Genomic DNA, 72,089 nt, shown 5'->3' with positions numbered 1-72,089 from the left:
TTGAACTGAGTTGCAGAATTAAATAACTTCTAATGTAAACTTACACAGACAGGATGTTGTAGTTATAGGGTAAGTTGCATCAGTCAACTTTTAATTTTTTTTCTAAACGACAGCGGCGCGTGGGTTTAAGTTAACTTAAGTTAACGTCATTGTGCAATCCAGGGTGGATAACTTTAATCACTTTAACTACTATATTTGGTATACATATTTTTATTTTCAGTCATAAAACTATGTGTGTAAGTTTGTAATGCCCTCTCTTACTATTTTATTATTAACTTACTTTCAACAATGTGCACTTCTATACTTCACATTTTATTACAAACTTATAATAAAAATAAAACCCACGTATCTCTCCATTTCTCACTAATATTTGCATAATAACTATGGTAAGAAAAATAGTAGCATAAAATTTTAAAATTCCACATTTTCACATCCTACGTAGGTATCTCCGATCAACGTAAATGACCGCACGCGGTCAGTGATCGATCTCTCTAACAAGCCGGAGTTCTTATAAATTCCAGTAATTTTTAATAATTTTACAGATAAATCTTAATCCAACCCAATGAAATATCTCGATAATATTTTTGTTTATTATGAAAATCAAATCATTTATTCAGAAATTAGGCCTGCAAAGGCATTTTTCACGTCATATTCTAAGTTAAATGATATTTACCAAAGCTACAAACTACTAGCATTTCGGAACGACCACTGCTGAGAAAAGATGCCGAAAGAAACTTATTCAAACAGTGTTGGTCCTTATTATGCCAGAAGGGATTACCATTTTTGAAATATAAATTTATGTATAATTTTTTATCAGTAATATAACAATATAAGTACACAATAAAGTACATGGTCAAAAGGTATACTGAAACATATTATGATTGTGATCAAATGCTGATGATAGGAAAACAAATATATGTATATATATTATATGTATAATTAACCAAACAAAAAACTTTTAATAAAAGATCGAGCTGGCAGCACCCGTTCTTATTAATTAAACATGAAACACTCGTATTAATTAAAATTGATTGATACATTTGTCCAGGATGAATGTTTTACTGGCCACCGATAAAAAATAAACTCATTGTTGTATTCTTGATTCAAATATTTTTCACACTGACTGACAGCTAAGATTATTCCCGCCGAAAACATAGAATGTAAGCGTGTTATTTTTATAATTAATTTTAGAAAAGTTAATACAATATTTTCATTTACAAGGATACTATAGTTTTATTTATTCCTGACTAAAGAAATTGGTCACAAGTAAAAATATACTTATAAACAAATTATGAACTTAATAGTTATACCACTTTTCTAGATATTTTATATCAAAGCATAATTTATAGGATATAAATTTCGAGGATTACATTCCGCACTACAAAATATTTAAAATTATATCTACTATATAATTATAGGGCCGTTAGCCATAGAGCATCGGAGCCCAGCCCTTCTAAATCTATGGTCCTCTCTTCGACTTTACCTCCACCTATCGCACGCCCTTCGACATCATCAGTCGCCAGACCATTGGCAAGCATCATCCTTGACGACATCAAACCAGAACCCGGTATACTATACATGGAATTAATAAGTACTCCGTACGAAGTACTTATTAAATCCATGATACTATATTATTGCCATGACATAACTACAGGGGAGACATTTTAGCACAACTGTCACGATGTTTCATGAAAACATTTCCGCACGGATAAAACACCTTTTCCATTACTGAAATAAGGACAATTTTCGCGTGAACCCACAGTAGAAGTTTGCCAAAACTGTAATGGAGTTATTTGCGGTTTTGCAAGTGTTCTCGTCATGCCCATTTAGCACACAAATATACTTAAAAAGTTGAGTGAGATCCATGTTACCAAGTCGATTGATTTATTTTGTCCCTACTTAAGGGACCTTCTGTCTTTGGGTTATTACGCAAATTATTATCATATCAATTTTAAAAATCTTTTAGGTTTTAAATAAATAGAACAACAACATGTTGGATATGACCTGTTTAACCTAAAAACTAGAGCTACATACGAAATAGCTCATTAACTTCAGGCTGTGGGTGAAAAAAGTTACTTCATTCGCGTATTGCGCTCTGATCAGAGAAATTAGGAGATACGGCAATTACTATGCTTACTATCATCTCTTAACGCGATTCACTTTACGACCTAAACTGAACTGCATCGCAAATTCGCACTATCGACTTAATTTTTTGTATGTATACGATTCATTTTAGGTTCCAAAATTGAACTGAGTTGCAGAATTAAATAACTTCTAATGTAAACTTACACAGACAGGATGTTGTAGTTATAGGGTAAGTTGCATCAGTCAACTTTTAATTTTTTTTCTAAACGACAGCGGCGCGTGGGTTTAAGTTAACTTAAGTTAACGTCATTGTGCAATCCAGGGTGGATAACTTTAATCACTTTAACTACTATATTTGGTATACATATTTTTATTTTCAGTCATAAAACTATGTGTGTAAGTTTGTAATGCCCTCTCTTACTATTTTATTATTAACTTACTTTCAACAATGTGCACTTCTATACTTCACATTTTATTACAAACTTATAATAAAAATAAAACCCACGTATCTCTCCATTTCTCACTAATATTTGCATAATAACTATGGTAAGAAAAATAGTAGCATAAAATTTTAAAATTCCACATTTTCACATCCTACGTAGGTATCTCCGATCAACGTAAATGACCGCACGCGGTCAGTGATCGATCTCTCTAACAAGCCGGAGTTCTTATAAATTCCAGTAATTTTTAATAATTTTACAGATAAATCTTAATCCAACCCAATGAAATATCTCGATAATATTTTTGTTTATTATGAAAATCAAATCATTTATTCAGAAATTAGGCCTGCAAAGGCATTTTTCACGTCATATTCTAAGTTAAATGATATTTACCAAAGCTACAAACTACTAGCATTTCGGAACGACCACTGCTGAGAAAAGATGCCGAAAGAAACTTATTCAAACAGTGTTGGTCCTTATTATGCCAGAAGGGATTACCATTTTTGAAATATAAATTTATGTATAATTTTTTATCAGTAATATAACAATATAAGTACACAATAAAGTACATGGTCAAAAGGTATACTGAAACATATTATGATTGTGATCAAATGCTGATGATAGGAAAACAAATATATGTATATATATTATATGTATAATTAACCAAACAAAAAACTTTTAATAAAAGATCGAGCTGGCAGCACCCGTTCTTATTAATTAAACATGAAACACTCGTATTAATTAAAATTGATTGATACATTTGTCCAGGATGAATGTTTTACTGGCCACCGATAAAAAATAAACTCATTGTTGTATTCTTGATTCAAATATTTTTCACACTGACTGACAGCTAAGATTATTCCCGCCGAAAACATAGAATGTAAGCGTGTTATTTTTATAATTAATTTTAGAAAAGTTAATACAATATTTTCATTTACAAGGATACTATAGTTTTATTTATTCCTGACTAAAGAAATTGGTCACAAGTAAAAATATACTTATAAACAAATTATGAACTTAATAGTTATACCACTTTTCTAGATATTTTATATCAAAGCATAATTTATAGGATATAAATTTCGAGGATTACATTCCGCACTACAAAATATTTAAAATTATATCTACTATATAATTATAGGGCCGTTAGCCATAGAGCATCGGAGCCCAGCCCTTCTAAATCTATGGTCCTCTCTTCGACTTTACCTCCACCTATCGCACGCCCTTCGACATCATCAGTCGCCAGACCATTGGCAAGCATCATCCTTGACGACATCAAACCAGAACCCGGTATACTATACATGGAATTAATAAGTACTCCGTACGAAGTACTTATTAAATCCATGATACTATATTATTGCCATGACATAACTACAGGGGAGACATTTTAGCACAACTGTCACGATGTTTCATGAAAACATTTCCGCACGGATAAAACACCTTTTCCATTACTGAAATAAGGACAATTTTCGCGTGAACCCACAGTAGAAGTTTGCCAAAACTGTAATGGAGTTATTTGCGGTTTTGCAAGTGTTCTCGTCATGCCCATTTAGCACACAAATATAGGGGAAAATTGTGCCAAAGAGACGTTTTGTTTTAGGTCTTAGAAAATTATTCCGTGAAATGAAACGCCGCTCTTGAATTTAATTTGACTTTGTATTTTATGTACAAATCTTGACTTTTCATGATAAGGAGAATACATTAATTCAGACTTCTTGGAGGTTGGGCTCTTAGTTTTGAGACAAACGTTGAATGTTATTTGCTGGCATGAACTTAATACCTGCTTTAGAAGTCGGCGGTAGACTTACTTTAACTAAATTTTTGACGTCAATAAGTGATGTTTATCATGCTTCATCATCTTGAATAAAGAATTTTGTTTTTTTTTTTTTTTTATCACAATCATGCTATCACTGCTGATCGTATTGACAAAAAAAAAATAGTCTATTAAATAGTTGTGACTAATGTATACATACGGCTTAACTGATATAATTTTCGCTCAAAATTAGGCCAGGTCGTTAGTATCTAAAAATATATATTCTCTCAACATTAAAATATGTTGAAGTACCCATATAAATATTTAAATAAGCGGAGGCAGAGACGGCGAAAAATTGCTCGCATCTTGAATCCAATCCAAGTTAGCCAACTTTATAACTTATTATTTTGGGATTTTCATATTGAGTTTTAATCATATTGTATTAAAATTACTTTCCGACACATATTTATTTGATCAATCTAAACTTTTTTACTGCATTTTCTATTATTAAAAGTAAACTTACTGTTACAATAACATGCCTAGCTATTAAATGTGGGGGGGAACCCTCTCACGATCACTTCGTTGTCAGTCCAAATTCATTTACTGAAGAACGCGTAGAGATATCAAGTAATTAATCTATATAAATTATTTGGAACTAAATTCTCTTTCAACTGAAAAAAATCATACATTGTCCTCCATTGCGTTGTAAAATGAAAACCATAAATATATAAATACGACAGCAAATTTTCCGAAACCCTCTGATTTTAAAGTATCTATACGACATATCCAAAATCTTTCGACTCATTGCACCAGTAAAACGTTCTCACACAATAGAGTTTTATCCTAGTTTTTGTGCACTGTGATTGACGGAAAGACCAGGACTAGCGCGTTATTTGATAGGATAAGATTGGACGAAACCATTTATAATCTGAAACAGCGGACGGGTTTTGCGCGCTGTGATTGGACGAGATATTCTTTTTGGCTGAAGTAGCAGACGAATAATTGCACGCTGTGATTAGCTTTTGCTCGCTATGATTTTAATATCTCGGATATTGGCATAAATAGTGAACTGATATTGCGAGCTGTGATTGGCCAGAATATTTTTTGTCAAGTGAGTTTTTGCGAAATGATACATTTGTGAAAAGAAATCCCAACTAATATTATAAATGGGAAAATAAGTTTGTTTGTTACCTCTTCGCGCATTATCTACTAGATCGGTTGTTATGAAATTTAGTACACAGGTAGAAAATAACCTGGAATATCACAAATAACTTAATAACTTTTTATCCCGAAATGCCCTTGGGAGAGAAGCCCCGGGGGCCCAGATAGTGTTTAATAAATGTTCATGCGAATACATTTTAGTTGAAACTCAAGTATAGAGATAGATGCATACATTGTACGTAGGTACATACTTACGCGAACAAAATTTAATGTACGTTCTCGTGAATACAACAATATATTGCAGGATAGCCCGCCTCGTATGTGGGAAACTTAATCTGTTTTGTTGTTGTAGAATTACCTGGTTTTACAAGCTTGGACGGGAGGGTTATATAATATTTTACACTTGTCTAGTTTTGTAGATAAAAACTATATGATTTTTGATAATTTTTTTCAGACTTTGGCAAATTTTTGGCATATGGTTCCGCCCTAGAATAGGACGACTGACATATTCACCTGGAGATGTGTTCTTGTGAATTCAGGATTCCTTCTCATTGAGACCGAAGAAATATGAGACCAGGAATGTATTTTCAAGCATATTCTGTCTCTGTCTCTCTGTCTTGTCCCCGCGTGTTCTTGGTTACATTCGGAGCTGTGACGCCCCGAAATGCTGGGTTCATTGATATCAACCACTAGCTGCCCCCGTGGTATTACCGGCGGCTTATAATAATGCTAGATGTTGCCCGGGGCTTCGCTCCCGTGGAAATTTTTAGATAAAATATAGCCTATAACAATCTTGAATAATGTACCTTTCTAATGCTGAAAGAATTTTTGAAATCAGTTCGGTAGTTTTGGAGATTACCTACCTCAAACAAACCAACTCACAAACGCTTTCCTCTTTATAATAATGGTATAGATGTACCTATTATAAGTACGTTGTAATAATTAATTTGAATACTAACGATTTTACCAAATTCTACGGGAACAGCGTTCTTTCAAAATGAAAAGTTATAGGTACAGTCAACGGCACATCAGGTTACCCTGCATAAAACTCTATGGCGCGGTAATAGCAAATAGTTTGCACTGAACTTGGATAGATTGATGTGCTTTTGACTGTACCCCATAGACAAAAGACTGTACCCCATAGATAAAAGACTGTACCCCATAGATAAAAGACTGTACCCTATATGTTAATGCAATAGGTATCTCCCCAATACCAAAATAAATATTGACCCAGCCATTTTAACATATTAAACAGACACACAATCTTTTGCCTTTATAATATTAATAGGATGGAATTAAATTTTGAAGATGTAGCAACTATTGGCCAGCTTGAGTTCAACCCTCTTTAAGGAAACACAATTATGGAACAGAACAAGTATTTTCGAACCTTTACCGCAGATATTATGCAATAGAAGGGAAGAAAATTGAATAAATAAAAGGTAACAAATCTAGTTTCTTTGTACCGCGTTCGTTTCCACTCCGACGGCCTCACTATCTTCGTAAAGTCTCTTTTAGATAAAAACGCTTTGAATAATTTAAGTATACTTATTTACTCCTTTATAGTAGAAGTATACAAAGAATACTAAAGACGACGATATGAGATAAAAGATGTCCATACAACTTTCCGGCCCGTCTCATACAAAGCGACAGATTGGGCCTTGTAAAAATGGCCACATGAACAGCAAAAGATAGCAGTCTCTCTCTTTTCTTCTCATGTTTCTAACACGCATTTCACTTTCTTGTGTTAGCGAAACAAAAGATATGACGAAGTGTATAGTTTTCTCTGTCTACGCCTTGAGCTACCTCACCCATGGGCGAAGTATTACCGGATGAATTTCACGAGGGTTTTGAACACCGCCGCGGGCTATCATTAGTCTTTATTAAATTATACTATACACAGTAATCAATTGAATTATTCTATTTTATAAATAAGTAAAGTAGGTATGTAAGCTGGTACAATGTTTATTTACTTTGCACAGATGATTGCCATAACGGTTCAGAGGGGTAATGCTGCCAGTCTTCTTGGAACCCTTTCAAGCGGCGACGAGCTGGAATCTATCTAATTCTATCTTAATTCTATCTTTATTAAAAATATGTAACTTTTTAATGTTTTATAAATATAAGAATGTTAATTTTATAAATGTTTAATCTATAAAAAATGATTCTTTATTTAAAAAAATTAGGACACTAATAAACGGTATATGCCGCGTTCAAACGTTCGTGAAATTCACCCTACCACATTAAATCCTTGGACTAAAATGAGACAGAGGAACAGCGACATACATATACTTACATTGCAAGTTAAATTGCTTGTAAAATTAGGATATATTAAGGCTAATATGTTGTAATAAAATTATGAAAAAAAAAGCTTGTAAATATCGATATGACATAATCTGTACCGATTCTTTTACTTTTTAATGCGCCATTTAAAATACTTAGTATACATAAGAATTCATTCGAAATTCGGAGAATTCATTTGAAACAAATTACCTTCACTTATTAAGTAATTTTAAAACTATTAGAAATGTATTACAGAAGGTATTATATTAGGCAATTTATTCTGTCTAGACCAGGGCAGCGGTTCTCAACGTATATTCCACTTTGTGTCGTAGGTAATGAAAAAAGGTTTTAGAAGCATAACATGATAAACGTGTTGGAAAAGTAATCGTCACTTTCGACTATTCTACAATCAAGAAAATCATGAAAAAAATCGCCATGCTATTTTCTCTGGTCCCTTGTAACTTATATTTTATTGTAGGGCACTGTGAAATGCTTAGCTGTTCTAAAAGAGTTCAGTCTTTAAAAAGTTGAGAACCGCTGGTATAGAATATCTAGAACCGATTGCATAAAAAGCCACTGACCCATATCTGGTACAATTCAGAAATTTCCCTAGGTAATGCCACGTGACTGGTTTGAATTTCTTATAGAAGGGTTATTATTCACTGGAATCAAAAAGGTAAAACTTGAATTATGATATTTCAAAGAAAGTTAAAATATAGTGGAACAAAACAGAGACAGGTTGATAGTTATCATTTTAAAAAAAATCTTTTCAAACACGTTAGGTAGTATAAACAAGTTTATGTGTTAGACAAATCAAAAAACCCCCGACTTTCGATATTCATTTCGCTACAACTTTTGAACGGCGGAACCGATTTTGATCAAACATACCTATCTAAGAACCACCGCATAAAAAATAGCTATCAAATAAAAAAAACCGCATCCAATTCCCGTTGATGAGCTACGGTGCCACGTACATAGACAGACACACTTAGCGGCCAAACTTATAACACCCCTCTTTCTGCGTCGGGGGTTAAAAAATAAAAACACAGACATTGTGCTTATTGAATATTTCATGTGTGCAGCAATAAACACGGATTTGAGTGAAGTTGCTCATTCACCGACACGGCCCAAGCCGTTACGGTGAGGACATTGCATTAGACACTAAATACTAATTACAGTTTCCCTGAAAAGATGCACTCTTGCTTGAGGAATATGGGGAAATTTTCGAGGGCTTCAATAAAATATAACGTTGGTTTCGTCGACTCCGTGTACCTACATAATCCAAAATCATAGACAACATTTTTACTTTGACAAATAAAAAGGCGGCATTTTGTTGACATTGACAGCTCTGTCGTTAGACACCCGAAGAGGGTTGATATCCAGATTTTCAAGGCGGCCGGTCATAAAAGGCTGCTATTGACTCATTAAAAGCCACGAGAAAATAACTTCGTTATAATACAATTTCGATAAATGCAAAAAATTTAATAGGTGTAGCAAAAATATGGCTTGAAATTTTTAAACGTAACAGACGTTTAAAAATTGAAATAAGTTTTTTTAAATTTTAATAAAGATGAGATTGTACAACGTTGTACAACCCTGTAACCTGAGTGGGCCATGGTCGGGCCAAATCTGGACATTTTAGAATTTAAGAACCCCCACTTCAATAGCTGCCGGCATAATCTCATATGCTAGAAAAGAGCGGACGATTAGCAAACGGGTGAACGCATGTTTTACAAATATAGCTAAGAACATTCTCGATTAAATTCTCTTTTAAATAAAAAAGACTAAATCGAAATCGGTTCAGCTGTTTGGCTGATACATAGACTCTAATTTCTTATCTGAGCGTTCCCGATTCTTTCCTATTGGCCAGAGTCCGCTGAAGCTGAACAGAAACACAGACATGTTAAACTATTAGCTATAACTCCCCCCCCCTCGCCGGGGGTAAAAACACTTTCAGTCAATATGCAAAAACAAAGAGGTCTCGCTTTGTTTTTGCCTTGTTTATTTATTTCATATTTATTTTAATCCGACTAATTCTGGAGTCTTACGCTGTTTCCCATGCCAGTCAGACTGTAGGGAATGGCCGATATGAAACAGGAAATATAACTTATAAATTATTCATTTTCCGTTCGTGTTTAATTTTTAACGGTTTTAACAATTAGATGCATTAAGCAATTCTAAAATTAGACAACAGTATGGCGGTACCTTTTTACATTTTGTATCGTACCTTATTAGATTATGTAATATCAAATAAATTAACAGCGATGAAAGCACCGCATGCCGCGCTAGATTTACCAACAGAAACTGAAGAGTGGGCTTTTGAATTCACTGAAACGAATACTATCGACATGAACTAACATAGTATCGTATTCTGCGTTCACGTTATAACTTTTTTTTCACTAACGAAGTGACGGACTAAATATTGTCTGTATTTGTGGTATACGGTTGCATCAACTCTATTTGACCTTTGAGATATTGTTCTTGATATTTCATTTTACACACTAGTATTACTACACGTTTTTTTTTTTAATTTTATGGACCCAAGCTTGCAGTGTCATGGTCGATTTTCGTGGAAAGAAAAAAATAAATTTTATTACATAAAAAGTTTACTTCCACCACCCCTAGATGGCGCTGTAGCAAATTAGATCGCGCTATGGTTTCGCTCACGTTTCAACATAAGAGGATAGGTCTTGTTTGAGCTCGATACAGACAAACTAACTTTCGCATATTGTATTTTAATTATACTAGCTGTGCCCGCGGTTTCGTTTACCGCGATTTTTGAAACGGTTTGCCAACTGACTGGTTGGCGTAACCGTATATAGCAATATGAAGAATCTCATAGGTATATTTTGAATGGTTGATTAATCGTGTTTTATATAATATTTTTTTTACCAGCATCATCGGATGACTCACAAATACTGTGAGTATTTCATGTGAGTAGGTATATCATGCTTTTTTTTCTATACTTGTGATCATGTACGTACTTCGTTACCTATACTATTCGTCATTTCTTCTCAGCAGTGGTCGTTCGGAAATGTCGGTAGTTTTTAGGTTTTTGAGAAATTACCATATTATAGTTATAAAAATTTGAAGTGAAGAAGAACTTCTTCACTTCAAAGTTGTTCTTGTGATGGTCTAATTTATAAACACAAGAAATTATACGCCTTTAAGTGTTTAATTCTTGTATAATTTCTTCCTTCCGCAGGAACCACATTATCTATTGAAAAAAGCCGTATGAAAATCCGTTGCGTAGTTTTAAAAATCAAAGCATAGACAAAGACAGACAGCGGGAAGCTGATGATGGTACCTTTGATTGTAGATTACACAGATATACATTACGGTAAGGTAACGAATTCAAGTACCTAATTAACTAGTGTATACTAAACTTAAGGTGCGTTATACCAGTCAACTTTGACGCAAATTTTTACGCAGAACAACTCAAAGTACGCCATTTTATCTAATCGGTGGCGGTATGCAGGTTTAAGTTAAAAGCTGACTGGTGCAACCGAGCCTTAGTTGGCATATAAATAAAAATGAATACTTGAAACAATAAAAAAAATTCACGGCAAAACAAATGCCGCTTATCAAACCTCGGTCGAGCTATTTCGGTTCTGGATCGATGCTGACCCATCTATTAACGGCATCACCGATCAGGTCTGAACAAACGACCTTCTGCCTTCATATTGCCTACAACAAATTCTTCATATTGGTCACACATTGTTTTAGAAAACTAATTAAACTTTCTACTTCTTAAACTATCATCGATTTCGGAATTACCACTTCCGAGACGAAATGTCGATAGAAATTCATTCAACATTTTGATCTTGTTCTACTTTTCTGAATACCTACCTATTCCTAAGAAAAAACCTATAATTTTATGTCAACTGTGAACAATTCCCATACGAAGCGATCTACCCACCTGAACGAATGATTTCGTGTCTGTACGGGCAGAATTTCTCGTAAAGGCATACTGGTGCCGCTATATGAAAATTTCGCTTTGTGTAGGCAACGAAAAATGTTTATCATTTCTGTTTTCATAAGCTAGGCTTTAGGCGATTCTTACTTATACTGTATATTGAAAAATGTTGCTGAAATAACAACTTAAGTGGTAGGAAACATGGAAAAGACATTGATATCGCGTTTCTTATCAGGAACAAACATTTTTGACACAATGACTGTGTCGCTACTGTCGAACGAAAACAAGAAATCGACTTGTCTATTTATTTTATAACTTTTGTCACCGGATCAAGTTTATTTGTAAATTTTTCTCCACTTGAAGTGGTGTGGAATCATATGTCAGAAAATAATATAAGGATATTATTTTCTGACATATAATTGTAAATGTAAAATAAATATGAATCGTACCTAATCTCTACCAACCATTCTGAACTCACAATAACAAAAAAAGATAAACAATATTTTTGAAAAATTATATTAAATCCGTGTAGCAAATGAAAGAATCTTGTAAGTAGTGGAACTGGCGATAATGAAAGATAAATAATACTCTAATACAAGTATTCCATAAAAAGGAAGGAGGCAAGCCCTTCATAACCCACAACTGGGAGCGAGCGAGGGCCTAAATTCGATTCCGTTTTGGGTAGAAACACCCATAAATATTAAATGAACCCGGTACGCCGCGGACCTGTCACCCGCATCTTTTTAATGTATGTATGTATTTTCCGATTCTTACAAATTTACAAGCAAATGTCTACGGATAATAAGTGTTCTAAGTATTATTTCATTTTATTTACATTGTTGTCACGAATGAATGAAGGAATGAATGATTGAATGGATAGTTTTGGCTTTAATAATTATTCAGTTTCATCATTTACGAAGTGAATCACTTATTTTATACCCTGGAAATCTATGTTTTGTTGTTAACAATGCTAAAAACAATACGTGATTAATGTCCTTCTTTGAAATGTATACTTTTAAAGTGTTTTTTGCGAATAAATCGGTAAGTATATGTGTTTTATTATAAGTATTAATTTATTATATGATAATAATATATTATATGATGGACACTTTTCCACAATGATGTGGGTCGAAAAGTAATGCTTTTTGTATCTAAATCTCGGGTTTTACAAGGACCATCGTCATATGGTCGATTTTTATTTTAAAATGGCCAAGAGTGAGTTTTGTTCGAACTTAAAAACGGATTAAATGAAGCTAAAAAAATAAAACAATCATTTCTCAGAGTTTTTTTTAATATGTTTTTTACTCGTAGGAATACAGTTTGATAACATAAAATATTTCACTTATTTACAGCAAAACTTTACTAATTTTGTTTATTGGTTTATCCACAAAACTTACATCTCCTTCAAGAAAGATACAATTTCATTGTAAATAGTTTCTCCCACGTCTTCCTTTTAACAATAGCAAGAGACAGAGATGTTTTTCAGGCGCCATACCTTAATAAACTAAATTGATCTTGTATCTACGAACGTATCAGGGTAAATCACCAATTCCGGGACAGAATAACCTACATTAAACCTTTGTCCATCAAATTACACCTCGAAATTGAACCTTCAAGGGTATGAAGTTAAATTGGAAAAGAATAAACAGTCATACATTACTAATTGTTGCCTGCAGCTCTGCTCGGCTTCAGCTAGTTCGGCTATTAGTCCCATACAGACCCACCATAATTATTTTTCTTGAATATCTCCTATGTGCAGACTAACCAGTTTTATTATATGTACTTATAGATACAAAAACAAAAGAGTTTATAACAATCATCGCAGATCCCAATATAAATACAATAGACTCACTAAGATACACATCCGTTGAGCGGATATGAATAGGGGCTAACATTACACAGATATAATTTATTACGGTACAAAATCACATACTCGGGACAACTGATATAGTACCGGAGAAATATAGGGGTTACGTTTTGGTATTCAGAGAATATTCTCTGCTATCATATTTTTTTTACTGCAAAAGCAAATGTGCCATCTGATTCCGTTGCCGCGCATATTGTAAAAGTTAATCAAGGGAATGGGCTTTAAATTGGAGGTTCTCCTCGCATGTCACAATCGAATCTCAATTCCACCAATAGTCCGATAATATTATATATGGCTGGCGTAATGTTGGTCTACGTGTTTCTCAAGAAGCATTGACTTGACTGTCCGCGTTGACGAAAATCGAGGACAAAGCGACGCGACGCGACGCGAATATAAATCAAATGTATGGACGAATATAACAGAATTTCTATAAAATACAGACATAAATATTCGGTATTGGTGCTAATCTGTAACAATGTATTTGTTTAAATGCTCATCTATCATTGTCGCACCATTGCATTAAATATATTCTCTAGCGGCACGTCCCGGCTTTGCTCGGATAAAAACATAATAAATCATTCACTTAAACCTTCATCACAAATGACATTATCTATTGGTAAAAACCGCATGGTTATCCAAGCAGTTGTTTTTGAGTTTATCGCGAACAGACAGACAGACGCGGCAGAGGATATAAAGCTGTAAGGATAAGGATTTATGTGTATGATAGCCAAATTCTAAACACAGTAATGGAACCTTGCAGCACACATGTGTGTGATGTATTTAAATTTCAAAACTGAACTAATTTAATTAATAGCATTTCTGCGATATTGGGAAAAACTTGGGTCCAACTGACCATAGGAGGAAAACATCGAGATTACAGAAAGCAACTTCCAAGATTTTGTTCAAGTTTGTAGATTACACAGAATTCGTCCTCTAGTTTTTGCGTCCAAACATTCATGCAAAAACTAGAAAACAAATTTTGGAACACATTTTTCACAAAGGTAGAATGAAACTGCCAATAACGCATGGGATATTTTTTATTCCCAAAAACTTTCCCGAGCATAGTAAGTTTGTAGATTATTATTTACCCTGTTATTTATATTATTTACTGTTTTGTTGTTTTGTTTATTTACCCTATTAGCGGTGGTAGTGTAATGCTTAAGACGGGCGCCTGTGGATCGAAAGGTCCCAGGTTCGAATCCTACTCGTGCCACATGAGTTTGTATACAAATCTGACTCATATATAGTAGTTTTCATCGACCACCACTTGCTTCCGGTGAAGGAAAACATCGTGAGGAAACCTGCACACTGGTTGATTCTTATTAACTTGTGTGTGAAATGGAGAAGACAATGGCAAACCACTCCATTAATAATGCCAAAAATATTTTCCATTCATGGAATAAATACTACTTTCTTTTATTTATCACTAAAGTACGTAAGTAAATTCAGAAGCATTCGTGTTTATCATATTTGTGTCTTTTTCTTTACTTAAGTACCTATGTATAGCAATGCCTGTTTATTGCACACACAATATTTGCACACACAATATTTGCACACCGTTCTATAGTAAGGCATGTTGAGCCTTAGTGCTTTATACTTTTTAGGGGATTTATCTTCTAAATTTACGTTGATTTTCGTTTAAAGGGTGGTATTGAAGCGACGCGCGAGCTCTGTAATCCATTAATCTAAAACTTTTGCTATCGGGGCTTTGTTTTATAGTTGACTTAACCCGGTATTATAATACTTTCATTTTCTCAGATACAGGACAAAAACAAATTCCCAAAACATTGAGCCAATATCCAGGATGAGTTACTTCAGTTCACATGTATCGATCGATATGGGGCTCAATTCAAACGCAATCGAAGTTCATTTCGATTTTCTCCATTTTGTTAATGGTTTAACATATAATAGTTTTTGGACTCGTGTGTGAAATATATATATATATATATATATATGGAAGGAAGTCTGTATTTAAGAAAAAAATCAAAATCAAAATCAAATCATTTATTCAGAAAATAGGCCTTCACAGGCACTTTTTCACGTCATATTCAACGCATCAACGAATTATATATTACTGTACAAAATACTCTCCAACAGAATGAGTAAGTAAGTACCCATAATACCCACTCAACAAATTTTCTGCTACTAGCTATAGAATTAAAGTACGTATAGTACTTATGGCAAATTATGTAAGTACTATACGCGTCGGAACTAATCAGTTTGGAATATTAAACTTTTCAATATCGCTTTTAAAGCTCTTAAAAGCTGTTTGAAATTCCATTGGCTCCGGGCTGGTGTTGTTCAGAGTTGAATACTCCTGCCAGTTTAATTATTCAGTAATGTGAAACTTGTGAATTTAATTAGTATGAAGCGGATAGATGACTAGATTATAAATACTTCAACAGCCACATAAACATCCCCACTATTGAGGCACTGGTCTTCCTTTTGGATGGATAAGGAGTTTGGGCCATGACCCACCATGCGGCCCCTTGCGGATTGGCGGTTTTTAACGCTTTCCGATGAACGGAGGAGCTCAAGACAATACATTTTTGGTCACCCATTCAATTACCAATATATGGACCTTATAAAGGAGGGAGCAAGACTGAATGGCTGAGGATAGATAGATAGAAAAATGACCGACCATTGTGGTAGAATACACACTCGTGCAACCCACTCTTAGTGTGCCTCGAATGCAGTGGATCATAATTTTCAAAAACAATATGCCATTTTTTGGTAAAATGAATTATAATCTGGTCAATATTCGAACAAATAAGGATGTCGAAGACTATACGAAGTAGATGAGAATAAATTTTTGACACAAACTTTATTGTTATCAGAAAGATCTTATTGCATTCAATGCGTGACAGAAAAATCATGTCGATGCAATAAACCGATTAGGAGTTCCCTCGACAGTTCCCTCGTACTAATGCATCATCCAAACAAAAAATGAGCACAAAATTTCAGCTCAATCGGCTGAAGATATCTGATTCAAAATTGAGTTGCAAGATTCCACCCGAATAGACATAGGGACATACATTGCAAAATAAAAAGCTTGTAAATAGTAGGAATACGCGGGATAGGCTCAGAGGCTCTATGGCTGAGGAATGATACGGTAAAATTATGTGCGTGTGGTCTGAGGGCCCACTTCTTGAAATTCTATGAAATTATGCTTGGGATTTATTGAACATTCCAAAAGAATTGCGAAAGTTGGAATTAGATTTTGTGAAGGAAGCGAGTTACGATGTTTTACGAAAGGTCTTCAGTCCTCATAGTGTCGTCTGAGAGTCCATCTGTATCTCAAAAACTATATATACTACAGATAAAGTTTATACCCCAATGTTCTTAGATAAATGAGAGAATGAAATTATAAAATAAATAGATACTAGTCGGCCGCCGCATCCGTTTTATTCTAAGGTCCTTGGCCGCCACTTACCACTAATACGCTGCAAATCCATTTAGGCTTTCCGTGTGCAGGTAGTTTCCCACTAAACTGTAATTAAATTAACACTTTTATTCTGGTTTTAAACGAAATACAATTACATTAAGTGGCCATTAATAGTATAATCCTGGAAATATTATTACTTAGGGGACACTCTCTGCTATCTGCCCCTGTCACCGTCACATTTTATTAATGTCCTTTACTTAATTGAAAAAACTAAGCCTTCTAAAAATCAATTCGAAAATAAAAGTTATTGTAAAAATATTCATATCGAGCCGAGCAAGTTCCATTTAGATTTATTTTTAAGATTTTGTTTTTTAAAGAGTTTATTCGTCAGTAATGAAAAATAAATAGTTGTTGACTACAATAAAGTAAATAAAACATTTTATTTTTATTTATTGTATTTTAGTATATAAGGTACAATCACAGAAATCAGAACATTACATTTTACACAAATATAAGATTATACACAGCATTTTCTAGTAAGCACATGCAAACAAAATAAGAATGTAAATTAAAATATATAAAAATAAATAAATAAATACAACTACCTAATGATAACATATTATATAAATAAAATAAAATAAATACCTAGAAGTATACAGTTCGTTGTGCAACTGCTTTTTTAAATTTTTAGAAGCTAACCGCAAATAAATCCATTCAACAATTTGCCAGTTGAATTAGTTGGTTGGAGTGGAAATACTGAAATTGCTCTAAGTATGTATTTAGTATTTGGAGGAACTTCACATAGCGTCGAACGTTGTAACATTAACGCTATAAAACGGAGCCATGAAACTAAGCAGCAAGTTTTCATTAACGTCGCCGTTATTGGATACTGAGATCTCTTTGGCCATAACAATTTCAGGTTATACCCGGGGCTAAACTTTGTGCCAGTCATTCAGCAAATTTTATTTTTAACATCGTTGATTAAAATAGTTTAATGCCCTTACAATAGACAACAATACTACTCCATAAGTCTCCCTTCATAATGTCTTCGAGTATGACGTAGGAAGACGTAGTTTGACGACGTCGGTGGCGCAGTGATAAAGTACTTGCCTCTTATCCGAGAGGTCTCGGGTTCGATCCCCGGTCAGGTCATGATGGAAAATTATTTTTCTGATTGGCCCGGGTCTTGCATTTTTATCTATATACGGTATTTGTTATAAATTATGGTATCGTTGAGCTAGTATCCCATAACACAAGTCTCGAACTTACTTTGGGGCAAGCTCAGTCTGTGTGATATAATTATTTTTTAAAAAGTATGTTCCGAACCCAGGCTTAGCTTGTTATTATTCCCAAAGACCCTAACACTGGGAAATCTAGAACACTATACTGCAACTTAACAAAGCAAATATGAGAATATAGAAGATCGTAAACGATTTCCCAGTCGCTTCTTTAACCACAGAACCAAAAGATCCGCTTTCCTATTTTTCTTCCACATCGCACGTTCTTCGTCATCGCACAACCCAAAAACTGTCGTCAGAAACGACGACATCAAGCAAGCTGTTTTCGATAGAAATTAGATCTAAACATCATTATATAAATACGAAATTCACTTTTTATTACTTGATTAAACCTTACATTCTACATAGGTTAAAATATTAAAAAAAAAACATAAATACAATGTTCCGCTCAGAACAAATACTTTAAAACTTTCCCTTTTCTAAAAATTAGAACAAGGAAAAGTTGGCGCAAGAGTAGATAGCTAATCTTTCTGCAAAAACAGAGTTGCAAAAGTAATATTGTTCTTTTCCCAGTTTCCGAGTTCGTAGAATGCTGCGTCACCGTCTAAAGGAGTGTTTACAATATAGAAGTTGTTTCACGCAACTTATAATGACAGTCGTAGGTAGATAACCATAACTCCCCTTCTAACTAACGTACTACCACTGCTTTATCTGTCCCTCGACTGTACTCTGGTAGGTACCTAATGTGGTGCCTGTCCGGTGTCTACATAGGTAGCTAGTAGTTTTCATAGACGACACGAGGATTTCCTTCACCTGCTTACGGTGAAAGAAATCGCCATGAGAAAACTTGGCTGGTTGAATATTACGTTCACTTGTGTATAGTGACTACGTCTTGCAGTATATGGCAGTGGATAGTCAATAAAAACCCACGTTTTTAGGACTTGCGCTAATCTGACACCAGCCACGTTACTTCCCATGAGAACAGCCTGTTGTTAGGCCTCTTAATAAGGCCCTTTCAGCGTGAACTGTTTACTCTCACCATGGTAAGACTGGGCTGGAGCTTGGCAGCAGCCCAGCTTCTTCAGGAAGCGGAGCACCGCCAATACTGAAAGGTAGGCCTCGCTCATAATAAAAAAAAAATAAAACTATGATAAATGCTCCCTAATTAATCGATTAGACAACATCGCACCACGCTATCTTCAGAATAACGTTAAACTTTGTTTTAATTAAACCCTTTACGGTAAAAAAAACGGACGCCTTTAGCAGAATGATGTAATTATTTATGGATTAAAAAGCTACCAAGCCGGCTAGTAGTTTGTGGGATTGAGGAATATTTTTAATTTCAAAATTTTACGTAGAAACATTATACTGTTACCGCTAGATACTACTTATTATACTGTTGATAAAGTTTAATTTCTGAGTAAATTCTTAAGTCGACTTTACTTAACAGGGTTAAAAAAATCTTAAAATATTAGTAGTTCAAAAAAGGGAAAATAAAAAAGACATTAACCACAAAAAAATATATTTGTTAATAAAAAATAAATCACTGCAAAAATTTAGACGAACCGGAGTTTAGATACGGTTATTTCATTGGTTAAATCACTAAGAAAACAAAACAAAGAACACATCAGCACTTTCACCCTGAGATGTGTTACTAAACAAAAGAGACACTCGGAATCGTGTTAGACTTGTACTTAAAGGAGGTACTCAAACCTCGCCACTTACCACAGTGCTCAGGGCACTTGTGGCTAAACCTAATTCTCAGGATTGCTGACACGGAGACTCAATTTCTTTGGGATTTCCAGCAAACACAACAGCTCTGTTTGGCAAATAGCTGTGTAGTCGAAATATCGAGGTTGAGGTGATGTCATAATTGAGAAACAAATATTATAATAATTATACCGTATGTTTGTAGTTTCGTTTTATTTTAAACCTATTTTTTGGTAATAGTAGTTTAGACCATTTTCCCAAATATGAAGTTTGTGGAAATTTCCCATTCCATATTTTATTATCCAGTACCATATTCCACGAAAAACTATACAGTGATGTACCTACATCATGAAACATACCTAGTTTTAATAACATTTAACACCTTTTCTACTGCTCTGCATAGAAAGAAGTCAAATAGCGATTTTTTTTTCAACTCTGAAATATATTTCAAAATGAGATATAGACAAGCGCACAGCAAAATAATATTCCTTCACATTCAATTCTCAAGGGTACTGCTCTCGTCTTATATAAAGTAGACTGGGAGACTCGCAGCAAAAAGTTTTTGATATTTTAAACCCTTGGCTTTGGAGTATGAAGTATTTTATAATCACTCGAGAAAGTATAGCGGGACTTATTTCTTCGTAATTGGCTAAATTAAATGTGTGAAGGTATTATCAATAACGATATTTAAATATCACTTTAATTGTTCAGTTTTATTAATTGCGAGTCTCATTAAAGTATATTAGAAATGATTTTTGTCTCCGAAATTTGTGTCGTCACGAATTTTCAAGGTTTTTATATTTGAAATTAGAAAAAAAGTATATGATTTGCTAGTTGGAGAATAGCAAATTAACGCTATTTTATTGCGAAAGTAAAGTATAAAAATAAATGTGACATTCCACGAGAAAAGGTACCTTAACGACCGCAGTCGCTTGCGACGTTTTATGCGCATCTACAACTATGAGTATAATAAAAAATAGTATGTTAAACGTCAAAAGCGCTTCCCTCTATGATATACGTTTTCTCGTGGAACGTCTTATTTTCTAGAAGAGTTGTTTGAATATCACAATATATATGTAAATATATTGTATGTGTTTTCAAAAGAAAAGGTTTTTAAAGCCTTAAATGTCGGCTCTTATTTACCTAGCTGAATATTAACATTAACAATCACGAGTGTATTTCTTTTCAATTTAATTAAAATTATACATATACGTATATGTTTTCTCAAATGACAGAAAGATATTATTCTCGCCTCCTAGACTATAACTGTAGGTGTTGCCAAGAGATGTAGATAATTTATCTTGGGTGAGATACAAAAAGAGCGCGAATGTATTTCCTTTGCCTCATTAATAGAAGAGGTCCCAGTTGGCAATATTTGCAGGAATGTTTATGATAAATAACATTTCTGAAAAGAATATTTCTGTAAAGGTAAAGAGTAATAGGTAGGTGTTTTAAAAACAGCTTATAAATATTACAGGCTTTCGCTCTTATAAATAAAAAATCAAATCATACTTTATGCTTATGTATGTTTTGTAACGTTATGTCAATGTATTAATATTAGAAATAAAAGATTCTAACAAGGGAAGACTCGGAGACGTTAGTCGAGGGTCATAAACACACGAGTTGTGAATCGTAGGTACTTTCTTTTGAGCGATATACAGAGGTTATATAGGTACCTACGTCATCTGCCTACGACGATAATAAAAAAATACAATTTCTAATAGGTACATAATGACAACAACATCCATCAAATATTCACAAAAAAATTTCTAAAAACACATTTTCTAAAAATATAATAATTTTTTCTGCCAGTTTGCATTATAAATACTTATTTTAGAAAAATAATTGGATTCGCCCCGTGGCTTCGGTTTGAGGCATTCATGGGCCGAAGCCAACATTAAAGAGGCCTTTTTGTGACATATCTACGTTATTCAATAATATACAATAAAAAATATAAAACCGGTACAACCACGATTCTGCAATCCATTCGTGACATAGCACCCCAATTTTTGAAAATATCCGAGCTGACTAAGGCAGCAAAGGTGCAAAATTTATGGTGCCGAGAACATCTGCAACTTAACTCACGTTTAAACCAATTTAAAAAGCAATTTGTACGGATGAGCTTCAGGAAGTAACCTCCGAAAATGTTAGGTTGATGCCGTAGACGAATTTAACTTTGAAACCGTTTTTCTTCATACGGACTTTGGCAATGCAAAATTTATGAAGAAAGACTCAGCTGAATTATTGCAATAATTATATTGAATAACATTATTGCAATTATTATTACGTCATCATGTTCAGTTCGATAACATAAAATTATGTAGAACATAATTTTATCTTATCGACTTAATTTTAATTTGAATTTTCTTGTTTTTCCGAGGCAATCGCCAGCATGTAAAATTATTTTTTTATAAGCCTATGTTGGTGGTAAAATTTTTGACAATGTGGATTCGTTTACGTTCTCGCAAATATTCATACCAGAACCACAGATACAAAAAGGCAGTTTCTCCAGTTAAGTTTAAGTAAAATAGACTAATATATAATAATATATACATACAGCTTCGCTCGAGTAAAAACTTAATAAATTATACCCCTCAGGAATCATCTATCTATTGGTGAAAACTGTCATAAACATTAAAATCCTTGCAGTCGTTTTTAAGTTTATCGCGAACAGACAGATTTGTTCTTGACCCCTCAGATTATAATTCTCCTGTCTCTCTGTCTCTGGAGGATGAAGGAACAACCGAATAAAACCTGATTTATTTAAAATGAGGACAAACCACACATATTGAGCTAGCCCCAAAGTAAGTTCGAGACTTGTGTTATGGGATACTAACTCAACGATACTATATTTTATAACAAATACATATATAGATAAACATCTAAGACCCGGGCCAATCAGAAAAAGATCGTTTTCCATCATTACCCGACCGGGGATCGAACCCGGGACCTCTCGGTTTAGTGGCAAGAACTTTACCACTGCGCCACCGAGGTCGTCAAAGATTCTAATTAGCAGCAGTCTCATAGTCTAGGAGCTGACGACTTAGTGGTGAACTCAATTTGACTAAGACAAACTAGTGCGGTTTTAGATGAGGTTTACTTGTAGCATAGTATATCCTTATTAAAATATAGATTATTTGGATGATCGACATTATCGTGACGTCTTTATTGCAACCTAATGCATAAGTATGAAGTTACTTAGGCATTAGGTACCATAACCTATCACGATTCAGCAGATTTTCTATTTGTGCGACTGTAACACATAGCAGATGTCAAAAAAATTACTAGACCTACTTAATTGTAATATTTTGTTTTCATCATTAATTTCAAAATCAAACAAACAAATATTTTAATTCGGAGATACGGGATAGGAGGCTGTTTCCAGATTATATATCATGCAACACTACAAATACTCGTATAAGAAGCTTATTTTTATCTTTATAGTACACAAAAATCTACCTACATATTTACTATATACATACTATATACATATTACATATATCATTATAACACAAGAATGATACAACTAACACAATCGGCGATAGTTCACACTGAATATTTTAAAATGCTATCGGCAAAATCCTGCTCATATTATAAATGCGAAAGTTTGTGAGGATGTATGTATGTTTGTTACTCTTTCAAATAAAACCTACTGGACCGATTGTTATGAAATTTGATACATAGGTAGAATAATAACCTGGAATAACACATAGGGTACATCTTATCCCGAATTTCACAAGGGAGTGAAGCTTGGGGCGCATACGATAAAGATATAGTTCTGTAGACGTATCTACAGTTCAGGCAAAGTTTCCAGGCCAAGCTAATGACGTGCTCAAATTTATGCCCTCATTACTGTTGTATGTAGAAAGTTCTCGAATTTCCTGCGATACAGCACGTTAAAACTGGTTAGGGTTTATAAATAGTTCGTGAAATTTAATCCCGGATCTGCAGATCCCGGACTCGCTTCATAGATAACTTCTTAGAAATTATTGTCATGTAAAATGTGCGCAAGAGGTATTGTAGTGAAAATTAATAACTAACCTAGTACGATTTTTTTATATTTTCTTAATTGAACAATAGACGGTTATATTATTCAAAAAATATTATATACTCAGCAGCAAATCGAATTTCGTAGGAACATAATACGTGTTATTCAACACTTCGCTTTATCTTGCTTTACAACCACATAAGCCTGGCAAGTTTATTGACTCGAGATAATTCAATGGATAATTGGGATACTTCCTCTCTCGGGGCTATGACGCCTCGAAGCCGTAAAAAACAAACTTTAAAATAATGAAGATTGCTTGAAGATTTGGCTTTGATTTTACAAGTCTACCAGTCTGATGCGAGAGTGCTATTGTTTCCAATCAGCCACCAAAGTAATGTAAAGCTTAATCGTCTCGTACGACATCCATCACACCCACAACCCATCTCGTCACGTTATGGCCTCATAAATCTACCTCATACACAAAATTCCTTCACACATTCTCTTCATTTCTCAAAATAATGATGATGACTGAGCTAAATTGAAAATATGCTTGGCGAAACGCAAACCCGACAGGGCGGGTTAAATTAATTAGCGTGCAAGCAAAGCAAGGCTACATGACTAGCTAGATTTGAGACGTAGAGAAACTTGGCGAAGGCACACTCAGGGGTTTGGGATACGAGCATGACTTACAGACAACCTTGATCACATCACACTATATATATTCAGTAATAGGTTTTTTGAAGTCTTAACTTGCATCTTATTTTGAAACTACTTATAGACGGGTTTTTAATTTTTACAGCCAAAATTTAATTATATCCAATAAGAGAACTTTTACAGAGACTGTTTAGTTCCAAGAAGTTTTTAGGTTATGTAGTTTGAAGTATGAAGAAAGACAAATGCATGTGAGAAATACATGTGGGCGGAGCCGCGGGCGAAAGCTTGGCTATAAACCCTTAAAAATGTGTTGTCGCCATTACGTTAAGCTGTTTACACTGCAAACAGGAATGAGCCCGCGGCTTCCTGATTAAGCTACTTTGGGAAGTCTGTAGACCAAATATTGTAGTTGGGAATTTGCAGGTTTGTTTTATTTTCACAAGATTTTCATCAAAGTTGTAGCTTCTTGTCTGATTGGTCGAAACTTTATCATGAATTTAAATTTATAATTAAACCGTCAAGATGATGGGGTGGAATTTCTCTTTACGAAGTGGTATGGCTTTGGAACTCAGAGGCTGGTATAAGGTCGAATAGCTCCCGAGAACACTCTCAATTATAGATGCTGTAGAGGAAGCGAGAGGGACGACACATCTCTAAGTAAAGCTAGAGAGTCTAAATGGTCACAAACTCTGGATTTGTTGCTAAGCCGAGCAGTTTTACGCTTTTTGCAGTAAAGGATCACTCTGCGGCCGTTATCCTACTAATATATTATAGATTCGAACGTTTGTAGTATGTTTGTTACTAAGTATTTCACGGAAAATCTACTGGACCGATTGTTATGAAATTTGGTACCTACACGTGTAGAATATAATCTGAAATAACACATAGGGTACTTTTTATCCAGAAATTCCCACGGGAGTGAAGCCCCGGGCGCAGCTTCTATTCTAAAAATACGTATACAATTTCAAGAGACTGTCATAGTTTGGGCAAATGTAAACCGTAAATATGGAAGGAGTATATTAGGAATGACATGAATGAAGGTCTTAAACGAAAATGGTGGTATAACAGGAAACATACAGTTGTGTAAGGAAAATACATACGAGTATGCGCCAAACCCATTGAAATAGGATTTGGTAAGAAGCAAAAAGATACCATTTTATTTTAAAGTAAGTACTTATTTCTATATTTTCTAATCTCATTTACATTAGTCACAGCCGGGATCTACCTGGGGATACAGACTTTAAAACTCCGCAGCTAACATTATAAAAATCGTTTTCAATTTAGCAAACCTCTAGCGAAATGCCCGAGCTTAGATTCCAATTTCGACTGATTTGAATTGCTCAGCTCGCTTCGAGGTGAAGGCTTCGGGCTTCACAATACTTTGTGTATTTGAAATTAGAAGAGGATTTTGCCCAGCAATGGGACATAAATAAATAAAGAAAAGTAGTATTAGTAAAGGTATTAAATTACATAATGCGTAACGTAGGCAGTAAAATTGATGTTCAAATATTTTTTACGCACATAAGCACATCTCCTCATAAAATATAAGCTGTGTAATTGTATAAAATTAAAATTGATTTTGAGAAAAACAAAATATTGCGATATTTTAAAAACCCTTCAGATTATAACTAACCTGACAACAATGCCTGTAGCTATTAGCTGTCCATTGACAAATTGACAGCTAATAGCTATATGGCAAATTATTATTAGTGTCAGTCCATTTTCCAAAGAGCGTTAACGTCAGGCAGGTGACCGGTCTTAAAAACACAGCTGAAGCGGGCTGACCTCAGGCTTTGTGGCCTCACAGCCTCGAATATATCCGAAAACATGCGAGGCTGATTAGTATTGTCTCTGTAATTACTTTAAATCGATAAAAAAATTGTATCGAAGTTTCTAAAGTAACTTATATATCTTTGGGACACACGGTAAGAGTGCGCCGGAATAATCCTTCCTATCGAGGGGAAATAACAGTTAAATTTTCAATATCCTTTTTTCGAAAACTTACAATATAATAATCCCACGCTAATAATCCCACGCTAAGTGGTTTCTAGATCAATTATTCTGAAAATAATAAAACAAAGCGTGGGCAGATGGTGGCAAGGTAGGTAGCTTATTTTCTTATCTTACTTAGCGCCAGCTCATTATAATTCGCGCACAGAAAATTGTTTGCTATTATAATTTGTGCAGGCGTTATCGGAAATCCACCGAAAAAAATTAGGTGATTAACTCGTATATACGTCAGTAATAATTTAGATACTAAATACACATTTATCCTGAAAACACATAAGTACTTCCTTTGTCTTGGGCAGTCGCGTGCAAAAAATATGGCCAATTTCCCAACCTCTCACTTTAAATGCCCTAGAAAGTTGTAAACAGCGAATTTGCTACGGTCCCTATAAAATTTATGATGGTGTTTAGCAAAATGAATGGCATCGGATCCCACCTTCACCCGCGGGTTTGGCAAATGGCTGTCAATTATGTAGGATCGCTTGTATTAATTATTTGCTATCGTCGGGTAACTTTTGAAGTGTTTATATTTCGTAAGCCAACTGAATTAACTTTCAGTCGTACAAATTAGGGCATTAATTTTGGGACACACCATTTCGCCAGGGATTATTATAATAAATAAATAATCCTAAATTGTCACAACTGGATACATAATTACATATAAGGATTTTTTAGTTAATCCTCATTAAGGTAGGTAGCTAACCTATTATATTGTTATAAATAAATAAATAAACATATTAGGACAAACCACACAGATTGAGCTAGCCCCAAAGTAAGTTCGAAACTTGTGTTATGGGATACTAACTCAACGGTACTATATTTTATAACAAATACATATGTATTTGTCTTGGATGTTTATCTATATATAGATAAACATCCAAGACCCGGGTCAATCAGAAAAAGATTGTTTTCCATCATGACCCGACCGAGTATCGAACCCGGGACCTCTCGGTTCAATGGCAAGAACTTTACCACTGCGCCACCGAGGTCGTCAGTTAGTTTGTTGTTTCACTTGTGCCGGGTGGTTCCGCCCTAGAATAGGACCATTCCATATACTCGTAAATAAATGTCGTACCATATCGTTTTTTTTTTTTCAGCTGATGGGCTACAATAGCGTTCCCATAGGAACGCTATTGTATTGTATTGGGTTGACATAAGGTCCAAGTCTAAAGTCACGGTCGAATCTTCAAAATTTTTATTTTTATTTTTTATGCCGACCCTCGGCTTCGCTGCGTCACAGCCCCGAATACAACCGAGAACATGAAAAGATAAAAGAGAGAGAGAGGTCATATTGTACTTATACATATCAGTACATTTTTGTTTTTTTTTTTCGATGTATAATGATCATTCTGTGATATAGCTTCACACATTATTTCCCAGTTTAGAATAAGTCGCAGAATGTTAGCAGTCTCTTCAAAGAGGTACTCAAGGCGTTGATGCATTATTCAGTAGGTCAATTCTCTTCATAAAGGTGAGATTCTTTATAACTTTAGCGATGGTTTGCACGGAAATAGTGACGAATAGGAACTTGATAATTTTGTGAACAGTGCCGACTTATTTGTCTAAATGGTATGAATTAAAAATTATAAATATATATTTATTTATTTTTGTTTGTTTATGCTGTGTTACATCTGCAAGTAGTAGCTAAATACAAAGAGATTTTATAAGCTGTGGTGACCACTTACCATCTAGTGAGCCGTGTGTTTGCCTGCTTGGTTACGTATAAAAAAAGCTTTATACAATTTCGAAATCAAGAACACTTGAGAACACAAATGGAAAACCGAAATTACCTAAGTCATAATAAGTATTGTAAAAAATAGTTTTTTTTTAATTTTCTAAATATAATTTATTTCCTAGTTAACTTGAATGCAACATGTTTATAAATAGCTGTAAACTGTATAGATAGCAACTCTTGAAATAAACCATAATTACCTAATTGTAATTAAACCTGAACTCGCCTCTCGACATAAACCATAATTAACTGTAATTAAACCCGCGCACTCTGTTACAAACTAAGTACATTTTGTAATACAATTCTCAAGAATATTGAATATTTTGTTAGAACTCTTAATACATACGTAGGTAGTTGGGGAACGAAAGTGCATTGGAGCGGAAAATTCAATCCGACTGGAGGAATAACCGTGTTCTCTAGCAATCATAAAATATTACATGAGATTTACCTAATCAAATCCTAACTTACCCATCCTAATAGTAAACTTATCTAATAAGTATTATCAGTAACTATAGTATACTATCAATAATATTTATGATTCTGAACTTTATGTACAGTCAACTGTACCAGTTGTTGTGACCTCTATTACGCGGTAATTGCGTCCTATTACCGCGTCATAGAGGTCCATGCAGGATAACTTGATATGCTGTTTACTGTACTTCTCATCATACTGTGAAAATCGAAAGTAACATAATGCTCCCAAATAAAGAGGACTAGCTGCGCCCCGGGGCTTCGCTTCCGTGGGAATTTCGGTATAAAAAGTACCCTATGTGTTATTTTCTACCGCAGGTTATATTTTCCCCGTGTACAGTCAATAGCACATCAAGTTACCCTGCAAGAATCTCTATGTTGCGGTAATAGCGGCGAGTTTGCAATGAATTTGGGTAAGTAGGTTGATGATGTTGATTGACTGTACCAAATTTCATAACAATCGGTACAGTAAATTTTGCGCCAAAGAGTAACATACATACATCCTCACAAACTGTAGCATTTATAATAATAGTGGACTCTGACGACGGACTGCAGTACCTACCACTTCACCCATGCGGAACCTCAAAAAGAACGCCACAAAGGAAATTATGAATAATTGATAATGATGTAATAACCAGTGCTTTAAGAATAGAACCATGCACTCCATATCTGTCCTGTGGACGCCGTACGATGCGATTGAGGGTCACATAGCCGATAGGCAACCATAGCATTCCTAAAAAGAATTAACGTCAGGCAGACGGCCGGTGTAAAATCATAGCCAAGTCTTTCAAATTTTACTTTAATTTTTTCCGCGAACCCTGGGCGTTGGGCGTTACGGCTTCAAATGCAACGGTGAACACGCAAAAATCAGAGTGACGTAAGCAAAACATACGTGTCCATCACTCAATTTCAATTGCCTTTCTAATCAACTGCTGACAAATAGACACACTATTTTTATTTACTCATCGTGAGCATCGGTGGTTCAGTGGTAGAATGCTCGCCTGCCACGCGGGCGGCCCGGGTTCGATTCCCGGCCGATGCAAACTTTTTGCGTTATTTAGTTTGCTTGAGAAACTATTTACTATATTATGAAAAAAAAAATATTTACTATATTAAATTTTAATTTTTTAGTACAGTCAACAGCACATCAAGTTACCCTGCAATGAACCTCTAAGGCGCGGCAATAGCGGTGACCGTACAAGATAGATATATGTAAATCGAAGGGCTTATCGCATGTAGGCACTAGTTTTAATCTAGCGGCTCCTCCCGGCTTCGTTCGGGTAAAAACATAATAAACTATACGGTATTTAATTATACTAAAACATAATAAACTATACGGTATTTAATTAAACTATATAGTATTTAAAGTATAAAGTATGCGCGAATATTTCTCTGTAGTGTGGTTTTCACCAATATATACTCGTAGTGCCCTTCACACTATGTATTATGTATAATATTGGTCAAAACCGCAAGAATTAATCTGGAACAGGTAGACACGACAGAGGATTTTGTTTTATAATATGTAAGGATTTCTGTTTGAATTGCAATGGTAATTGTTTAGACTGTCGCCTCATTGTTTAACAGTTTTGGAATACGTTGACGGATCTCAACAGAGCAGTGGGGCACTGCTCTTAGGTACTGTTCTTCTTCATAGTCGCATTCGTCATGACTGAGGCTCGTGGTTATTACATGGAATGAAACGCACACAACAACTTTCTTGGCATTATTAATGGAGTGGTTTGCCATTCCCTTCTCCATTTCACACACAAGTTAATAAGAATCAATCGGTCGATGAAAGCTTCTATACATGAGTTAGACTGGTATACAAACTCATGTGGCACGAGTAGGATACGAACCTGGGACCTTTCGTCTTAAGCATTACACCACCACCGCTCTTACTGTTAGCTAGTCATAATCATCAGATGTAAATCTAAGTATTACCAGCTTTTAAAACACTCAAGAAAAATACTTAGTACTTAAGTAACGAATATTAGAGTGTTACAGTTACGAGAATACCCGACGGGATATAATCTCGACCTCGCTTTAGCAACATCTAGTACAGTCAACAGCACATCAACCTACACAAATTCATTGCAAACTCGCCGCTATCACCGCGCTATAGAGGTTCAAGCAGGGTAACTTGATGTGCTGTTGACTGTACCAAGAGAATATAAAAAAAAAATACAGGGAATAGGGAACGCCCGTGTTTTGTCCTTCACTCGGGCGAAATACAATTTTGCTAATGACAAGACCGAACTCATTATCATAATTCTCAAACGCAACTGATGTCTTCTGGCCGACAAAATGACGCGCAACTGTGATGTACGATTTTAATACAAGCAGAGAAGTGAGTAATAGAGTAATGCCTCATTGCTCAGTCGTACTCCGTCGGCCTCCGTCACTTCTACTGGAATGTAGGTACATTGATTGAAGTCATAGAATTAATAAATTGAATTAACACACAATTTAGGTTCTTGACAAAATCTTATGTCAGCTATACATTAGGTATACGGATTCGGTGTACATTGCTGGTTTTTCATTGCGGTAAATATTATAGCTCTCATGCAAATGACGCAATATTCATACATTCGCGGCCGCATTTGTGTGAGTTTGGCGATAGTGTGTTTAGACATTTACGTTTTACTCCATTTACGCTGTAAGTACATTATTTGGTAAGTACGAATATTGCTCGATTTGGAGAAACGTTGAGACCACAACAAGCGTTATACCATATTTAGATAGTACCTAATTAGTACCAAATTCATATCAAAAATATGAGAATTCGATGGAATGAGCACGTAATTCTACTTATAATTAATTGTGATGCTAAATATTAACATTCTCTTATCTACCCCTTGTTGTGGATGCAACGTGTTACATTTTCATACATTATCGCAAATAACAACGAAATACTCTCTATGAAGTAATATTTTCCAATAAAATTTGCGTGTCACAATGTAATTATTAATTATTACAATCACCTATTGACATACTGACAAGTTTTGCAATTTTAATATATAAAAAGTGGGCGAAGAACGATATTATGCAGTTCATCGCTAAAATGGCAAGAATAAGGGATTTCGTTTTATCAGCGTTCCTAATTACCTTCCAGGTATACATTCATTTATTTTAATTGATATCCATTAACCTCCGTGTATTACTTATCAACTCATTTTTTTTTTACCCGGTAAAAAGCCTATTGAAAAATTCTCAGTTAATGTTTATCTTGTCTATGATTTTGTAAACCAAAATTTCTTAGTTAATATTTATCTATATATCATTATCACATATTTCTTAATTGTTTGCATTTTTCTTATATGGTCTTTGTATGTACACTGTTTTTGAATTGTAGTGTAGATCGTAACCTTATAATTTTACTATTATGTATAGTTTTACTACAATTTGTTATGTGTATTTAAATAAAAATAAATAAAAAAAATAAATAAACTCAAACTTAACTAGTTAATATTTCGGGATAAAAAACTGATTCATAATAAAAAAGTATTTGTTCCTATCGCACTTTTCGATAAACAATTGAAATAATAGCTTTTAAAATAGAATCAGAGAAAACATAATATTTTAACTTAATGTAAATTTAAACTTTTTTTATGTATAATAAAGTAATAATATAGGAGAATAAGATTTATGCAAACCAATGTCCTGCCCGTGTGCCAAATTTTATCAAAAGCCAAAAGCATAGTACGTAAAAAAGTGGAGTCATCGTTGTGGTAGCTACTCGTATGTGTGCTTTTACATTTTTTTAAATTAGAGATCTAGAAGTCTACCTTCTAACCAATGACCTCCGTGGCGCAGTGGTAAGGTTCTAGCCACTGAACCGAGAGGTCCTGGGTTCGATCCCCGGGCGGGTCATGATGGAAAATGATCTTTTTCTGATTGGCCCGGGTCTTGGATGTTTATCTATATATGTATTTGTTATAAAATAAAGTATCGTTGAGTTAGTATCCCATAACACAAGTCTCGAACTTACTTTGGGGCTAGCTCAATCTGTGTGATTTGTCCTAATATATTTATTTTATTTATTTATTTAATTTTCTTGTTCCCAGGTCTACCATGGAAACGGCCAATTTATCCCCCAATCAACCACCGTAACATCATCCTCCATAGGGCCACCTACAGGCCAGTTCATCCTCCCAGCGGTCATTGAACCCTGCGTGAGGCCCTGCTCCACTCCAAACCCTTATCCACCATGCCCGAACTACAACGACTTCTACATCCCACCGCCTCAACCACAACAAATTATAATTTTAGATGACGGCAACAACAGAAACAAGAACGGAATTGATGATATCCTACTCCTCTTTATCTTAGCTTCTAAGAATAGAAGGGGTGGGGGTCTGTTCGGTGGTGGTTGCGGCGGGGGGTGTGGAAACTACGGATGTGGGGGGTGCTCCGGGGGCTGCGAGGGGGGGTGCTACAGCGGCAACCAGCCGGCGTCGCCGATCACGTTGGTAATTTCGTCCGCCGCGGGCGACGCCGACACTAGTTAGTTTTTGTTAAATAAATGTTGACTTATTCAGTAACTTTTTAACTTGTTTTCCTGTCCTACAACCACAGGCACAATATTCTGAGATATTTTCTTGAGATACTTTTACCATTTTTTTCGTAATTCCCAATCGAACAGCGAGATAAACTTGCGTCCAATAAAAAAATATGTCATAGGTATAGAATACAAAAAGACTTTGAGGTGAGAGTAAAACAAATCACATAGACATAACGAGATAATATAGGTACTAAGCACAGCCGGCAATGGAGTTGTGGTACTTGGGAGTAAGAGGGATCAGGGTCCAAAGGTCCCAGGTTTGAATTTTACTCATGTCACATAAATTTATTTTACCTATCTCGAACATACTTAGTTCTCATACTACTCCAGAGGTCCAAATTTCGATCGTGTCCGATTCAAGTAGTATCTCCTGGCAGATTTTGCGTGATTGAGTAACATACACACTTAAAAATATATTCTTCCTATTTCATCACTACATAGTAACAAAAGTCTGCCCCTAATGTATGCCAGTATTTTTAAAACTACGCAACGGAATTTGATGCGGTTTTTTAAATAGATAGAGCAATTCAAGAGGATGGTTTATATGTAGATATATAACATGCATAAGGTCACTAGTAAAAATAAAAATTAATTTTATAATTTATACGCAGAAAGTAGGTTTAAAGCTATATGGTAACTTTTATTGATATCAGCGACAAATTACATATAAAATTACAAATTACATTGTCTATAGTTTCCAGAAAAAGCCTAACAATAAACAAATGCTCAATTATCTGCTGACTCAAACGACTTGTGTATGAGTAAGGGTGAGTTGCACCATCAAATTTAACGTTTATTTTAACCGGCGCCCCGCAAACGTTTATAAAAAATGGCGTTTTTCTGCGCACGTTAAAGATAACGTCAAAGTTAACTGTACAAACCACCCTAAATGTATAACGTTTAGCACAGACAAACAGATATCTGCGATTAATGTAGGACATAACAACATGTATCTAATGGTTTTGTTTTTCTCAGTTTCATACAAGGTTATCTGTGAAATATGGACACTATAAGTCATTATTTACTGTGAAATACGTATTGAAGAACTATATTTGTGAGCTGCGAAGGAATGAGGGTTGACGCGAATTAATTAAAATGGCTAGAACTGTCACATTGTTATTAATTGTTCTTACAGTAGCATGTGAATAATTATCAAATTCGTAGGGATATTTAATTACGACGCAAATAAAGGTATACTATAATAAATATGATAAATTGAAATTACGATACAAGTAAGACCTCTTGTAACCTTATTCAAGGAATAACTGATTCTGAAGGACACTGTGGTGTAGAAAAAACGTCCATGTACAAAAAGTTAGTCAAAAAGGTAGCTTGTGGAAGATCTCTATTATGGCAAATTGTATCAAAATCGCTAAGCCAGCAGTATCGCGGAATTGTACTTATTTGTTCTTGTAATCTAATTGTTTTATTGTTGGTACTAAACTAGGTGGTAGTTAGTTTAACAAAACAATTAGGTTTTTAGAAAAAGGGATACTTAGTTACGAATGCCTTTATAAAACGTATTTATTTCGAAGTGGTGTTGTTAGCAGTCATAAAATAAATGGCAAATTTTTATTTAAAAAAATGATACAAGTACATTGTATCATTTTTTAAAATAAAAATTCTGCTATAAGGTAGGCAACGTACAACATACGCTGCAACTTTTTTTTAGGTTATTAAATTTACTTATAAGCAAATTCTTTTGTACCATGAATCACTGGATTACATTGTCGCGTAATCAATAGCAGATAGTATCCATACCCGATCTAGGTTAAGTATTTACTTTAATTTGTTACTACTAAGTATGAATAAAACTCAAAAATGTTAAGTACACACTTTAATACACATTCGCCAACATCAAATCATTTCACACTTGTTTCACTTAAATAATAAAACCGTTAATGTCTTGGTAAACACTCGCAGGTACAACTGAATCCCCAACGGGAGATTTTGTAGCAATATTCGTGACCCCTGGCCTCCGATTCGCAGGCTTCATCGCAGCTGACGGCAAATCCCGTTCTCACATCAACGCTCCTCGACACACTCGTCTGCAACCCCATCATAGTTAACAGAAGAAACAAAACTGTTTTTGAACCCATCATGGCGACTGATTCGGGACAAGACCACTGTGCTAATGTTGTGTGAACGCAGTTTGGAAGGTACATTTACACTAAACGAGCGAATGATCGCTCCGGCCGAGCGAGCGAAGCGAGCGAGGTCTAACATTCTACTTGAGGCAAAAATACATTTTTTTATGTATGTATATTTGTAACGCGATAACTTTCGAACCGTTGGCCTGTTTTTGATGAAATTCAAAAGGTATGTAGGATATGTGAATAGAATTTTTAAATTCGTGGGTCATCAAAATTTGTCAAGTTTATTGTGTTCGCGAGGTCTAAGTTCGTGGCGAACAACTAGTTATTTTTAAATTAGTGTCAACAGGATAGTCAGCAACGGTGTGAGCAGATGATATCCTCAAAGTCGCAGACGTAGCTACGTGGATTAGAATAGCACAGGATAGAGAAAAAGAAGAGAGTCACAAAATCTGACTTAAGCACCAAATCTAACTTGAGTACCCCGACTCCAAGTTAGGTTATAGATTAAATAATGAAAAAAAACTGCATAATAAAACCGGGAAAGCGAGGGGTACAAGGGGAAGTAAGTATACCTATACTGTAAGAATGCTGTCTGATGTATGTTCGTTTGGTTTACGCAAACGCACCTTTAGCAACTGGCTTGACCGGTTGTTGAACTGACTGGATGCGTCACTCAAAATCCCAAGTCAGTGTTTATGTGCAGTAGACAAGTACCGCTTTCCTTGTCACACGTCTCCTCTGACCCCTAATGTATGAAAAAGCAACAATATTGGTAATATACGCGCCAAATTTTGAATATTTTTATATATATTCAAGTTTAATTTATGAAAAATATATTTTATAAATGCGAAAGTGATGTGAGGATATTCGATATTTAATTAATCAAATTATACTTACTGGGATTTTTATGATATATATACTACATGGCTAGAAAAAATCTGCAATAGCACATAGGGTGCTTTTTAACCAGAAATTAACGAACAACCAGAGGTTTAACTATTACTTAAAAATGTCTATGCAGTAAGTTTAGCATCAAATTGGAAAAATATAACAATGCCATCTGCTTATTTATTGATATATCAACAAGAAACTTAAAAACTAAAAATATTATAAATAATCTTTAGATATTTTTAATTTATAGGATATTTATAAGTTATTTTTAAGTCATATAGTTTATGTTATATATTAATATAAATAATTTCCTGACGACAAATATAAATATATAAATATGAGTTTATGGGATATCTAAAAACACGGAAGTCAATTTAAATAAGTATTTGCTACCTAAGCTTGGCCGAAAAATATCGAGATAGGTAGAGAAAAAATACGATTTATTCAACGACACTAACTAGTAGGTACTAGTAGTTTGTAGCTTTGGCTTGTTAGCTAAAGGCTTAACCTCAGATTCTGATTTTAAGAACTCTCTCTCTCATATAAACATGTTTCAGGTTACTTTCTCAGGCGTGCCGACCACTAAAAGGAAATACCATCTTTTCGTTCAAAGACATTTTTCGGGTTACCTTAACAGGCGTGCCGCATCTTTTCGTTCAAAGAAAATTAAGCAATCCACCGGTTCAGATAATTCCTACCTATTATATTTATGGCCGGAATCACGTAACGTATCATTTCAAAAAATAACCCGTAGTTCACAAGACTAAGAACACCCTTGTCTAATGAGCCACTAGTCCCGGCCCTTGAGATTAATGATCTACCCTCATCCGATAGAGCAATTAAGTACCTTTGCTCAAGAGTTTGTAGTTTATGCCGTAATTTCAATTTATTGATATAGGGTAGTCTTTGTCTTTTCCATTATACGATATTACAAAGGAACTCAAATGCTTTTACTTTTTTTTTGTAAACTAACCAGCCAGTCTCTATTTGAAATTAGAACTTATAATTAAAAAGGTACAAATTTATGAAATAAAAAAATAAGACACAAATAATGAATAGTATAATTAAAAATAAAAACTAAACTAAAAATTTAAGAAACCCAGACCGACTCTGAAGTTATTGGAATAGGTACCTATATTCTCATCTGCACACATTTTCCAAACATAGCTAAGAACACTCTCGAATAAATCAAATTCGACAGACATACAGATACACAGACACGTTAAACTTATAACTCCCCTCACACTGTCGTCGGGAGAAGTAACTGAAAACAAACAGTCCATCTCGAATTGAATACACCAGACACCCAAAATGTAACAAGACTAGATTTAGCAAAAGTCTTTATTTCGGCATATTGCTTTGTTGTCGTAAAACTTTACCGGCCAACTTCAATTGATTTGGTAATCCCCATTCAAAGTAAAATGAACAGCTAGAGGCTAGATAGAGAGCTAGGTATTTGATTGAATTCCAATAAAAAAATACCAATCAAAATTGTTTTTGTTACATAAATATAGAGGAATGTTTCCGTTCCATTACATTTGCCTTAAAAGCTTTGGCAGACTAAATCCCTTGTCGTTTTCGTTTCGTATTACATTTTCAGCAATCGAAGATTAAAGCATTTATTTTATGGGTTTCGCATTTTAATTTTTACTGAACTTTCTTATGAATAATCTGAAGTCTAATCTGTGGGAAGAAAAAACCCACTAAAACTACAAACTACAGAATATGTAATGACACATGTTAGGCTTGTTAGAATTAAGAAAAACATTTGTCAGTCTTTCTTTCTCTCTACGGTTCTGGGTAATTTTGACACGGATCGGACCTAAAGCTGAATTAGTTCTTTGCCCAAGACATGTCCAGGAAAAGGTAAGCGTAGATCGTGATCTTATAGTTACGAGGGTTATCTACAAGTCTTGAATCCTTAACCCTATTCTCACTTTACTACGATTAGATATTTACCCTTTTCGATTAAACTTTCAGGACCACATGTCCTCTTACTCTAACATCCCCTTAGCTTCATAACCTTGAAGGCATTCCTTTAGGATCAAGTTAGTGGTTTGTCTGAATAATAAATACGCAAGGTTTTAGACATTGTTTGAATTGTTTGTCTGAAAATTTCAGATCACAATAAGATGAATCTAGCCTACTAGAACGGTATATAGAAACAGCGAATGTGTACGCCTGATTAATAGTTCAATCTGATTTATTGTTATTTTCTCGCCAGCCAGATACACTTCGGTTAATAGCGAACCATAGACAAACCAGATTATATAGAAAAAAAGTATCCTCACGAATAATCAGGATATTATCCTATTTACCTAGCTACATCGAAATGCGATTTACATTCTTTCTCGATGCCTACAACATACCTATAACGTTCTTGCCAGAAGATTCCAAGAAACTTTAATGTGCAAAGGGAGCAAAAATCGTTCACAATGCGTACAATAAACAACCCTGAAAGATTATCGCCAAAAACACGTTAGATAATAGATACACCCCGAGGGTCGTATTCGGTCGGCCCGCTTAATGGCTACCTGGCTTCCTCAAAGAAGTATTTATATGTTTCCGTTTCATTTGTGTGAAATAAATAGGTAGGTACCTGGTAGGCAACTGGATGAACTACACAGAGTATATCGGTATATCGAGTATAGGTACTTCTGTGGTAAAGTACCATCAAACCAATATAAAAAACCGTCTAACCTACTAATATTATAAATGCGAAAATTTGTACAACTGAGCAATGGCCCTTACTCGTGCCGTGGAATATCACCTAAGTACCTACTTTCCTAATAAACTATTCCTAGTCTATGCCTACTAATATTATAAAAAGGTAAGCGTTTGTGCGTTAGTATGTTTGAGGCGGGTAATCTCCGAAACTACCGAACTGATTTGAAAAATTCATTCACCATTATTATAAAGCTTGGTTTACAATATCCAAGATTGCTAGCGGAGCGAAGCGCGGGCAACGTCTAGTATGCAATAGATTGCTATCAACGATAGGCTGCAACTGCAAGTTTCTATCTGTCAATCATTTATAGAAGGCCCTAAGTTGGTAGTTGGGTTAACTATCTACGGATGGTTATGGAGAACACCAATACAGTATCGGAAATTTTTAGATCATCCCCAGTTCAATGTAGTACCTATATATAATATAATAATATTTACCTATATATAATAATAATAATAAAATGTCAACCGCATGGAACTTTATGCATGGGTCATCGGGGCGAATTTACTTTGATTTTCTCTTCCTATAATAAAACATAGGTATTCGCGCCCGAACGCACGTCTGAATTCGGCCATCATGGGTGTCGACAATCGTTAAAAAATAACTAACGCCATCTAGTGTCATTTGAAAACATCAACACACATTATCGGACAGATGCCGACAAAATTATGGTGCCAACTCCACACCGTCGCCGAACTTAGACATATGCCGCCATACTAACTAAGTATCTAATTCGCATCGGCATGTATGGTAGTTCGACGACAGTATGGAGCTGGCATGATGTCAAAGATCCGCCCAAGTTTGGCAAACTAGTTGCCGATAGTTCATAGCCGGCAATGTCAACTCTCTGAGTGAATGAGTAGTTTTCATTGTACACACTAGATGGCAATGAATACATAAATGAATGAAGTTTGAATCAACATATTTTTATGCCGGCTCCACACTTTTAACTTTTTATCTTCTTGCTTAGAAGCGCAGCTAGTAATAAAATGCGAATGTTTATGAGGATACATGTATCTTTGTCTGGAGTAACACTTAGGGTTAGTACTTTTTATGCCAAAATTCCTAGCGAATTCCTATTCTTCGGCAGCAAAGTGCCAGTACATTTCGTAAATAAAAATGAGGTTGGTATGAGTAGTAAATAAACACTCTTTCAATCAATGTGAATTTCTGCCGCTGCCATTGGATTTTAATTCTAAATATGTACAAGGATATTGTCAAGTGCGATAGCGGAAAGCCACCGAAAAATTAAATTGAAAATATTAGTAGATTGCATACCTACAGAGTTTCATAGTCGTCTACGGCACCCAATACTACACCATACATTTTACGTTCCGTCGTACGCAAAACAGAAAGATATGTAGCTTTGTTATCCAAGGACCAAAACTAGAAATTAGTAATGATCTATTTTTTGAATATAAACATTTGCTTTGTGAACCTACAACCCTTTATAATTCGTACAATCGCTTATTACTCAAACCGATTTTGGAACAACGTAATCTATTTTATTGTACAAAAATCATAATTTGTCTATGATTTGAACGCGAAGCTGTCTTTGTCATGTTTCTTAGAGATAAAAAGAGACAACTATATCACTTGTCAAACAAGCGCTACTTTGCTGCTGCTTCATTTTATGTTTTACGTACTTTCTAAATGTCAAAATAACTCTTTCGATGCAAATAAAATAATGTTGTTTTTGTTTGAGATTTAATTTATTGTATCAAACATAATGCGTTGAAATTGAGTTATACGCGCGTTAAATGTTACGACTTCGGGTCGCGAATAGTCGTAATATGTTAAACAAAAGTATAATTTGTGTGTCCAAATAACTTCTTGTGTCAAATAGTTTTCTTGTGTTTTTCCTATTATTTTGGGTTATTTCACGTTTTTAGTATATTTTTGAAGTGTTGTTCTTGTGTTATTTATTATATATGCTTTGAAGTACTATAGTTTTGTTGTAAAAGTGAAATAATCTCTATGTTGTGAAAGTGTTGAGGTTAGTTTTTGTTCGCGCTATTTTGGGGTAGCTACCCCTGATTAAGTCTCCGGTTTGGTGAGTAATAGCGAGTAAGTTCTTTACCGAAGGATTTCCAATGTCGTTAAGAAAAATTCCAGAATTATTTTAGTTGCAAATGCATTTGTTTGTATTGAAGATATACTTACTTAGTGACCCACAACAAGCAGACATCTTATACAATGCATGCAAAATTAGACAATTTCATGTATATGCAGTCTTTGCTTTTAAAGTAAGAAATGAATTCATTCATATATCCTTTAATTACCAGAGATTTATAAAAAAACTAATGTTGTCTATTCATAAAACCATGAATGACACAACAATCTTGTTTGTGTGCAAGCCTAATCTGTATTTTTGTACATTATTATCTCCAAAATCGAGATTTATATGGGTTATGTTAGACTTTGCATAACAGTACATACATTCTACAAGTTATGCAAATATATATATATATGGTGGTTTACAATAGTAAGTAAATTTTTCATCAATTCAATAAATAATGCATCAAATAAACAACAATGCCACACATGACATGTAGCATTTCTTTTTGAGTTATTTGAAAAGTGAATTGACAGTCATAATCTTGAAACAGAGAAATGCGACTTAAAAATGATAATTGTAGAGTGATGATTTAGTATTGCGTTCAATCCCCAACAAAAAGGATTTTATCTTGGCCCATTGAAATGAAGGAAGACTTAGTTTAAAAATTGGTTTCGAATCCCAATTACTTTAATAAGCGACTTGTCGTAGAACAAGGTCGCCATTGTACATAGGTTGCCGGAGACTATGAATCTGAAAGGCTGTGTGAAAAAAATCTTCTCTTTATGCTGATGAGTTTGTTCCTATGCCCATTTTTGCAGAAAGCTATGAACTTGGCACAGGAATAAGCAGATATTTAAATACAACTAGCAGACATCTAGTTGTCATTGGGTTCAAATCCCAATATAATAGAGTGTTATTGTATCAGTTACCCTACATTTTTTTTGGGTTCGATTCCCAATGTATTACACAAATTTTTAATTTGGTTTTGATTACTGGCTTATCAGCTGTGTTAAATTTGGGTTCGAATCCCAATATAATACAGTCAATGTTTTTTACCATATGTTACATTTGGGTTTGATTCCCAATATTTATTATTTTAAAAGATGGGTTCAATTTCCATTTAATTAATGTAATTAAAAAAATAAACATTTTTTTATAAAAATAAATTAATTGAATGGAAACCCATTCAATCCTATCTGGGTAAGAATGGAATGGAATGTCTGGAATATAAGTGTGTTTTGGTAAGAATGGTATATTGTGGTCCACATAATTATGTAAAGGAGTGTATAAGTATGTAATGCTCAATATTAATTTAGGAAAGCCAATGCCCCAACAGTGTGGACATAAAAATGTTTAATGACCAAGTTTAAGGAGATTGACATTTTCTGCCAATTAATGGTTTGTTGTGGATAAAAATATGCTAATTTTGGCAAACTATGACAGGTTCGACTCCTGTCAAAAGTTTGACCAAGTGTTTAAAAAATTTATTGCCAAGGTAAACATTTATTGTTTACCAGAGTGTGTGTGAACAGTTGATGAAGTCTTTCGATAAGTAGAAGTATGCCTATTTAAGGTAGGATTTATATTTGTCACGAACACAGTGATCTTGGTCATATTCATGTTCTGCATATGATCATGGAAAGCGAGCCCTGGGCTCTGATGCTATATGGTTGAGGAAGAAAGTGGGAAATCGCTCCAATGAGAAATGCAATTATAATGGGTTCAATTCCCATAACCTTGGTTAGATTCCCAGAATTGTGTTACAATGGGTTCGATTCCCTAACACAGGTGGTTATCTTAAATGACCGGGAACTCACTGAGATGAGATGTATGGTTAAACTGGGTTGATTCCCAGAATTATGTTACCATGGGTTCGATTCCCTAAAACAGGTGTTAATATAGTTAAAAGGTGAAAGTTTTGATCAAAATCTTGTAGATTTTGGATGATTGAACGTTTGTTCAATCTTCAAACATCTCCAAACTTTGAAATTTTTAATATTATGTAGGTACATAAGAAATAAAAATCCTACATCTATTCTAAATACCTATTTATATATTTTTTTATTTCTAGTCAATTTAATAGATGTAGGATTTTTATTTCTAGTGTGATGTGGTTTACAATAAGTAGGTAAATGGTCTATTTGAATAGTCACATTGTTAATAGTTTTTTAATTACTATAATACATGAAATGTCTAGTTTAATAAGATATCTGTGCTTTTGCATTTGGAGTCCTTCAGTTATTAAGTCTCTGCAATATTTAAACCATGGTGCCATAATTGAACTTCCAAAATATTTACATAGAAGATCGAGTTTTCGAAAAAAAATATATAATAGCTTTTTTCTATGTGTGAAATGTAATGTTTTTTATTAATAAAAATAAAATAAAAAAAAAGGAAAAAACAAAATCAAATAAAGATGTGAGGGATGGTTGGTGTGATTATTTACCTAGTACCCTTTCCTTATTCCTACCTAATTTAAAATTTAATTTATTTTATAACATGTTTTCTTACTATAAAATTTAAATTTAAAAAATAGTAAGGGAACATGAAGCATCGTTTTTTTAAATAAAGTATTTTAGGGTGGTGGTTCGCTTTTCATTTATTCCCCCATGGTAATATGGTATAATTTTTGGTTTTACTCACAGTTCCAGCTCAGTTCATACCGGGGCGGACTGGTGCGGGCTTACTCATACTGAACGGATTCACATTTTACATGAAGAACCACCAGGCTCGGGGGAAGAAACAGTGGTACTGCTCGTCCAGGGACGTCCATGGGTGCCGCGCTGATGTCATCACTTACAGGGGCTACGACGGCCGCGATTACATTTCCATTTTCAGAGGGCGCCACATTCACAATCCACCGAAACTAAGAAAGTGTCACGACGGAAGATATATACGCGAGAAAGATCTTTTTAACAAATTGTTATTACAGTAATCATATTTATATACACATAGGTTTTATTTTTATGTTCTTAAATCATGTGATGTACTTATTTTTTTTAATATACGATGTGTCTTCTCGCATGTTTCTACTGTAGGGACCTGCTAGTTAGTAGACGTATGAATTTTGTGAAGTATTTTAGAGTACAATATTCTAATAACATTTTCATGTTTTATTTGTTCCCCTGTACTTTTGTTTCTTGATGCTAATAGTATGATTTGTATTGGCTTAATAACTCTGAAGTTAATAACTTTATGCAACAGTCAGCAAAATGATTAAAATGGAGTTATAAATTTCAGATTGCGTCAAATAACAACCAAGGTTATAGGTTTTGAATAACATGATACTTTCAGGAATATACTATCTTCCTTCGCACCGAACTGGTAGTATGGTGCTCATATTCAAAGACAACAAGTACTGGATCAACAACAGGTACCAGAACACTATTAACTGGACCTGCAGGGACCGGAAGCGCTTGGGCTGCAACAGCTGCGTGCAGACCACCGTCGAAGGCAGATACATCAAGCACAAAGGCTTTCACAACCATGATGATAACTACACTAAGTACAATTTTAATAATTAATTTATTTTTTTAATCATTAAAATTGTCGTAGACCAATTGTTACTTTTTTTAGGGTTTCAAAAAGCAAAAATACCTATCTTCTTTATTTTTTTACCTGTTCGTAAATAAAATAGTTGAAAACATAAATAGTTTTCCATTTTGCTTGATTCACGAATGGACTCGCCTGATAAGAATCTTTACATTCCTTTTATAGAAAACCGGGTATCCATACGTGGAAGCAGCTAGAAATACTCCATCAGCTAAGTTTGACGAACGTAGCGATTTCAACGTGTATTGCTGGTTTTACCATGCGGTTTTAAAAAAATCACGAATAAACTACGCAATGTACCTACGCCAAATCGCATCGTTTTAATCCGTAGATATTGGATTTCTAGTAACCCAAGTAATAAAATTTGCTCTGACTAGAGTCAGAGCAAATTTTTTTACTTTGGTTAGTAGCGATTTGGAAAACTAAATCAATAAAAATAAAGACTATGAGATTTTTTAAATTAGATGTACCTATATAAATTTAAAACTGTGCTGTGAGTTAGAATGGACTTTTCGATTGTATTTGGGAAACAAAGCTTAAAATATAATCTGCGTAAACGCCACCTAGTGGCAGCATATTGTATCTCATGAGATTAGTTGCCAAGATTTGACAATAGATGGAAGTAGTAGTAACAAAGTGGAGATGTAAATTAATAAAATCCAAATTCTGACGTCTCCGTATTTTTTATGATAGTAAGTATTTTTTATATGGTAGTAGTAGCAACCTATTATGAATTTGGTTGTTTTTTTTTAACTTAGTGATTTTCTTAATTTTTATACCTACAAGATGTGTTGAATACTTATTATTTAAAGTAACTAAGCTTTTTTTATATTTTAATACAGTGACTGTTCGCTGGCCCTATGAACCAGGCATGATAATATGTTGTATACGTATGTTATACTTACAGTATTGTAAATTTATATTGTTTTTTCGTAAATATGACAAAATGCAAATTTAAACAGTGACAAATTTTGCCATATAAAACAAATAACGTATTTTTCTATAGATGAGTTGAACTGAACTAGTAATAAAATACTTCATATGAGATACAAAGAACCCATAAAATTAGGTTAATTTATAATTAGTTTCCCTTTTACTGTACTAGTCAATATGTGTCGAAGAATTTTGTCTTTATCACTTAAAAAGTACTTATTGAAAAGTGCCAAACAAAAAACGTAATTTATTCAGTAAAATGTACGTAGTTTAAAAAAAAGTTATATTTGTTAGTAAGTAGCTTTTTATAAAAATTGATATTAGGTCTTATGTTGAAATATATTCCTTCCAGAATATAATGAACTTTTGGGAATACTGTTTTTTTTTTACTTTTATGTATATGAAAAATATAAAAACCTACTTCAAACATTATTTATTATCTATATGATGATAATGATAACACGACTGTATAGTCGAACAAAAAACAATATTTGTGCTTGAAAGGAAATAATAAAATGTATTATTTATCCGTAAGTGCTATGTATATTAAACTAATTGAAATAAATCATTGATGTATACAATTATAATAAATGATATGACCGGAATATAGTCAACAGCATGACATTACGACGTACTGCAGTACATTCTTACGGCAACAGCGTCGAATTTGCATGGTTGGGCTGATGTGTTCTCGACTGTAGCAAGAGCGAGAATGGTTTTAGTTATAAATGCATTGTTGGTTTAAAAAAATCTTGTACTCACGTTTATTCAATATTACAGCGCAATTCGTGCAGACGCGAAACAACAAGTTTTTATTGATGCTCAATTCGTACACGTTCCGGTACCACCTCCGTCTGGTCACTGGGAAACGGTACAGATGCTGTCAGGAGAGACAATGCAGCTCGTACGTCGTCGTGGATGACCAAGGCGTCATTGTGAAGAAGAAGGAACAACACGACCATCCTCCGCTAGAGTATTACGTGAAGAATGGAATTTATCATCGGCTCTAGAATCTCTGGAGCGTTGATTTCTGGTTATGTTTTTAATTAAAAAATCATGGAGTTTATAGAAAGAAATCATGTAGACATATTAAACTGTTAAGAGTGTTGATCTAGGAAGTTGAAGCCAAGTTTTACCAACACTATACGGCCATCTTAACTTTGGACCTCGTTATGTGAAAACCTTTCCAGTTTCACCTTCTATCGTGCGTCCCGTTACTACAGTACCGCTAGCAGTTCCGTTGCTGATACTTGTGATATTTTCGTTGCCTGTTTTGCACACCGTGCCAGAGCGCAGATGTTACTTTATCGACTCCCAAGGTCCCAAGTTAATGGCCAAGTACATTGATCGAAAGGCAGTGTGAAATACATATTGTATGTTATGCTTTGTAAATAAATATTTTACTTTTATTTGATTTAGGTGTTCAATATATTTCATACTAATGCATTTTTATACCATTATTACTGATTTTTCAGCTGTAGGTGCCAACAATAGCTTAACGAAGTTTTTCTACGAACGACTTAGCTTTTTGGTATCTACTACGTTTAGTACCTTTTTCGTCATTCACGTTTTTTTCAATATTTCAGTGGAATTTATACAGACAATCAACAACAGGCTATTGTTAAAGCTAAATTCGTACACGTTCCGTTACCACCTGCGCCTGCTTACCGGGACGCGGTACAGGTGCTGCCAGGAGAAGAAATGCCGCTCTTACGTCATCGTGGACGATAATGGCGTCATTATAAAGAAGAAGGAAGAACACCGTCATGCACCGCTGGAGTATTCGGTGAAGAACGGTATTTATCATCGGATGTAGATAATGAAATTATCTGTGTAGATTTTATAAGATATATAATGACGGAAGTATGAATATTATAATTAGAACTAGCGATGTGTCGCTGGGAAATTCCCTTGAGAATTCCCGCAGATTTTCAAGAGAAATTCTCATCGGTAATGTCACGGCAATGATCTGAATAAAATTGTTGGTTATTAGAATGTTTCCTGACTGTGTACCGATGTGTCGTTGTTGAAATTTCCGAGAATGCGAAAATTTCGAGAACGGCACATCAGTACAATAACATTATTTGAAGAGTCCGACTGATATATATTAAGCAAGAAGCAGCTTGAGCTAAGTCTTGCTTTAAATCAAGAACGATCTGATAGTGCGATTTTCGACATCGTTTTGCAGCCAGGCAGCCAGCCAATCACGCGGGGACGTAAGTATCACTTTTATCCTGTGCTTTTATCCCACACATTAGTCCCAGTGAAAACTTGCATCACTTACAATAGATTGTTCTCTGAAATTTAACTTGTTTTTAACTTTGTATATAATATTTAGGTATTTAATGAAACACACAATCTTTTCTCATTTTACTTGAATGTTTTAAAGAGTTTCGGCCATCCCTATGTAATTTATCGCTTGTTCAGTAGACGTAGTGGCCTAGTGTAAAGTAGGCACGCGCATTTCGTTCTTTTGACGCCGTTTTTGAAGTACTCAATTGAAATTAATTTGCACAGCGCATTTCGTAATGACCGACACGGGCCGATTACTGGTAATCCACAACAGCTACGCCTACAGAAAACATTGCAAGCTCAAATCAGGGATGAGACTCCAATGTATCTACAGTTATAGGGGATGCAGGGGATATTTGATTATTGACCAAGACCAGCGCATTTTGATGAGTAATGAAAAGCACTTGCATGAACCAACAAAGTATGGGAAAACTAAAAGTGGATTGTACTTTCGACAAAGATGATGACGTTGACAATTCGCTCTGAAATACTCTGAATCATTATTACCAGATTTATTGAAAAGAGTTAGAGGAGCTTCTCCTAGATTCATATTGTCATGATTGGGATTCACATACTGTATTATAATAATAACATCTTTTATGTCTGTCTTGTCAGCGTTAATTTTAATAATATACGTAGATGGCTTATCCACGATTATTTTCATTACTACACCTAATATTACAAGGTTAAGGTTCGAATCCTACTCGTGCCACATGAGTTTGTATACAAATCTGACCCATATATAGTAGTTTTCATCGACCACCAGTTGCTTCCGGTGAAGGAAAACATCGTGAGGAAACCTGCACTGGTTGATTATTATTAACTTGTGTGTGAAATGGAGAAGGTAATGGCATACCACTCCATTGATAATGCCAAGAAAGTTGTTGTGTTTCATTCCACGTAATAATCACGTCCCTCAGCCATGAGGAATACGACTATGAAGAAGAATATTACCATGCTTCATACTAAAAGTGCTATTGAGTTAATATCGCCTTCTCCAAAGGTTACACGTTTATCTATATACTCATGCAGGCCTCTATAACCTGGGGTATAAAGCCCGGTTTTCACTGTACTAATGGTATTGGTCTGTTAAATCTCGAGCGCTATTCTTACCATGTGATCGAACTTGGGCCACGAACACTCGTATAGTGAAAACCCAGCTTTAAGCCCATCATTCAAAAGGAGACACATAATAATTTATTTTTTTACATTATTTCTGTATACAATACACACTTACCCCGTTATTCATAAAAAAATTAATGGATACTGCTAAATGTCATAAATTGGAAAGTGACAAAACACACTTACGCTTGTATGCTTTAACTTTTATGAATGTCAGATTTAGTATTTATTGTGGTTTTCTTTTTGAAATAGTGACTTACATAACGACCATCCAGAACCGGATTATCGCTATCTACAAAGACCATTCTTTTCAAAAACATCGGGAAGACAAACTAGGAGTTCGCTTTCGATGCATCAAGCATTCTGTAGGATGCAACGCGTTCTTCACTCTACGCCATGCTGTGCTGGACATCATCAGGTGCAACGAGACGCACATCCATGAGCCTGTACGATTCCGTCAGCTTAAAAATGGAAAATATATTAAATTGTCATATTAATGTTCATATTATACACACGGTGTGGGCATAAGCTTGTGTACTAAGCTATGTGGGAGATAAAAGTTAAAATTGATCCTACATTAAAATGATAAATATTTCATGCCTTGCCATATAGATTGTGGAGTGAAGTGTATATAGAATTAAGTTATTCATAATATCTATAATATATTTCATTTTCTATTGGACGTATTGAAATTGAATAGATTTTTTTTTGAATTATTTGGTTACTGTTCACATGTAAAATTCAAAATAGCTTATCTTTCTCTGTACATACCTAGTTCATTTCACATATTTATTTCTGAACAGTGACTTTCTTAACGACCGAAATGGGCCGGCAAATCGTCCTCCACAATTCATACTCATACAGAAAACATGTCCAAGTGAGATTTGGTCAACGCATCAAGGTTGTACAGCGTACATCGTAGTGAATTCCAATAACCAAATCACAAAGTACAAGACTGCGCATACACACGGGCCAGTGAGCTATCGACGTCTCAGCAACGGGAAAGACGTTATGTTGTATACCAAAACTGGTATAGTTTATACCACGGAACTAACTAACTAAATTTCGCATACTGTGACAGGACACCATGTTTCAATTGAATTAAATGTATATTTCGTGCACTTCTTTTTTTTTTCGCATATTAAATAGATCGTCATCTCTATCAATCATTACTTACTCAAATGAGTCTACTGACCTAATCCAAAAAATATCGTATGTATCGATAGCATCGAAGTAAAACTTCACATTAAAATCTGAACACTACTGAATCACACTAAAATCCGCTTCTTATATGGAAATGTGTTATTTTTTAACCATACTTGCACATATAATGTTAATAAATAGTATGATTTCCAACAGTGAACTTCATAGTAACCAGTGGGGGCCGATCCCTTGTCCTGTACAATGGCTTTTCGTACAGAAAACACTGCAACTTGAAGTCCGGTATTCGACTCCAGTGCACCAAAAGTGTGTCAACGAGATGCCACGCGTATCTCACTTTGGACGAACTAGCTCGCGTCGTCAAATGCAACGAAGTACACACGCATCCGCCAACGCAATACAGACGCACACAAGCCGGTATCTATGTTAGAATGTAAATTTAAATGCATTTATTATAAATTATTTGTACATGGTTGTAAACAAATCTGAAAGTTATCAATTTCGAACTTGTTCGTGTTTACGCTGCCAACTAATCACAATGCGGCGTTGTTGTCATTTTACCACATCACGTTACAACGCTACAATGTGATTGGCTAATGGAGTAGGAGCGGCTATTAGGTGGGCCGGTGTAGGCAGAAATCCTAATTCCTTGTCATCAGATGTTGACTCGCAATCAAATTATATATTACGGGTAAAAATGTGGCTTGCTAACAATAAAATGTATAATTAGCGATAAACTTACGTTTAAGTAAAGTTCTAGTTAAGAGGAAAGCCTAGAATGGGTTTATATTAAACCTAAAATGGGTTTATATCAAATAAAGGAGAAGACACGTGTTCGGTCGTAGGTATATGGAGATCAAAGGAAGGGCTGATGATAGACGGAGAGGAGACGGAAATCTCAAGTCAATATTCTTAAACGAATAAATAAAAAGTTCTATAATAATATTGTACATAGTTCCGATGATGGTATTTAAATTCAATTCAGTGATCTAATAATCAACGAGTTTAGTTTTGTTGAATCGAGAGCTGAGTTGACAGTTGAGAGCTTTTATTTACTGCAATGAAAAACCAGCAATTTATAAGGAATCTGCCAAAGTTTAGCAAACTGTTCGACGACAGTGTGGAGCCGGCTTTAGAGATATGATGTGGCGATAATCGTGTTATAATTCCGTATATAGTAAACGGCTTTCGTAAGATGGCTGTACTGTTTAGTGAAGTTGACCTGTCCAACCATGTAGTTAGACAGGTCAACTATTCTTACAAACGTTTTGTAAAGTGATATTATATTATCCCAATGTGAAGAACATTGGAAGATACAAAATTAAGTTTGTATTCAATTTGTAATAGATACTTTTTATATAATTTACTTTTAGGTTATTATAATACAGTTATTTATATTTACAATTAAGTGAGATTGCTTTTTAGATTTTTTTAAGGCATGTGAAAGGGTTTTGTTTATTGACTTTTACAATGGAATTTTATACTAATATTTACAACAGAATGTAAACCGGAAACTTTTTTTTTTTATTTAAAGGCACTAAGATATGTATTGGTTATTTATATTTCATTGTCATCAATTTAATGTTGTTTTCAAATAGTATTTTTTGACATATTTTCACTAAAGATGTAAAAAATTACATCCGCAATAATGATTCCACCGTCGAATATTATAATAATTAAATCGTTGATGGCAATGGTCTTTTTGGTTTTCTTTTTGCCAACCTGAACAAATACAGTTTCTGATAACTTTTACCTCTGTATGTGGATTATAATCATTGCTTATAAGTTCTTACACAACATGTTAACGGATTAAGTTAATATCTATTTGAATTAATCGACTGTCATATATCGTATTCCCTTCATCGGAAGTTTTAGGTTTGTACTTCTGTAATATTAATAGGTCGACGTAATTGGCGTGTTTTATATTACAGCTGGTCCCGCCTTCTTCATAGTCACAGAAAAAGGAAACCGTTTATTGATGCTTAATAATTTCACGTATTCCAAGAAATACAACACTAAACATGGCACAAGATATCAGTGCAGCGCTGTAGGTCCTTGTGCCGCTCAAGTCTACTTAATAGGCACTGAAATAATAACAGCTGAGGAAATGCATTCACATCCCCCAAAAAAATATTATACAGATAACAATGGCCCTTATTACGTTTATATTCAGCGCGGTAAACCCGTGAGAAGAAATTTCACCGTAGAACATGAGCCTCAAATTTTATATAAAGGTGTGAAAGAAAATTATGTGACTGCGAAAAGAGGTCGACCTCCTAAAAAACGGAGAGTTGCGATTGATATGATTGTGCCAAAGATACTAGATGTCCGCAGCACTGATGAGCATTTTCTCCAGGAATCTCCCCTTAGGATAAACGACATTGGATCGTGCGTTCGCCCACCAAAGAAGCTAAACAAAAGCACCAAATGTGCTATGATAACCGAGTCACAAAATACAACTCAAGTCAATTCTTCAAAACCGATGCTTCAAATATATGCTGATAATTCAAAAAAGGTTTCGAAGCGCAACCGACCATTTAGAATTCAAAATGGTAGCTCTTCACTTGATTCCAAAAAATCTGAGATTCGTCGCATAGTCAAGCGTTTTCGGCAAGAGTCTGGACTCAAAATAAATAATATTAAACGTGGTCGGCCAGCCAAAGGCGCCGTGACAGCTGATGCACATATCCATAAAATTTATAGCACTTCTGGGCCTTTCGTGAAATTAACACCGCTGATGGCTCGAAAGCGAGGTCGTCCGCCAAAGAAGCGAAATAATGTTGTCAAAGAGAATAAATTTCAAGCTCGTGATTTTACAGACGTTGATACAAGCGTTGACATGAAAGAAGAAACGAATAGTGAGTTTCTTGGCTTTAAGGGATTCCCACCAATCAAAGATGATTGTTCTAGGAATGTTACTTCTTTGGATGAACATCATTAAAATTAAGTCTAATGTCAAGATAATGAAACATTTTAATTATGCAGTATAATATTGAGAATGAAAAATGTAACTGTAGGGTGTTTTAAGAAGGGAGTATGGGGTGACATGACAAGTCGTGCAACTTACTGCATGTAAATCTAGAAAATTCAATATACGTATATGTATACTTTTCAAAAATCCTAAAAGGAAACCATTGTGATGTCATTTTAAATTTTATGGTTGTTATTTTTTATTGTTATTATTTTATTAGCCTTTACAGAGCCACTTGTTAAATATTTGGTTTTAATATATACAGGTATAAAAAAATGCATGGCCAGTATAATTAAAGTTAGATGAAGCTGCATTAATTGCAATAAAAGGAATTATTGTCACAAGTGACAGCTTGCCTCCAAAAATTCTTTGATTTCTATGTCTATATTGTGTTTCCCTTACAAGATATAACCGCAAAACAGAAAAATTACCACGCTTTTAGGACATTCCCCCACCTCTTATGCAAATCTAAATAAGGGGAAACATTTAGGATTCGGCAACAAATGAAGCTGTCAAATTATAATACTTATTTATTGATTATTCAACAGACCTAGGTATTATTTTTTTTTATTCAAAAGTACATGAAAAGTTTTACCTATATTTTTGTTACGTGTGTAACCAGATAATTTATTATATTTTAATCATTAAGCAGCATTTGTACTTTATTGAGATTATAAATTTTCAAGCATTTAAATCCTATTTTATTTCACACATTGAGCATTCTGTGAGATGACAGTCGCTCGAGTCACAATACAACTCGCATGTAATAACCGTACCATATCGATTTATAGCTGTGAAATTGTTAGGACTTTTGAGTGCGAATGCAATATGTATCTTTTAATTTTGCAAGTCAGGGGTGTCGAGACCAAAGCTGGGCTCTCTGAAACTGAGTTCACTCTAGGACCACCTACTATATACTTTGAAAATCGTTCAAGTTTGATCATTCAAGGAGATCTTCTAGGTCTCCTAACATATGACGACAACGATAAAGTAATTTGTTTACTTTTAACCATTCATATATTATTTATACTTTAAGATCTACTATATTACAAATGGTCTTTTTATGTCTGTATTTTTCAGTAACATATATTATGACACATGATAATAAAACGCACCTGTTGCTGAATAATTATACGTTCGTCCGTCATCATAAGTTAAGGGAATCACAAAGATGGCAGTGTTCGAAGCGGGGTTGCAATTCTTACATTGTTATCAAAGACTCAGGAGCCATAACCAAGTGCGTGGAGATACATAATCACGAACCCAGAAAGTATTTTATAGATGAAAACGGGTTATATATCAAATTGTGATATGTTATTGTACTCTATTAAAAAAAAGTGAGATAAATGGATTAATTGATATGATGTGGACAATGAAGGGTGGTTTTATTTACGAATCACAGAATTTCGGTGTAAAATGTCGAATTTCATGTATGTACAATATATGTTCTGTTTGTGACGTAGGTTTATACTTTTATGAAAATTATCCATTGATATTTTTACAGCTACTTTCGTGAAAACTCCTGATGGCAAACGTCTCGTTATGTACAACGGATACACATATAGTAGGTACTACGCAAACAAAAATGGAATTAGGTACAAATGTTCTAAGGCTAGTTCTAGAAATTGCAAAGCAGCCATGGTTCTGGACGGCGCAGGTAAAATTTTAAGAGGCAACGTATATCATAACCATTCTCCACCGGAATGTAAACTCACAACAGGAAATTGTGAAAATGTATCTATTTATGTACCTAATATAGGACTCGTGGTTAAAAAGAACTGTTATTGAACTAAATAATAGTATGATATGTGTAAATTAGATTATACCCGAAGTATTACTTGCACCAATTAATTTAGAGAAACGACGTATTATATAATCTTCTTAACTATATTTGTATTAATATCACCATCTCTATCTTATACATATTACCTATATTAACTCTTTACTTTTTTTTCAGTTGTTTTCTTAGATCTTATTTATCTATCATTTTAAGTTAACGAAGATTTATTAGAAGTTATATTCGTTTTTGTTTTCAGTACATTTCATCAGTTTGCAAAAGGGTAAGCAGTTGATGATGTGCAACAACTTTTTTTATAACAAACACTACACAAACAAAAGTGGAACAAGATACCGCTGTTCAAAGTACCTCTCGAAAAGATGTAAGACCACGATGTTTCAGCACAACGATGGTAGTTTTTCCATCAGTTCAAATGAACACAACCACGCACCGGACCTACATTGTCGATATGATGAGGTGTATATAGACGATACGAAAGTCGTGAAACCACATTAAATGTTCTGTCAATTGGCTTTTTTGTTCTATATTTGTTTATGGTATGTTTTATTCTAATTATTTTTATTACTGGTATGTTTTTCTACTTTGATTTTTTTAAATTAACTATTATAAATGCATTTGTAATATTCTAATTTTCGTTTACATGAATATTTATTGTTATTCTATAGATAGTTTGTAGGACATGATCAGTAGAGTTGTTAGTTGGCTCTTATCGAGTGTTTAATTTATTTTAACTCTGAATTTTCAAATTGCCTAAAGACAACTAATGACTTGGCATCTGGCCACCCTTACCTATATGGGGCACTATTTACATTCAAACGAGTGAACTAAACAGATAATGTGCTGGCACTCTTGAAAGCCATATTATATTTTTATATATTGAAAATAAGTAGCATATGTAATTAAAAATAGTATAGGAATTATTAGTGGTTTGAAAAATGTTGTTTGGAAATATTGTAATTGTATGACATAATAGTGTTGATTGATTATTTATAAGTAGTTTATAAGATATTCCCGAAAAAAAAAAGTTTTTTTTTGTTATTAATTTCTATGTGGCGATACACCTTTTTTTTATTTGGATCACTGTCAGTGTTATTCTCACAAAATATAGGTTTTTTTTAATCTGTAATTTATGCAAAGACAAATAAACTAAAGACCGCGGGCTAGCGTATCCAAATGAGATAGAAGATGTCGATACAACGTCTCGGCCCATCTCATACAAATCTTGTAAAACTATGGGCACACGGTGAGTGACAAAAGATATTAGCGCTCTGTCCCGTTTCTTCTCGCGTATTTCTAATACGCATTTCTCACGTATGAGTGAAACGAAAGATAAAATTATTACCAGATGCACTTCAATAGAGACACTTTCGAAAAAAAATAGGCTTTTATTCCCCAGAGATACATTCGACTTGTACAGTTAAATACATGGCGAAGTCTTTAGTTTTAGTCTACGAATATATATGACTACAAAAGTAGCTTATGACACTCCAACACACCAAAAATCACCTCAATCCGTTGCTCCGTTTTTACGCGAAAGACGGACAAACAAACACTCTTATTAGTATGGATATAGTGCTGTGGGCATAGATATGTTTGTTTAAGACTTATGTGTCAATTAAATCATTTCAGCTCAATTCATTGTAACGACAAACGGCAAGACTCTAGCTATGTACAAAGGATTCTCTTTCTGCAAACATTACGCCATGAAGACGACAAAGATGCGGTATCAGTGTAGTGTACACTATTCTAAGAGTTGTCGCGCTTTCTTAATTATTGACGATCTCGGACGAATCTACAAAAAGAATGATATACACACCCACCCTCCAGTAAAATATTATAAATCATCGGACGGCCGATATTTGAGGTTGTAATTTATCTGTGCAACGATATAGCACCAGCTACAGTTGATTTATATTTTATACATAAAACGAACTTAAAGAATAGTAAGCATTTTCACAACGTTCACGCCCTTATGTTGAAAATGGCACGAAAGTATCGGTCACCAACGCACGTAAAGACCATATCGCCAAACTCAGATGACAACGCGAATACACGAAGTAGTTTGTATGAGAGCTTTTATTTACCGCAATGAAAAACCAGCAATGTACGCCGAATCCGCCGAAGTTACAGATGGCAATATTCGTAAAGTCATGTCAAATGCCTTTAGGCAATAAAATCCGATATCATCGTTTGCAATAAGCACACTCGGTAAACAAGCAGACAACAGTAATTAAATAAGCACTAATGTTATTGCCTAAAATAAAATACTTTATTTTTTTAGTATTGGAATAAATAATTAATTAATTTGGAATAGTTTTTATTTTTCTCTAATTTGGAATAGTCTTTTGAGTGAGTGTATAGATTTCGAATGTTCGAGTGTATAGAATCGATTATAGATGGACTGTGTAAATAATATTTTTATTGTATTTTGTCTTTAAATGAAAGCACATTAAAACAGCCCCCTGAATAGTTCGATTTAAATATTTCATTTCATTTTACTAAAATTAAATATGTCGCTTTGTATATATCTGTCATTTTTATTGTAGGTAATTTCATAATGACACTAAGGGCAAAAGCAAAACAAACTAGGGAAGAAATTTTACAAAGAAAAAGGGAAGCTGAACGAAAAAGATATGAACGAAATAAAAAAGATCCTCAGAAGAGGGAAGAACTTAAAGAAAAAGAACATCGTAAATACCTAAAGAGAAAGGAAATGGGAACTAGAAAGCTTGTGAAAGACATGAATCCACAAGAGCACCAGGAAGCGAAAAATAGATGGAAAAAAGCCAATTATCGTCGTAAAAAAATCAATGACTATTACAAATTATAAAAAAGGTGCCCCGAATGCAGTGTAAGATGCATGTACAAGAGAGATGTATTATATATCTCTTGTACATAGAATATGTATTCTAAGAGAATTTCGGTTGCCGTCGTTGCTTTTGGAGCTATATTTAAAACATTTTGTAGAAGCGATTGAGCAACGATTTCCCGCCATTTGTTAACGCGTCGTTCGAGACGGCGGCGCGCCGCGAGGAATAGATGAGAACCAGATTTGATCAAATTGATTAGACATTACAATGACAATTGAAAAACCTAAAAATACTCTAGGATTCTACAAATTTAACAATTTAATAACATTAATCCGTCAGTCAATGTGTTTGAAAAGCGTGATGTTGTTTTTGATGTTACTTCGTTTTAATTTTCGTTTTGTTTTTGTGATACATATATTGTTACTTACACGAATTATAAATAAGACTGTTTATAATGAGTCAAATCAAATTTCTAAAATTGATTTTACATTAGGATTCCGATTGTATACAAAACATGGTGGTGTTATGCCAACAGTTCAATCGTAAAGATAAAAATTATGTTTTTAAAATTTCAAAATGCATTCCACTGCACATGCAACAGTTTCATGGGCAAATTTATCCGAAAGCGGTAAATATATGGTAAATCTCTATATTTTATTTGTTACCTCCATCGCCTTGGTAAGATTATTTCGTATGTAGGAAAAAATACACGAGACAGTTTTCGAAGAATTGCTTTTATACATTTTTGTGAAATCATCAAGTCATTAATTTGTGATCGCACTCAAACAACAGAACAGCCTAACATCCTCTACCTTTATATAGTTCTTTTTCCATTAAACACGTACGTCCCTTTCTGTTCCACTTGCGGCAGAGAAGTACGAGTGTCTAAAAGGCTTAAGACAACATCATTGGCAATTCGCAGTGGACGCCCTAATAATGAATATATTAATTATTTTAGCCCGTTTCATTCAGACAGCGAAAGGAACTGTTCTGGTGATGTTCCAGAACTTCACTTACTTTAAGTACAAGTGTAAATTGAGCTCGGGCACAAGATGGAAATGCTGCAGACATTCTTCCAGGAAATGCAATGCGTACCTTATCATCGACTATGAAGGAGTCATCGTCAAGACATCCGGGGAACACAGGCACGACCCTATAGAGTACAGACAACTGGCTGACGGGACCTACATGACTATCTAACTTTTTATGCATTGATTTCTCATTAGTTGAAATGTGAATGTATATCCTGCACGAGTAGAACTCTTAAGCAAGCAGTTAAGGTGATATTATCAAGCGAAACTTATTTAAGATTTAGGTTAATTGCTAACCGTTAATAGCAAGGTCAGCTGCGTTATTTTCATGTTGATCAAAGGAGGAAGGATTGAGGTGACGACTGTATTTGTAATATGACCCTATTTTCTATGACTTAAATAGTCGTAATAAACTTTGTTTGGCACAATTTATGAAATTTATATAGAATTTTGGAATTTTCTTATAGTTTCATATTCCCCGAACTAATAGTATAATTATTTTAAGTAATCTTATACATATTCTCAAGGGTGCAAGAAAAAACATGCAGGTCCATGAGGTAAATAATGTAACGCGAGCTACAGAATGCAATAAATAAATCAAAAATCAGATAAACTTGTTTGTGTCACTAACAACAATAAAATTTCCAGTAATCCAAGTGAAAGGTCGCAACGGGAAAGATCTATTGATCCTCAACGGGTACACCTACTACAAGCACAAGCTCCTGAGGGACGGATATCGGTGGAGCTGCACCCAAATGGGCTCCAGGTCCTGCCGTGGCTTCCTGCACGTGACAAAGAATAAGATTGTGGCGAAGGCTTTCACTGAACACACCCACGCGCCTTCGAAATACTTTTTAGAGTCTATTAGGAGAACTTTCGCGGTGAGTTCGTTGCACACCTGTTTTTCTTCTTATTTTTACCCTATTACATAGTGCACGGGTAGTCTCATAAGTACTACGATTTCCTGATTCGAATTTCAACCTTTTCGTTATTTTTTTAAAATCAATTAAACATTAAATATCTTTACCGCCAGTAATTAAAATTTATTGATTTTAAATATTAATATGTATTATACTAATTCAAGAAAAAAAAAAAGAAAACATGATTTGCAAAAAACACGAGTAAATACATTGCATCAAGCTCGCGTTGTGTATTATACTTCTATTTTTTTGTTGCAGGTAACATCAAATGCTTTTGGGCATAATCAAGCATTTAACCCGTTTTCAATGAAAATATCAGACGTTCACGGAGGTGTCCAATTCTCATAAAAAAGCCATACATACTTAATAAATTATTTTGCCTTTTAGATCATGTAGATTATTCTAGAAACGACCAGAAGATGAGTCATAGTTTGCATAGCTACGTTTAACTTAAAATATTGCTCATATTATGTCTATATCCTATGTACCTCTCACTATTGTTAAATAAATTATTTTTTCTCTATCTGTAAATAATATTAAAACATTAAGTGTTAGACATTTAAGCGAAATTGTTGCAATAAATATATTACCTGAAATCATTAGTTGTTAAGACGTATTGTCCTATGTACATAATTATTAAACATAGAAATTACACTCTTATGTCGTAATAAGATTTAGTATATAGCACGCGAAAGACCTTATAAAATATAACAATGAGTCTTTAACACATTAGTTGGTATTTCGGTACTTAAACCACGTCACCACTATCATACAGTAACCACAAATAAATACTATAATAAATAAATATATATATTAGGACAAATCACACAGATTGAGCTAGCCCCAAATAAGTTCGAGACTTGTGTTATGGGATACTAACTCAACGATACTATATATTATAACAAATACGAGTACATATATAGATAAACATCCAAGACCCGGATCAATCAGAAAAAGATCATTTTCCATCATGACCCGACCGGGGATCGAACCCAGGACCTCTCGGTTCAGTGGCAAGCACTTTACCACTGCGCCACCGAGGTCGTCCAAAATTGGATGCTTACTGCTATTGCTATGTCATGTGATAAAATATTGTAAGTCATTGTCATATAACTTTATGAAGACGTTGGTGTATTTGTAACTGAATTACTTAAAATATCATATACCTATTGTTTTTACAAGAAAAAATATTTTCGATGGCAAACATCGGTTCACCTAAAAGTGTTTCTTCCTGTACTTCCTTCCCTTGAAGGTTTATTAACTCTTCATCATTTATTTGTATTGTATCTTCTTTAAGTATGTTGTAATACTTATGAATATTAAAGCGCTTATTAAAGGTAACTAACTACCGCAATGTCACACCACATAATTTACTAATTCCTTTACCTGTGTTAATTTTTTATGTTATTGTCATATTGCTATATTTGTTTTTTTTTTTCAAATGTAGTGATTGCTTGGTTTTTATTTTTCCATATTTACTTTTAATTTTATTTTTGTGTCTACTACGTTTTAGTTTTAAACGATCTCAGAATTTACTTGTACCTATCTAACATATATTTATTTTTCACAGTGGAATTTTACCTGCGTCCCAGTGGCCGCATCAACCTGCGTCTGAACAACTTTACGTTTTACAAGCATCTCAAGGCGCGAACCAACGCTTTCAGATGGAGCTGCACCGCTTATGGATCCAAATGGAAGTGCAAAGCTCACCTCATCATTACCGACAATCTAGAAGTACTCAAAGCCAACGTCAATCATAGTCATCCCCCTGCTAAAAAGAAATTCGATTATAAAATGCAGAAATTTGACAAACCAATCATAAACGTTAAAAAATCAGAAGACGTCACCAACAAAGAAAATGGAATAGGAATAATCGCTGATACGTATCATTCTCCTCTTCACGACTATTTGGTAGCTCACAGCGTGTTCACCAATTACTAGTCACAACGAAATAATAACAAGTAATAAGTATACTCAGTAGTGTTAATTATAATATTATTGCTTTTTAACCAAAACCTTCGAAACTGTCTTGTTTTAAACGTGTAACATTTTGCTTACTAGTTAGGCGTGCTGAAGTATTTTTATAGTTTTATGTTTTAAATGCAGCTATAACTAAAGCTCTGTAGAATTATCTTGCCATGTTAGTGGTATAATAATTAGTTTAAGGCAAACAAGCCCGTGAGCATTTAATACATTTAGTATTTTAATATTCATATTATTGTGTGATATTTTTGTACTACGGCATTACAAAAACGTAAGAAATTTCTTGCTTATTAGAATAAGTCTTCACTTTGCAGCACTCATAAATCAAAATGTAATATTATCAATGGATCGATATTTTTAATACAATAATACAAGTAGTTTTTCAAGTGTCTTGTAGGGTGTCGAAAATTTAGGGTCTCTATTTTCGAAATGATTTTACATCAATTATTGTAAGTGCCTTGCTAATTGTGTCTTTGTTAGGTTAAGATTTATGAGATAAACTTATGATTACGACTGTTTTAGAAGATTCATCTGTAGAAATTGGGATACTTAAAATTGCAGAACGGCAAGGACATCTGGCCAGTCTTAGCCATACATTTACTTAATGACTATATTCAAATTATCGAATTCTTTGTCCAATAATATTTCTATCTCTTTCATCATAAAGACTTTCATTTTGGACAAAGAATTTGGTAGGTGGAATACATCCCATATTAATTCGGTCTTCACCGGGTCTTATGTGTTTGACGTTCTCATTTCTGTCTATTATTATATTTTAATTCCCGACAATTTTCGTCATTGATGTGACACTAGTGTCAGGAAATAGTTGTAGATAAGCTTAATTAATATTTCAACGGATATTTCTTCATACTTTGTGTTGTTGAGCAGCATATATAGCAGCAATAATCTCTCAAGAATGATATATAAAATAAATAAATATATTAGGACAAATCACACAGGTTGAGCTAGCCCCAAAGTAAGTTCAATACTTGTGTTATGGGATACTAACTCAACGATACTATATTTTATAACAAATACATATATAGATAAACATCCAAGACCCGGGCCAATCAGAAAAAGATCATTTTCCATCATGACCCGACCGGGCATCGAACCGGGACCTCTCGGTTCAGAGGCAAGCACTTTACCACTTCTTCACCGAGGTCGTCAAAAAATACATGATGATGATATAAAACTATATTCTTAGATATCGATTAGTCTATAGATATCGTTACTATTAATTTGTTAAATGTATTATTCTCTATTGGGTACTCTTTAAAGCTCAAGCCACAAAGTATAGGAAATATCAGTCGTAGTTTTACCATTTGTGTGATATTTTAAGGCATTTAACATATCCAGTATTATGTATTGTGATTAGTGTATTGGCATTAGAATAAGTTATATTAAGACTGCATGCTTTTGTGATAATTTTGTAATCTCATGTATTGGATCTCATTTTTTGACTTCAAATGTGCAAATTCATGTTTGGTCTGACAATGTATTCACTTACAACAATATTCCTGCATGACAACTATATCGTGTTTTACTTTTACATTTTTTTTAATATTAAACGTGATAAAAATAACATTCTTTTTTTTCAAATTATGACAACTTTTTGAGCCTTCTTTATTTAATTATATTAATTAGGAATCAAATTTGAACCACCATGACGCTAACCAATTTCTTTAGAAAGGAAATACAATTAAGAAAGAGTTTAATAGACTTAAATACAATAGAATTATATGTATTTTGAAATTTTTATTTTGATGTTTCGTGTTACTTAGAATAAATTATCGAACAGAAAACCTTAAGATATATATATAGAACCTTAAGATATATAAGATTTTTTCTAATTTCTTTATATACAAAGTATTTTTTTTAGATAATTTACTAATTATTACACATATTTCACAATGTTTTTCATCAGGTTTGATAGAAATGTTGAACGGGAGACGGCTATTTCTGTATCGTGGCTACACCTACTACAAACGAGGACCCGTCAAGAAAGGGCAAGCGTTTCGATGGGCCTGCAGCAAGTCTACCTTTTGTCCGGCATACTTACACCTAGATGGCGACCTCAAAGTCGTAGGGTTTTCCAGAACTGATCATAAACACCCTCCATCTAAATATTATAAGACAAGTCAAGGCCAGTACACTAGGATCTAAAATATACATGTCTGTGTCCAATTATACGTCGTGTTTTAAACATGGATTAATCCATTTTAAATTTTTAATAGGTGTTTTATCTGTTTCTGAATTACTATTTGAAGTAATTTAAGTATGCGTATTTAAAATATCGTAATTCAATGTTCTTTATTATAATCGTCTTTATCATCAGATTTCGTCCTCATATTACATATAATATAATAATATAATTAGTAAGAAACTTATGAATAATAAATAAATAAAATAATGTGAAGTATTTTTACATCAATATATGTATATTTTTACGCTTTCTGTCTATCTTCTTATCTTCATCAATCTTCTTCCTCCTGTACTAACTTTATACTGTCCTATTACGATACGATCTTGATCATATGTTCTATAGCTTTTTAACATTGTTCATGACTGTTTTGTTATTCCTATTGAAATAACTGACCTGAAAAGGTGTGTTGCGTTAACTAGTTCGCCACACTTCAACCGCAGTGTTAAGAAACTGCCTCTCAATCGACATCAGAGAGGTTTGCGCCCTATCTGGGCTTTGCTTGAGGTGGGCACTGAGTAGAAACGTTTTTGCCCGACCATAATCCATCTCTGAACCTCATTGTGAGCTTAATTTTAAGCCGGGCTTAGCGACTAAAATCTCGCCTTGGCCTCCAACACGTACATCGTCACGTTGTCGTACATTGCTTAGATTTGATGTAATCTGTATTGTGAACACAACAAAACTAAGCATTTGCGCGATTCATATAACATGTGGCAAGAATGCTACATTAATAAAATATCGGAAAAATATTCTCCTCTATTAACCCTATTAAATTGGACCTATCACACGCTTCAATTTGCACAGTTACTTACATAATATGTAGATTAGCAGTTGCAATATTGGTAACAACGCCATATGACATGTGGTGAAGGTATATACTAACACATCAAAATTTCAGTTAACATATTCATGACAACGAGAGGAAAGGAGCGACTGATCTACCACAACTTCACGTACTACAAGCAAAGTAGGACACGTAGCGGCTTCCGTTGGGGCTGCACGAAGAACCGTTGGCACAAGTGCAAGGCGTACTTGCATTTAGCTGACGATATGACCATAGTAAGGAGCAACATGGATCACACGCATAGTCCATTTGGTACCCCTGCCCATAAGCGGGAAGATGAGGATACGTAAATTGTTCATTCTGGAATATTGATTTTTTTTTTATGAAGTTTAAAATTTCGCCCGCCTATAGATTTGTGCGACTTTTGCCAGTAACTATCGCTGAACTCAGATGCCAACGTGAATTAAAGTACATAAGTTTATATTAGAACGTTTGTTTACCGCAAGGAAAAAAACAGCAATAAAACAGCAATATAAGTCGGAACTGGCAAATTTAAAACTGTTTGCCGATAGTGTATATAGTCTTTAATTTCTTTTCCACTGGCGTCCTGGATGACCGTGGAGGATCACGATGCAAGGTGACACTGTTGGTGTAGAAGTTTACGCCGACAACACAGGCCACAAGTAAACACATCATATATATATATATATATATATATATATATCGATATCGACGCATCGCACCCGTCGCGTAGTCTGCCTAAAATGCTTACTCAAATATTGTGAACCTATAATTCTGATAGAAATTTCAATGTCAAGATCTTGCATTTTTAATTTGAAAAAAAAAAATCCACAGGCTTGTTCATTAAGTATAGGGAATCTCATACAATGTATGATAGGGGTAGGATCGAGTGTGATATACATTTGTATTGAATTAGAGAATGTGGCTTATATAAAGTAATGTAAATATTTTAATCAAATGTCTATTTTCACTAAATGTGGAGAATTTAAATATCATTCCAAATATTTCAATAATATTTATAACATAATAGAAAACTAGAACACCCAAAATGTAATTAGTTGTTTGTTTTTGAATTGCAATAGTGTCACTATACGTACCGTACATTAAGTACAGTCGACCGCATGTGAAGTTACGCTGCGTGGATCTTTATTCCACGGTAATAGAGGCGAGTTTGCAATGAATTTGGGTAGGTTGATGTGCTGTTGACTGTACATATAAAACTCTTACAAATAATGTATTATTATATTGTAATCTAGAGCCCGCTGCACGAAAGTTCAGCAGGCGGTACAGTGACTACAACGTGGCCGAACTGTTATTGATAATTAGCACGTATTGCCGCAGGTCTTCCGTGGAGTGGACTCTTAATTTGACTGGATGTTTCAATGATTAACTTAACAGTAGAAAAAAATATCTAGTCACATTTCATAGGTAGGTTAAGTAGCAAATTTTGTTATTAATGCACGTTATCGTTTTATTGCGTTATACAATCTTGTTGTTGATATGAACTCTACTCAAATTTGGAAGGACAACGCGCAGTCGTCTGGCTTTTATACATTTTTAACCTATTTCCAAAAAATTACTGAGGTTATACGTTGGAGTGTATATTTATATTTTTTTGGTCCGAAAGTCAAAATGAATTCTTTTTGAGGCTTGCTTTTCTGGTAATTTTTAACTGTCGCTGTGTCTCTAGGAGGATCCAAGTCTTTATTTTATTTTCACATGTTAGACACTATTTTCTATATAAGGTAATAGTGTTTCCCTTTTGGACCAAAATAGAGGAGTTTCTAACCATAAAGGAATATTTCACGCAGTAGATTGTTTAGACCAAAGTATAGCCACATTGTATTTAGTTTAACATTTATATTATTATTGTTTTAGCATTATTCACAAAGTATTTTCTAGTCTAGTTTTTTTAGTCATTCCAATAAACTCCTGATCTCATTTTTGTTAAGTTTGCAAGCAATAATTGAATTTATTTTTTTTTTGTAAAAAAGTGTTGTGTAGTGTGAAAAATATAATTACATGTATATTATAACTTTTGTTAATCAAATATGTAGTAAATATGGATTTTGTTTTTAATCTACTCGTAGATAATTGTCCAATCCAAAGAAATAGAATGTTGTAATAGCAAATAGTAATATATCAATAATATAACACGCAAAGCTTATTTATATTTCTATTCATTTTCAGACTCATCTTGAAACTTCAACTCAAACTCAACTTGAATAAATGCTATCTAATTAAAAATAAACCTTTTAATAGGTTCCATAACCTTATTTTTATGACAATGATTGTTATGCCTAACCTAAGACCTTTTATGTCTTACGAAGATGTTAAGTACTGAGTTGGATTGCTGAGACAGTAGCAATCACTGTGAGGAGAATCAGACAACTAGGCTAGATCAGTTTAATTCAGTTATTTTCATAACTTAATGACTTATGGGATAAAAATTGTAGTAGTAGTGCAAGTTACCATCACTGGTGCTGATTGATGGTCTCGAACTTCTGACATTAAGCGATAAATGCTCTAACAAGTACATAATCTAAATAGGTTGACACAAATTAAATCTTTAGGGTCACAGTTGATGCATATAGGTCTGTGGGGTCACAAATGCCTCCGTAAGTTACATGGGAAACATGATTTTGCTTTGGCTTCAACGTTCAGTAGATCATACATATGGTAAGTTAATTTACAAAGACTTTCTATAGCTCCCGTCGATCGCGCAGAATCGAGACACAATAGATAGACAAGTTGCACCAGTTCGGAAGGTAGACGTTAATCCACTAGAGACTATCAAATTAACAATACAGTTCAAAGTTTCAGGTCAATTTATCGAAACAATCCGAGGTACTCGACTGTTCCTCCTCAATGGCTACACATACAGTAAAAATGGCAGTATCGCTAATGGAGGACATAGATACGCCTGTTCTAGCACTGCAACAACGGGATGCAAAGCATTCATTCATTTTACCGTAACCAAAACCGCTATAATCAAAACTAATACGGTACATAATCATAATCCACCAGATTACTTTGTTACTCAATCTGGACTTTACGTTAAAAGAAAAACACCTACCTCTATAATATAGATGACAAGGTCCATAAATTGTAAAAAATATGTTAAAATATATATAATTTAGTAGAATAGACAGTTTTAATATCATTTTGATAATTTGTAGACTATAACAATACTTACTACTCATACCAGAGCTGCGAGCAAAAAAGCTATGTTAGTTGTCATCTCAGAAAAAATCACTATGAAAAAGCTATTACTGGACACAAACTGAGTTTAATGAGATTCATACAGTTGTTCGACGACCTTGCTAAAGCCGAAACAGCCGCCACTGTTAAAAATACTATTTCTCAATAGTTAAGTTCCCGATTTGTCAAATAAAGGTTGTGTCAATTCGGAAAATATCTCCGAGTCATCATAAACATGCTGGTACCTAAGCTAAGCTTAAAATGTCGATGTTCAAAATATCATACAAAATATTATAATAGTGAAACTTTAAACTTAGTAAAAGCAAACAAGCTCAAGCTAATGGAACCGAGTATAACTTTACTTTTAAAAATCATCCCATTGTAAAAAATCTTTACTTTCAGGCTTAAATATTCCGTTTATTATCCCTAATTCTGAAGTGGAATTCATAAGCACCAGAAGAGGTGGCATCTCAGTGCTGTATGATGGTCGGCGTTACCACCGTAAGAAAATTTATAAAAATGGACATTCCTTTTGGAGGTGTGGTTCGCAAGGCTGCAAGGGCAATATTACACTAAATCCTAACAATCGCATAGCTATGTTTAAACCTCACGAGCCAGCCTGCTTCAATTATGTCACTGGCACGAACAAATTAGGATTATGTTTAACTGATCAGCAGACATAGCGAGGAAATAAACGTTGACGTCACTTTTGAATCCATGGATTGAAATAATAATTTTATGTCAAATTGCACCCGGTTGTGTTGATTTTTAACTTTGAAATCTACTATGTTGCCTAGTTTATAAGTATTATAGTTCTTTTAAGTATTACGATTTGACCTATATATTTGTTAATTTAAAAAGGTGAAAGTCCAAATATAAATTTCATCCATCAATTTAATATTCTACGTCATTCCCATTTTCCCTCGACTCTACTCACTTATTTTAGTACGATTATTGTGTTCACACTGTTTTTTTTTTACCTCCAGTCAACATGGAAACTGGGGAAAAAAGATTTAATTAGTAGTACAGATCAGTGTTTACTGATCTGTACTATTATTTATTTTATTTTTTTATTATATAATTATTCGATGATTTTTCAATTGCATTTCAAGATCTCAAAACCAATATTAAAGTTAAGAGGGAACCGTTAACACCGTCTGAAAAAATGAGGCGATATCGGGAACGAATAAAAACTTGCCCAGAGAAGGTAGCTGAAGTTAAACGGAAAGATTTAGAAAGATACCACGCGCGAAAGAAGTTGGTGGCAAACATGACCCCGAAAGAACATCGAATCATGAAGCTGAAGTGGAGACAGGCGAACAGAAAAAGACAGAGTAGAAAATAAATCGAAATATAAGCGTTGTATGTATAGTGTACATATAGATTTAACAATTCAAGGCATCGATATTTTTTGTTGCATCTATAGAAATAATGGTGTTCTAGTATGTATAACGTTAATATGAGGTGAGTGTAAAATGAAATTAAGAGATAAGTACAAGACAGACGAACTAATGAAAAGTTAATTAAATGTTTCAATCTAATTAATATTTTAAATAATAGCATGAATGATTGGTGGTAGATTCATTTTTTATAATTACGCGATTTACATAGTATAATAATACTATGTCGTTGAATTGTTACAATAATTTCAGATCGAGCACGTTACATGAAGCTAGCCAATGCCAGAAAGCTACTTATATATGAAGGTTACTCGTTTTCCAAAGGTAGCGGGTTAAGGAACGGGGGTAGCAGATACTCCTGTTCATGTTCCTACAGGAAGGCATGCAAAGCATACCTTCACGTGTCGGCTGATGACGTCATTATCAAAGCTCATTCCTGCCATAATCATGCGCCATTAAAATACATGCCTACTCCCGTAGGATCTATCAGGGTAATATAAAAATAATGACAACATAAATTTAATTGTGTAATTGTAATACATCAACGCTAGACGACAATGACATGTTGGATCTGCACTTGCATATATCCTATTGAGTCTATACATATTGAAACTATTAAGACAGGTCTAATAATGTAGAATACATTTATGTCGAGTTGGTGTAAAGCATGCGTAAGACCTGAGACATACTCCTACCGTACGATAGTTTTTAAATTAGTCAAACTGAATAAAAATTGAATTTCTGTTGTTCTTCTTCGTCTTCCACCCCTTCCCCCACTCTATTTCGGGCCGGATCTCCTCGAACATTTGTTGCGCCAGAGATTGTTTACTCCGGGTTGTCCGGTTCTTTGAATTACTTTTGTTCCTGTCGTATTTAAAAAAATCTCTCTTTCATAGTCCAAAGATAGTCTCAGGTCATCACTTCATGTTTTTTGATAATTGCAGGAATTTTCTTTTTTTTCATCTCTTAATGATTTCAGAGAGAGCCCAATATATTACTCTACTCAAAGGGACAAAGCTGCTTATGTATAGGGGCTATACTTTCTCCAAATCCGCTGCGTTACGGCACAACGCTTTAAGATACGTATGCTCGTGTTACGTCAGCAAACACTGCAAAGCATACGTCCAAGTATCGGCCAAGGACACCATTATGAAATTTAATGCCATTCATACTCACGAACCAGTGGTATACATCAAAACGTCATCAGGATATGTCAAGAAGTAAAACGAGATTTACAGACAAATAAAGTTATAGACATCGTCGTATTATCCATTTAGCTCATACAAGAAAGAAATACGCATACTAAAAATACGTTAAGAGAAACGCTCTGTGCGTTGTTGATATCTTGTGTTTTACGCAATACCAGGTAGACGTAACATTAGTATGAATTAGTCCTGTTTTATTGGCTACCCTTACCCCTTGTCTGTAATTTTCTTGGTCTTTGATATGATAAAGCCTTATTATTATGATATTACGATCAATAAAAAAAGATATATTTTGTCAATTATTTTGGCTTTTCAGTTTAATGCAAACATTTCAGAAACCTCAAAAATTCTGATAAAAAATGTCAAATATTGAGATACAGTAACAATAATCGTAACTAATTAGTTTTGTTAATGTAACAGTAATATTACTTAAATAATGTATGTAATCAGTGCTTTCAGAGCTAGCCCAGCAGGCCAGGCTCTGTAAAAGTTGATAGTAATCAACTTTTACACAACGATTCCAATGCAACTCAGTTTAATTTAGGAAAATAAAATAAATCTCATTAATACTAAAAAAATAACTCGAGTACGAATTTGCGTTGCAGATCAGTTTAGGTCGCAAAATGGATCGCGCTAAGAGATGATAGTAAGGTTTATAACTCTTCTGTTTTAGAACATGATGATTATCGATGATCTTGCTCCTGTAAATAAAGTAATAAATGTCGCTGATAACTATATTAAAATACATAAAAACTACATTCACCTAAGTACATGCAGTATGTATGCAGCAGTATGTACACCAGTATTATTGATCGGCAATGAGTGTGATTTTGTGACTTTTGCTTTTTTTGATACTTAAGCGTGTATAGACTATGATGACCACTTTCCCTCACTCAGTAGTTTTTTTAAAAATCCTATGTATTTCAGAACTAGCCGAGTTCATAAATTTAAGAAATGGAAAGAGATTACTCTTATACAAAGGTCATTCATATTTTAAAAGCGGTTATATCCGGCGAGGTGGCTCGCGTTATTCCTGTTCATGCAAAGTCGGGAAGCGTTGCATGGCTTACGTCCACGTGACAGCTGAAGGCTTCATCCTCAAGGCAATAGGAGATCATTACCACAGGCCAATACAATTTGTGGAAACATCATCGGGCTATATCAAGTTACGTCCTGTATATTCCTATGATGACATCTACAGTCCTTGATTTATTGACTATGTACATAATATAAATGATGTTAGAGTATTTTTCAGTTTTTCTTTCTTCAATATTTGGCTGAAGAGAGGAGACATGAAAAACCAAAAAATCATAATCATGTTGATCACAGACATATATGTAGCTTGGAAGTACTAAATAGATACTAAATTAATTGATTAATTATTCATTATTAGAAACAAATTATAATTGATTTCAGAAAAAGCAGAATTCATTAATATGGCCAGAGGTACCCGATTGCTTTACTACAATAGCCATACATTTTTCAAAAGCGGGCGAGTAGGACAAGGCGGTTCCCGTTACTCTTGCTCCTGCAAATTAAGTAAAAATTGTCCAGCTTATGCTCATGTGTCGGGTGAAGGCTATATCCTCAAAGTCGTGGAAGGACACAACCATGTACCATCGAAATATATGAAAACGGCATCAGGATACGTCAAGTTTTAATCATTTTAGACCAAAATAG

General features: G+C 34.2%; 2 protein-coding genes, 1 long non-coding RNA gene and 1 other non-coding gene across 4 annotated transcripts; all 4 read left to right on the top strand.

Moving 5' to 3' along the window:
• Positions 1–29,655: 29,655 nt before the first annotated feature.
• On the top strand, positions 29,656–29,726 carry TRNAG-GCC (transfer RNA glycine (anticodon GCC)). The gene has a single exon. It is a non-coding gene; the product is annotated as a tRNA-Gly (tRNA).
• A 1,950-nt stretch (positions 29,727–31,676) lies between these two features.
• LOC128672402 (uncharacterized) lies at positions 31,677–33,219 on the top strand. Its single transcript, XM_053749530.1, has 2 exons — positions 31,677–31,796; positions 32,749–33,219. The coding sequence occupies exons 1-2, from the start codon at positions 31,728–31,730 to the stop codon at positions 33,190–33,192; spliced, it is 513 nt and encodes a 170-aa protein (XP_053605505.1). The 5' UTR covers positions 31,677–31,727; the 3' UTR covers positions 33,193–33,219.
• Positions 33,220–40,572: 7,353 nt separating this feature from the next.
• Positions 40,573–49,170, top strand: LOC135309779 (uncharacterized). Its single transcript, XR_010369984.1, has 2 exons — positions 40,573–47,720; positions 48,022–49,170. It is a non-coding gene; the product is annotated as an uncharacterized LOC135309779 (long non-coding RNA).
• Positions 49,171–50,268: 1,098 nt separating this feature from the next.
• On the top strand, positions 50,269–54,427 carry LOC128672430 (uncharacterized). The gene is made up of 2 exons (XM_053749574.2): positions 50,269–50,496; positions 52,011–54,427. Exon 2 carries the CDS (start codon positions 52,058–52,060, stop codon positions 53,018–53,020), a length of 963 nt encoding a protein of 320 aa, XP_053605549.1. The 5' UTR covers positions 50,269–50,496; positions 52,011–52,057; the 3' UTR covers positions 53,021–54,427.
• Positions 54,428–72,089: the final 17,662 nt, after the last annotated feature.

The sequence above is a fragment of the Plodia interpunctella genome, chromosome 9 (assembly GCF_027563975.2).
Source record: "Plodia interpunctella isolate USDA-ARS_2022_Savannah chromosome 9, ilPloInte3.2, whole genome shotgun sequence".
Taxonomy (NCBI): domain Eukaryota; kingdom Metazoa; phylum Arthropoda; class Insecta; order Lepidoptera; family Pyralidae; genus Plodia; species Plodia interpunctella.
Note: the sequence above shows the minus strand (reverse complement) of the source record. Positions and strands in the feature narration are given on the sequence as shown.

Excerpts from the sequence above, each read along its gene's own strand:
- LOC128672402 (XM_053749530.1), top strand. The coding sequence starts at position 31,728 with ATGCAGTTCATCGCTAAAATGGCAAGAATAAGGGATTTCGTTTTATCA. Across the intron at positions 31,797-32,748 it reads CGTTCCTAATTACCTTCCAG|GTCTACCATGGAAACGGCCA; the intron begins GTATACATTCAT and ends TCTTGTTCCCAG.
- LOC128672430 (XM_053749574.2), top strand. The coding sequence starts at position 52,058 with ATGCTTAATAATTTCACGTATTCCAAGAAATACAACACTAAACATGGC.